At 57.6% G+C, this 52,017-nt stretch overlaps 1 protein-coding gene across 1 annotated transcript; it reads right to left on the bottom strand.

Annotated features, from left to right (window-relative positions):
• Positions 1 to 18,771: 18,771 nt before the first annotated feature.
• NRTN (neurturin) lies at positions 18,772 to 37,606 on the bottom strand. The gene is given in 4 exon segments (XM_063403574.1): positions 18,772 to 23,668; positions 23,670 to 23,761; positions 25,078 to 25,354; positions 37,215 to 37,606. Coding segments are annotated over 3 exon segments (699 nt in total). The 5' UTR covers positions 25,328 to 25,354; positions 37,215 to 37,606; the 3' UTR covers positions 18,772 to 23,311.
• Positions 37,607 to 52,017: the final 14,411 nt, after the last annotated feature.

Genomic DNA, 52,017 nt, shown 5'->3' with positions numbered 1-52,017 from the left:
GATCCAGGCCCAGCCCTGGCTCAGGGGGAGCAGAGACCCCGTCCCTGCCTGGATCCTGTCCCGGAGCATCCCTGGGTGGGCTCAGCCCTGGTGGGCTCAGCCCCGGGTGGGCTCAGCCCTGGGTGGGCTCAGCCCCGGGTGGGCTCAGCCCTGGGTGGGCTCAGCCTCGAGTGGGCTCAGCCCCGAGTGGGCTCGGTCCTGGTGGGCTCAGCCCCGAGTGGGCTCAGGCCTGGCTGGGCTCGGTACCGGCTGGGCTCGGCCCTGGTGGGCTCAGCCCCGGGTGGGCTCAGCCCCGGGTGGGCTCAGCCCTGGGTGGGCTCAGCCCTGGGTGGGCTCAGCCTCGGGTGGGCTTAGGCCTGGGTGGGCTCAGCCCCGGGTGGGTTCGGTCCCGGGTGGGCTCAGCCCCGGGTGGGCTCAGCCCTGGGTGGGCTCGGCCCTGGGTGGCCTCAGCCTCGAGTGGGCTCAGCCCTGGGTGGGTTCGGTCCCGGGTGGGCTCAGCCCTGGGTGGGCTCAGCCCTGGGTGGGTTCGGTCCCAGGTGGGCTCAGCCCCGGGTGGGCTCAGCCTCGGGTGGGTTCGGTCCCGGGTGGGCTCAGCCCTGGGTGGGCTCAGTCCCGGGTGGGCTCAGCCCCGGGTGGGTTCAGCCCCAGCCCTGCAGCCTCGCCCGGAGCCCCCCGAGCTCCCCCCCACACCGGGGGCTGTTCCAGGCACGGCAGGGGGGGAACATTTGGGAAAATTTGGGGATTTTTGAGGATGAGGGGTCCGGGGTGGTGCAGGAGAGCAGCTCTGAGCGCTCCGCCCCGGCTGTGCCGCTCTTCCCGGGGCTTTTCCTGCGGGAATGATGCGGAGAGGATAAATCCGCCTGTCTGGGCTCGGGAGGGATGGACCTGGTGAGGCCCGAGCCAATCCAGCATCCCTGAGAATTCCAGATCAGCAGAGCCGGCTGCCAGCACTGCAGGGCTCCCTCCTGGATTGTCATTCCAGGATTGTCATTCCCAGATTGTCATTCTCGGATTGTCATTTCCTGCTGCCAGTCCCAGATTGTCATTCCAGGATTGTCATTCCCGGATTGTCATTCCCGGATTGTCATTCCCGGATTGTCATTCCCGGATTGTCATTCCCGGATTGTCAGTCCCGGATTGTCATTCCAGGATTGTCAGTCCCGGATTGTCATTGTCATTCCAGGATTGTCATTCCCAGATTGTCAGTCCCGGATTGTCAGTCCCGGATTGTCATTGTCATTCCAGGATTGTCATTTCCTGCTGCCAGTCCCGGATTGTCATTCCAAGATTGTCATTCCCGGATTGTCATTGTCATTCCCAGATTGTAATTCCCAATATTGTAATTTCCGGATTGTCATTCCCTGCTGTCATTCCTGGACAACCCCAGCCCCACCTGGGGTCCCTCTGCCTCCATCCCCGCCTTCCCGACCCCTCAAATCTCTGGAAATTCCCAAATTTCTACCTTCCCCCTCCCTCCCCGCCAGCCCCGGAGGCGCCATGGAGGGAGAAGGGAAGGAAGGAGGATGCGGGCGAGCAAACCCGGGCTGGGGGCGACTGGAGACTCACCGCTGCTGCCTCTGTGCCAGCCCCGCATTCCTCCTCCTCCTCCGGCGGCTCCGCTCAGCAGGTGCAGCCCCTGGATGGGGATGAGGGTGAGGATGAGGATGGAGGAGCTCGGGGATGCATCCGCGGCCGCCTCCCCGCAGCAGCCGCGGCTCTGCGGTGTCGCTCCGGCAGCAGGGACGGCTTGGGGGCGCTTATTTGTGTCCTTCCATGGCTGCTGCTGCCTCCTCGGCCTCCCTCCCTGCTCTCCGAGGTATTTTATTTTTATTATTATTATAATTTTCCGCCAGCAGCTGGCTAAGCCTGCGCTCCTCTAAATCAGCTAATTCCCTGCTTTTGTGTGAGAGGGCGGGGAGGGGGCTCTGGGGGAGGGGAGGGGAAGGGAGGGGAGGGGAGGGAGGGGAGGGCAGCCCCGAGCATCCCTCCCCGTGCCCAGGCCGCTCCCATTGGCTGCCGGGCCCCGAATCTCTGCCCGGGCAGTGCCAGGGCCGGGCACGGCTGGAGGCGCTCGGGGGGAGCCGGGGCTGCTCCTGCGGAAGCATTGTCATTGTCATTCCCAGATTGTAATTCCCAATATTGTAATTTCCGGATTGTCATTCCCTGCTGTCATTCCCGGACAATCCCAGCCCCACCTGGGGTCCCTCTGCCTCCATCCCCGCCTTCCCGACCCCTCAAAGCGTTCGGGGGCATCGCTCCCTGGGAAAGCCAGAAAGATTTTGGGATTTGATGGAGCGGCTCTGCAGGACTGCTGAACCTCGGGCACTGGGTGGGTTCTGGACAGACAGACAGAGGGACGGACAGACCCGGCAGCTGCCCCTGCTCGTCCTCAGGGAGTGAATTCCTGCTCCAAAGCTGCGCCCATCACCTGAGACCTGTGCAAATCTAAAGGAAAATCCTTTACATTTAGGGATCCCTCCCGGCTGCGGGCGATGCTCGGCGCGGGCTGCAGAGGTCCCCGCGCACCAGGAGATGGATGCAGGGAAAAAAAAAAAAAAAAAAAAAAAAAGAAAAAGAAAAAGAAAAAAAAAAAATCCCGCCGGACTTCTCCGAGGGAAAAGCAGGAATTGTGAATTTACCCCCGACCTAAACCTGCTGCTCATTAAAGACAGGCTCTGGTGGGTTTTCCAGCAGCCGATGTTGCAGAATTCCAGACTGGTTTGGGTGGAAAGGGACCTTAAATCCCCTCCAGTGCCACCTCTGCCACGGCAGGGACACCTCCCGCTGTCCCAGGGTGCTCCAAACCCCGTCCAGCCCGGCCTTGGGCACTGCCAGGGATCCAGGACAGGCACAGCTGCTCTGGGAATTCCAGCCCAGCCCCTCACAGCCAGGAATTCCTGCCCAAAATCCCACCCGGATTCCCCTTTCCCAGTTTGGAGCCATTCCCTGTGTCCTGGAATTCCATCCCTCATCCCAAATCCCTCCCCAGCTCTCCTGGAGCCCCCTGAGGCTCTGGAAGGTTCTTTTTGACCCTCGTGATGTTCCCATGGGCTCATTCCCCAGGTTCTCCAGGTCAGGAGTTAATTCTCTCCAAGGATGGAGACTCCACCCCTGCCCTGCCCACTCTGCTCCAGCATTTGGCCATCCTTAAGTTAAAAAAAAACCCTAAAATATAAAATTTCTCCTGTGTTTAAAGGGAATTTCTGGCTCCCCACTCATGCCCTGGCCTCTTGTCCACTCACTGGGCACCTCTGGGAGGAGCCTGGCTCCCCTCCCTGGGAGCTTGGCGGGCTGAAATGAAGATGAAACATTTGTTGTAGGGGAAAATAAAAGTTATTTTGGGTCCTTTGAAAGTATTTACAACTTGAACCAAACCCAAAAGGAATATCTGGGGGGATGAAAAGCTGCAGCTTTGTTTGAGATATGCTTGAAATTAAACGCTTTGCCTTTTATTGAGCTGTGGCATTTCCCAGTTGAAATCTGCCTGCCTTTAATTAAGAAAAGCAGGGGATCATAAGAGCTTTCAAAGATGCATTTGCAAACCCAGAAATGTTTTATTTTGGGGGAGAACAAGATGTTTTCATTGACTCCACTTAAGGAAAAAAACCTGTTTTTGCTGGGACAAATGGGAAGGTTTCATTCTGGGTTGACCTAAAGAGGAAAAATCTTGCTTTTCTTAATTTTTTAATTGAATCTCCAAAGGCCAGGGCAGCTGTTTGCACAGTCCAGGCTTCGAGAAATCCCTGGGAGTGTCCAAGGCCAGGCTGGATGAGATTGTGGAGGAGGAGATCCGTGCCCATCCCTGAGTTCCTGCACCAGGGCCGACGTTTTGGGGTCCAAAATTGACTCTGGAGAGAGAAAACAGCGAGTGGGGGCTGCTTGACCCCCCAGCTTTGGGTTTGAAGCCTTAAATCAGGCCCCCAAAAGCATCTGGGAGAGATTCTGGCCCTGACCCGGGGCTGGTGTTTATTCCAAGTGAAAGCACTCGTGATAAGGGGGCACCGGGGCCTGACCTGCTCCCGGGGCTTGTTTACATCTCCTGGGGAGCCAAACCTGGCCCCCAGCGCGGTGATCAGCAGCAAATCCTCCCTGCCCCGGCCTCGGGCGCTTCCCTGGGCGGGAGAACTTGGGAAAGGCACGACCAGAGCAGTCCTGGGAGCTCCTGGGGGTGTTTTGGCTGCCCTGGCACAGGGTGGGGACGGTTTGGGGTGGTGGTGAAAAAGATCCCGGCCCTGGCTCTGCCACCCCTGCTCAGAGCAGGCACATTCTGGGAGTTCCTGGTGTTTTCAGCTTCTCCAGGATGGATCCAGCTCCCAGATCTTTGTTCTGTTCCCTGGCCGGGGTGGGGGTCCTGAGGGCGAGGGGTGGGCGTGACCCCCCCTGGGCTCACAGGGGATCCTCCAGGGCTCTGGGAGCACCCATGGGTGCAGCTGGGGCTGGTTCTGGGGTCTGTTGGAGGAGCCTGGGGGTGTTAAAGCTGATTTGGGTTCAGAGGAGAACAGACAAGGGCACAGAGATGGGGGGAATTGCTGGGGTTACCGAGGAGCCGGGAATTCCTCCTTGCTGGGGACAGGGAGAAGGTTCAGGAGATCAAATCCCTTTGTCCTCTTCTCTGGGCCTTGTGGTCACTGCTAAAGAGAAGCAATGAGGGATCCTGGGTGGGGTCCACATCCCTGGGCTCATTTTTGGGGTCATTTCCTGCTGTTTTGGCCCCGGTGTCCCCTCCAGGGAGCTGCTCCTGGGCTCTGAGGCAGCTCAGACCTGCCCTGAGCATCCTCAGGAAGCCCAAACGGTTCCACCTCAGCACCGAAGGAGGGAAGAGCCTGATCCTGCCCAGGTGGGGATGGGTGACGGGACTGACCCTCCCTCCACCCCTCCCCAGCGCCGCCTTCTCTTTAATTCCCCTCCAAAAATCCCCTCTGGGCTCTCCTCTCCCTGCAGCGCCCCCGCTCCTCTGCTTCTCCCCTTCCTCTGCTCCTCCTCATCCTCTGCAGGATGCGGCTCTTTCCAGATCCCCGCGGTTTCCCAGCTCCCGGAGTTGTTGGAGGGAGGGAAATTGAAGCGAACGAGCAAATGGGCCGTGAAAAGCAACATCGGGCAGGAGCGCAGCTCTTGGGGCTGGAGCGGGCTGATCCCCGCAGGGAGGGTTCTCTCTTTGGGGTGTTTCTCTCTCCTCTGCTTTGGGATGTAAAGTTGGGGTTTTATTTTTGTGCTTCGTTAAATTTGACAGCCGGGATTGCTCACACGGGGATGTGATGGGTGAGCGGCAGAGAAAACAAAGCTCCCCTCGTGGATCTGGGGGGATTCCCAGGGATTTGGGGAGTTTCCCCGTGGATTTGGGGATGATTCCCGTGGATCTGGGGAGGTTTCCCGTGGATCTGGGGAGGTTTCCCGTGGATCTGGGGAGGTTTCCCGTGGATCTGGGGAGGTTTCCCGTGGATCTGGGGAGGTTTCCCGTGGATCTGGGGAGGTTTCCCGTGGATCTGGGAAGGTTTCCCGTGGATCTGGGAAGGTTTCCCGTGGATCTGGGGAGGTTTCCCGTGGATCTGGGGAGGTTTCCCGTGGATCTGGGGAGGTTTCCCCACGGATCTGGGAATTCCCAGGGGTTTGGGGGGGGATTCCCATGGATCTGGGGAGGTTTCCCCATGGATTTGGGGGGGATTCCCATGGAATAATCTGATAATTTTTGTTAATTCCACCACTGCCCTGGCCACCCTTTTGGTGAAGATATTTTCCCCAATATCCAATCTAATGAAGAAATTTTTCCTCATACCCCATCTCCTGGAATTATCCAATCTTTCCACTCGAAACCACCCGGAGCAGAGCGGATCCTGTCCCTCGAGGAGCTGCCCCAGCTCCTCCTGGATGCTGACACAGCCTGGGCAGGAGCTGCTTTTGCTCTTGTGTTTTATCCTCTGCTCACAAAGGTTTATTCCTGCTGCCGAGGCACAGGAGGGGTGATAAATCCTCCTCCCCATCCCTGCCCCGAGCAGGCCCTTCCCACCTTCGGCACCCCCAGGCAGGTGGCACCGGCTGCCCCAGCGACCCCGCCGTGGGTGTGGGGAGGGTTAATTAGGGCTCTGCTCGGCCTCCCTGATTAATTCCAGCCAGGTGTCCACGGTTCAGGTCTTAAAACAACAACTGCTGCCGAGGCTGGGAGTGCTTAGCCAGGCCCCACGCTGAAATTCCAAGTATGGATAAATATTTGCACCTCCGTGGCCGTGAGACACCTTGGAGATAGCAAGGCCGAGGCTGGGGGGGTTTTCCAGGGGAAAAGATGGATTTCCTGGGGAGCAGGATTTTCCTCCTGCAGCTCTGCCTGGGTGGTCTTGGGGGAGATCCCGGGATTTGGGGGCTGGAGGGGGGGGGTCTCATCCCAGGGAATCCAAACTGGTGTTTGCCCTCAGCTCTGAGGCCTCCAGTGATGGATTGAGGGAGGATGAGGAGGAGAAATGCAGGGAAGTTCAAAGCCCCAGGGAAAGGCTCATCCCAGGAAATCCTTCCGTGGGTTCCCCTTCCCATCTTGGAGGGGTCTGAGGGTGCCAGGTTCCCTCTTCCCCTAAAACTCTCCAGAGGTTTCCAGCTCTGGCTTTCACCCCTGGGAGGGAATTTCTGCCTTTCAGCAGCGTGTGCTGAGTGCCAGGATGACAAATTGTGTTTGATTTCGGAGCGGGGCAGTCCGGGTTGGCCAGGCCTCCTTCATACCTGGGAAATCCAAGGAATTCTGTTACCTGGGAAATCCAAGGAATTCTGTTACCTGGGAAATCCAAGGAATTCTGTTACCTGGGAAATCCAAGGAATTTTATTACCTGGGAAATCCAAGGAATTCTATTACCTGGGAAATCCAAGGAATTCTGCTACCTGCTCTCCTACACCTTTAATCATAGAACCAGCTTGGAAAAGACCTCTGAGATCATCCAACCCAACAATCCAAAGGCCCTGCTGGTGCTCCCCTGACCATTTTTTTTTATTTTTAAATATTTTAGGGGTTTTTTTTCCCTCTGTCTGGGTCTGCAAATCTCACGGGGACCTGCAGACCTGACCCTCACCTTGCTCTGGCCAAGGGTGGCAGAACTAAAACCCAGCCCAGGGCTGTGATTGACTGGACCCAGGGGTGCCTGGGCTGCAGAATTCTAATTTTTTTGGCAAATAAAGAGGCTCACAAGAGGGCTCTTCCCTCCAGAGTGTGCTGGAGTTGTTCTGCCCCTCTGGGGAGTCTGTGCTGTGTTAAAACTCTTGTAATAACTTCACAGGAGTTTCCACATTCAAGTGATCATAATAACGCTCATAAAGCACACTCCAGAGTGAAGTATTTATGAATTATTTGACTTTAAGTAAGGGGGGGAATTAAAAAAAAAAATTAAAAAAATAAAATAAAATAAAAGGAGACGAAGAAAAGACCTGGGCTGAATTAATAGCTCTGGGAGAACCATAAATTGAGAGGAATCATATTGCACGGGGTAATTTTGTGTGTGCAATAAAAGCAACGTTTATGGCCCCGCTGCCTAAATTTGCTTTGGAAGTTTTTGAAGCGAAGAGCTTTGAAAAAAAGCTTCTAATTTCTTTTTTCTCCTTTCATTTTTATATTGCCTGGAAGAGAAACACCAGGCACGGCTGTGTCGGAGGGAAGGACCAGGTGGGAGCGCCGGGAATTTCGGCGGCGTGGGCTGGAGCAGGTGAGGAGGGAGAGGAGGGAGAGGAGGGAGGAAGATCCGGGGAGCAGGGAGGATGCTCGGACCCCTCAGAGCCCCCCAGGAGATGCTTGGACCCTTCAGAGCCCCCCCGGGAGATGCTCGGACCCCTCAGAGCCCCCCGGGAGATGCTCGGACCCCTCAGAGCCCACCCTGGCCGCTCAGAGCCCACCCCCAGGAGATGCTCGGACCCCTCAGAGCCCCCCCAGGAGATGCTCGGACCCCTCAGAGCCCCCCCGGGAGATGCTCGGACCCCTCAGAGCCCCCCCAGGAGATGCTCGGACCCCTCAGAGCCCCCCCAGGAGATGCTCGGACCCCTCAGAGCCCCCCCAGGAGATGCTCGGACCCCTCAGAGCCCCCCCGGGAGATGCTCGGACACCTCAGAGCCCCCCCAGGAGATGCTCGGACCCCTCAGAGCCCCCCTGGGGGGATGCTCGGACCCCTCAGAGCCCCCCCAGGAGATGCTCGGACCCCTCAGAGCCCTCCCCGGGGTTTGTCCCCCATCCCCTGCCCGGGCAATAAATCCCAAATCTCTGCCGAGGGCTCGGCGCGTCCGGGGAGGTTCCTGGGAGCTGCTCGCACCCTGCGGAAGGCGGGGGCTGGGGGGCTCCTCTGCCCCCCTTTCCCAGCTTTTCCCGGGGGATGAAGAGCCGGGGAACGCTGGGTTCATCCCGAGCCTCCCTTCAGCCAGGAAGGGAAGGGATGGGAAAGGCTCTGCCCTTCTGCAAACCGGGACAAAACCTCCAGCACATCCCAAAAAACCGCTCCCAAGCGACGGGGAAGAGTTCGCACCCCTGAGGGAGAGCGGGGCCGCTTTGGGATGCGGCTCCGGGGGTGTCGGGGGTGACCCAGCTCCGCTGCGCCTTCCCCGAGTCCCCGCGGCCGGGGAGGGCCCGGAGCTGCCGGGAATCCGCGCTGATTCAGGCGGCAGGAATGCGGACACCAGCCCTGCTCGTTCCGGGGTGTTTTCTCCCTCCTTCCCCACACGCCAGCATCAGGCAGAGCCACCCCAAGCGAAGCCCCGGCTCGTAAATCCCGGCTCGCTGCCAGCACCCGCAGGGATTCCTGATTTCTGTCAAAGCCGGCCCTCAAATCCCTCCCGACACGTTTTTAATGGGGGGAACCGGAGGCTCGAACGTTCCCCCGGGGATCTCTGCTGGCAGCGAGGCTCTGGCTCCCATCCTGGAGCGCCTGGAAGCGCCCGGGGCTGGGGGTGGTGCGGGGTGCGGGGTGGGGGCACCCACTCGGGGCTCCCCCGGCGCCGGGGGTGGGTGCTGGGGACGTGTCCCCATCCCCGGTGCAGTGACACGGACAGGGAGTGAGCCAGGGCTGAGGAGGAGCCGCGGAATTCCCAGAGAACCTCTGGAATAAATCAGCCAGGGGTGGAGGCAGCGTTCGTCCCTTTGCTTGGAGATTTTCGGGTCGCAAATTTGGCACCTGGGGTGGAGATGGGTGTAGGATTGCCAGAAATGTCACTACTGGAGAGAAGGACAAAGCATCACCACCACCATCATCATCATCATCACCATCACCATCATCATCATCACCATCATCGTGGAATCCCCATGGCTGGAAGGGATCCCCAGGGATCCACAGGGATCCACAGGGATCCATTTCTCATTCAGTGGGAGTGGGGACACCAGGTCAAGGCTGGATTTGGTCTTGCAGGTCATTCCCAACCCTCTTGATCCCACGGCTCTGTGATTTTCAATCCTCTGGTTCCAGAAAACAGATTAAAACCACGAGAACAGATGATTAAAAACACGAAAACAGATTAAAAACACGAGAACAAATTAAACCCTGCACTGGAGCTGTGAAGTTGGGACAGCACCAAGCTGGACCCCTGGGCTGGGATCCTCCCCAGCTTCATTAATGAGAGGAACCAAAAATTAACACCGGGACCGTTGATTTCTCGTGGCAGCTGCTGCTGGATAAAGTTCAGCCGGGGGGACTTTTTTAACCTTAAACCAGACATTTTCAGGTCTGGCTTAAATTACTCCTCCACAGGCTGTCATTAGAGAATAAAAGGAGCAGGTAATTTTAACATTTTTGAACAATTGCCCAGATTAATTTTTTTTTTAAAGAAGAAACCTCTGTGAGTGCTGGTGGAGGCAGAGAGGAACCCGGGGCTGGAATGCTTTGATTTATGAGCTGGGGATGCCCGAGGAGGAGCAGGTCCTTGGACAGCCACGGAGCCTTGAAAGCTCCAAAATCTTTGTGGTCAGAGCCTTTCACTGCTGCTCTGATCCCTCTCTGATTATCAAACGGAGCCCAAATTCCTTCCTGATGACACGGGGGAAGGCGGCTGATGGATTCAGGGTGAGAGGGAGACGCTGAGGGGTCCTTTGGGGTTTTTTTGGGGGAGGAATTCCGTGCCGAGGTGACTCAGGGAGGTTCCTGCAGCCTGCAGAGCTCAGGATGTTGTTTTTATCCTCACCCCAGACGTGGCCACTGAACACAGAACCCCCAAATGGCTTGGGAGGGATCTGAAATTTCATCTGACACAGACAGGGACATCTTCCACTGCCCCGGGTTGCTCCAAGCTCCAGCCTGGCCTTGAAGGAATTTTTGGGGGTAAAACAATTCCCTTGTCCATGACACATTTTGCAGAGCAGCTGCATCCCCCAAACTGGAAGAGAAAACCCCCAAGAGCAGCACAGTGGGAAGCCAGGCCTGTTTGGACCCCTCTGTGTCTCACACACATTTTCCATGGGGGGAATAAAGTGGGAAATGAGACACATCCCGTGCTCTGCTCTGCCCCGAGCTCCCCAAACCTTTACAAAGCAGGAAAACCCCGAGGGCTGAGCCTGCCCAGCAGCAGGAGAAGCAGCAGGAGAAGCATCTTGACCCCATTTGGGGAGGGAAGAGCAGCAGGATCAGGGCTGGGACCTCTCTGCGCCGGCTCCAGGCGGGGGCAGAGCTCCAGACGCCCCTGCCTGGTGTGAATGAGGCTGGAGGGGGGTCCCGGGGGAAGGGGGGGCTGTGAACCCCTCCCAGCACATGTGCAGGGGCTGTGGCTGCCTGAGCGAGTGCAGCTGACGAGCCCAAAATGCATTTTCACCCTCCAAGGAGTTCCTGTTCCCTCGGCTCTGCCTCCTGCAGCCCCCAAACACCAGGGAGGGACGGGCTGGGGGGGTCTGGCACTGGAATTGTCCCCAGGATATTCTGGGGAGGGTCTGGCACTGGAATTGTCCCCAGGAATGGTTCTGGGGAGGGTCTGGCACTGGAATTGTCCCCAGGAATGGTTCTGGGGAGGGTCTGGCACTGGCAGTGTCCCCAGGATATCCTGGGGAGGGTCTGGCACTGGAAATATCCCCAGGAATGGTTCTGGGGAGGGTCTGGCACTGGAAATATCCCCAGGAATGGTTCTGGGGAGGATCTGGCACTGGAAATATCCCCGGGAATGGTTCTGGGGAGGGTCTGGCACTGGAAATATCCCCAGGAATGGTTCTGGGGAGGGTCTGGGACTTTCAGCTTCCCCCAGGAACGGGGCAGAGCAGGCTGAGGCACCAGCAGCTCTACAGGAAGGGATTGACAAAGCCAAAATCACAAAATCGTGGCTTGGTTTGGGTTGAAGGCACCTTAAATCTCATCCAGTGACGGGCAGGGACACCTCCCACCACACCAGGCTCTCTCATTTCTGCTGAATCCCTTTCCAGGCTGAGCTCAGGAGCTTGGGGTGGTGCCAGCCCGCTCAAGGAGCTGCCCTGAATCAAATCTCCGGGCAGACAGGCTCTGGTGGGGCTTGTAAAGCACCGAGCACCTTCTTGGCAGAGCTGTGGTAAACAAGAGTGAGTAAAAAAAAAAATAAAAAAAAAAATTGGCCCGGTCTCCTGGGAAAGGGGGAGCTCCTGGCCCAGCTCATTCCTGCAGCAGCGCTGTGGAAAAGGGCTCAGGGCTGAGCTGGAGGGGAAAAATCCTCACTTTGGTGAAGTTTGAGTGATGAAGGAAGGGGAAAATGGCTCAGAGAGGAGGGTGGGCACAGAGGGGGTTTCAGGGAGTGACCTGGAGGTGTCACCAACACACCCCAAGGGCAGGGACACCTTCACTGGCCCAGCCTGGCCCTGGGCACTGCCAGGGATCCCGGGGCAGCCACAGCTGTGCCAGGGCCTCATCCCCTCACAGCCAGGAATTCCTTCCCAAAATCCCATCCAGTGGCACTGGGAATCCACCCCCTGTGCCCTCCAGCCCTTCCCAAACTGGCAGAGAGCTCCGGGTCCAGCTGGGAAGTGCAGGAGGCTCCCCTGGCCAAGCCCAGCCCTGCTGAACCCCTCACACAGGGGGATGTTGGTGCATCCAGATGTTCCCACAGCTCAGACCCAACACAGGCACCAAAAATAAGATTAAAAAAAAAAAATTGCCAATAAAGCTCACCTCCTAAAGGCAGTGAATAACCCCGAGCAGATGCTGGCTGCTCTCAATCCAATTATCCATCAGCAGGGCTGAAAACACACCAGCCCCGTTTGCTGGGAGCTGGGGGCTTCAGCTCTGCCGGGTTTTGGGGTCCCAAATGCAGCGGAGCTCTGCAGGAGCTGGGCACCCATGGGTGCCACGGGTGAGCCCTGCCCGGGGCACCTCTGCAGCCTCGGGGAATTCTGCTCTGCTGGACCCAACCTTGAGCCCCTCACCCCGGCCACAGCAGGGCCTGGAGGAGCCTGAGGGGTGGGAAAAGCCTCCCACTATGGAATGGTCTGGGATTCATCCAGGGATCACCCAGTGCCACGGGCAGGGGCACCTCCCACTGCCCCAGGGTGCCCCAAACCCCGTCCAGCCCGGCCTTGGGCACTGCCAGGTGCCATAGCCGGTCCTAAAGACTGAATGGATCCCAAATAAACGGGATTTAACCCGGTCCAGAGCACGGGTGTGTGTGTGTAAATCCCAAATAAATAAATCCCAAATAAATAAATCCCAAATGCCCCCACCCCTTCACCCGGATGATGCCACCTGAATCCCAACTATCTGATCCTAAAGGAGGGATGGACCCCAAATAAATAATTAATCATGAATAAACGGGATTTAACCTGGTCCTGATTGCGGGGAGGCAGAATAAATCCCAAATAAATCCCAAATAAATCCCAAATAAATCCCAAATTCCGCCCCCCCGAGCCCATCCCAGATGAATGAGGGTGCTTGGGGGGCTGCTGGGAGGGGGCTTCGTGTGGCAGCAGTAAAAGTGTTCCTGGAGGGGTGCCCTGGCCAGAGTCAATCCTTGGCAGCCACGCTCCAATTCCCTTCCCATAAACGGAGCCAGGCAGATAAAAGCAGCAGCAGCAGCCCGGGCTGGCTCCCCCTTCCCCCCCAGAGCAGCCCCGGCACCCCCGGCCCCCATCTGGAGCTCATTGGGGGCGGCTGCTGCGAGGATGGGGCTGGGACCCAGCCCGGCCTGGGAGAGAGGAAAAACGGGGCTGGGGTCGGGCTGGAGCTGCAGAAATGGGGCTGGGGTTGGGCTGGGGGCTGCAGGAACAGGGCTGGGGTCGGGCTGGGGGCTGGGGTCGGGCTGGAGCTGCAGGAACGGGGCTGGGGTCGAGCTGGAGCTGCAGAAATGGGGCTGGGGTCGGGCTGGGGTCGGGCTGGGGCTGCAGAAATGGGGCTGGGGTCGGGCTGGAGCTGCAGAAACGGGGCTGGGGTCGGGCTGGAGCTGGGGTGGGGCTGGGGCTGCAGAAATGGGGCTGGGGTCGGGCTGGGGGCTGCAGGAACGGGGCTGGGGTTGGGCTGGAGCTGGGGTCGGGCTGGAGCTGCAGAAATGGGGCTGGGGTCAGGCTGGGGACTGCAGGAACGGGGCTGGGGTCGGGCTGGGGTCGGGCTGGGGCTGCAGGAACGGGGCTGGGGTCGGGCTGGGGGCTGGGGTCAGGCTGGGGGCTGCAGAAATGGGGCTGGGGTCGGGTTGGAGCTGCAGGAACGGGGCTGGGGTCGGGCTGGGGTCGGGCTGGGGCTGCAGGAACCGGGCTGGAGCTGCAGAAATGGGGCTGGGGTCGGGCTGGGATCGGGCTGGGGGCTGCAGAAATGGGGCTGGGGCTGCAGAAATGGGGCTGGGGTCGGGCTGGGGGCTGCAGGAACGGGGCTGGGGTCGGGCTGGGGTCGGGCTGGAGCTGCAGAAAAGGGGCTGGGGTCAGGTTGGGTGCTGAAGATGTTCAGAGAGGGGAATAAAGCTCCGAGGTCCTTCCCTGCTGGATTTTAAAGCCAGACAAAAGCTCCCAAACCCTCCTGGCTCCCTCCTGGTGAGTCCCCCTGGGGGTGAGGTCCTTCCCCAGGCCCAGGGTGGGTTTTTGGGGGTGTTGCTGTTCTCAGCCCAGCCCTGAGAGCCGCACGTGCTGATTACTAAATCCTGAGAAATGTTGGCTCTGGAGCTGGGAACTCGATGATTTCAAGGAATGGGCAGGACAGGGGGAGCAGAGCTGGGCTGCCCCGGCTCGGGGAGGGAGGATGAGCTGTCCCAGGGAGATTTTTGTTGAGTTTGCGGATGGGTTTGGGCACGCTGGAGCCACGCAGCCTCCCTGATTCCCAAAAGAATGATGTGGTTCTTCCCTGGGGGAGCTCCACGAGGAGCTGGGATCCCGGGAAACGCACAGGACCTGGGGTGCAGAGCAAAACCACGGGGAAGGAGGGTGGGGATGAGGTCTGGGGCACTCCGGGGGTCAGGGGGATGCGGATTTTGGGGATTGCTGCTGCTCAGGGCTGGCTGCCACCCCCAGGCCCCGTCCCAGCGTCCCTGCTGACATCAAAGGGTGGTGGCCCAGGCATTGATGAATTTGTTCTTTAGGGTTTCTCCTTTTTGCTCTGCTGTTCCTGAGCTGCACCACGAGCCTGGAAGGGCAGGAACTCATCCCTGGATGCCACCCAGGGCTGGGGACCCGTGGGTGTTGTGGGATCGGGGTCCTCCCTCCCCTCAATCCCTTCCCCAAATTCTGGAAACCCCCACACAAAATTCAGCAGCCTGAGAGCTCCTTTTGGCATTTCTGTCTGCAGGGAGGAAGGCTGAGGATGATGAGGGGCCCAACCCAGTCCTACCCACTGAGCTGCACGCTCAGGACTCCTGCTGGGATTTTCCTGTCAGTGATCATCTCCCAGAACATCTCTGTTCTTGGAAAAGCTCGGGAAAACTCCCCGAGCTGGGACACGGCAGCTGTGAGTGTCCAGGCAGAGCTCCCTGGTGAGTCCTCACAAAGGAATTCTGCGTTTCCCCCTCTGCTCTGCCCTCCCCGGAGGAGCTGGAGCGGGGAAAAGGAGAATTATTCCCGGGTAGACTCTGCAGGAGCTTTTTAAAGGAGCTGGAGGAACAGAGAGACATTTTAAAATTTTAATTAATTTAATTTTTTTAATTTAATTTTTTTTAAAATTTTAATTTAATTTTAAAATTTTCAGTTAATTTTAATGCAGCATCGAACTCCTGGACACCAGCAGAGATTTCTGGGGTGTTCCCTGTCCCCTTGGAGTCTCTTTTCCTGGGACAGGGTGACTGAGGAGATCAATTGGAGCCCTGGGCTGTGGATTTTCAGTAGCCCTGGGCTGTGGATTTTCTGCAGCTCTGTGGATTTTCAGTAGCCCTGGGCTATGGATTTTCTGCAGCTCTGTGGATTTTCAGTAGCCCTGGGCTGTGGATTTTCAGTAGCCCTGGGCTGTGGATTTTCAGTAGCCCTGGGCTGTGGATTTTCTGCAGCTCTGTGGATTTTCAGTAGCCCTGGGCTATGGATTTTCTCGAGGGCTGTGGATTTTCAGTAGCCCTGGGCTGTGGATTTTCTGGAGGGCTGTGGATTTCCTGTAGCCCTGGGCTGTGGATTTTCAGTAGCCCTGGGCTGTGGATTTTCTGGAGGGCTGTGGATTTTCAGTAGCCCTGGGCTGTGGATTTTCAGTAGCCCTGGGCTGTGGATTTTCAGTAGCCCTGGGCTGTGGATTTTCTGGAGGGCTGTGGATTTTCAGTAGCCCTGGGCTGTGGATTTTCAGGGCTGTGGATTTTCAGTAGCCCTGGCTGTGGATTTTTTCCCACGTGCAGTGGGGACAGAACAGAGGCAGGACAAGGCTCTAAACCCTCCCCATTCCCACCTGCCCGTGCCAAGCCGTGCCCTTCCAACACCCCCTGGCCACCCTTGGGTGCTGCCTCCCCCTCCCCACGCCTCTCCCAGGCCTCTCTGCTCTCCCCCTGTGGATCCCGAGCCTTCCAAAGGTCTCTCCTGGCCCCGGGGGTTTTCCATGAGGGGAATCAGCGGAGCACACAGCGATGCCATTGTTTGCTCCATCAGCAGCGTTTCACAAACATTTCCAAGAATTCCAGCGCTGTTCCTGCTGCAGGCCCTCCCCAGGATCATCCACAGCCACCAAAAATCCCCAATTCCCTCCCCAGGATCATCCACAGCCACCAAAAATCCTCAATTCCCTCCACAGCCACCAAAAATCCTCAATTCCCTCCCCAGGATCATCCACAGCCACCAAAAATCCTCAATTCCCTCCCCAGGATCATCCACAACCACCAAAAATCCCCAATTCCCTCCCCAGGATCATCCACAGCCACCAAAAATCCTCAATTCCCTCCCCAGGATCATCCACAGCCACCAAAAATCCTCAATTCCCTCCCCAAGATCATCCACAGCCACCAAAAATCCCCAATTCCCTCCCCAGGATCGTCCACAGCCACCAAAAATCCCCAATTTTCATCTCCAGGATCATCCACAGCCACCAAAAATCCTCAATTCCCTCCCCAGGATCATCCACAGCCACCAAAAATCCCCAATTCCCTCCCCAGGATCATCCACAGCCACCAAAAATCCTCAATTCGCTCCCAAGGATCATCCACAGCCACCAAAAATCCTCAATTCCCTCCCCAGGATCATCCACAGCCACCAAAAATCCCCAATTCCCTCCCCAGGATCATCCACAGCCACCAAAAATCCCCAATTCCCTCCCCAGGATCATCCACAGCCACTAAAAATCCCCAATTCCCTCCCCAGGATCATCCACAGCCACCAAAAATCCCCAATTCCCTCCCCAGGATCATCCACAGCCACCAAAAATCCCCGATTTTCATCTCCAGCCCTTGCCACCTTCCTTTTCCCTCTGTCTTTGTCTCAGCACAAGGGAAATGGAGATTTTTTTGGTCACTACAGTTAATTTTGAGGAGCTCCAAGTGATTTTTCTCACCGGGAAATCATTTTGGGAAGCTCCAGCACTGGGGGTTCCACATCCCATTTCCTGCCTCGTTCCTTTTTTTTTCTTTCCACTGCAAAATGACCAAATTAAATTAAACTGCTTTACTTAAAGCAACAAAAATTTACCACTTACTCTGTGGAAGTTGACAACACAAACCTCATCTCCGAGGAATCACACCCAAAACCATCCCTCATCCCAAATTCACTTTTTTTTTTCCCCTGCCACCACTGTTTTCATCCTAATTTTTTTTTTCTCTGTGTGTTTTTGGAGGAGTCAGATTTTCCAATCAACCCTCTCCCGTTGGACGATTAAACTTTAATTTGTCTGGTTTTTAATATTTATTTATTTCGTTCTGAAGGGGTTGGAAGGGGGATTTGGGTTTCCCTTGGTTTCTCTGGAGGGATTTCTGGGGAAATCTCACAGGGGGAGATTTATGGCTCTCCAAAGATTCTTCCTAAAATATTTACAAAGTGGGAATGTTTGACTGGGCCGTGGCTGTCAGGCCTCTGGGTGGCATGAGGGGGGAATATAAACAGACCTTTTTTTCCATTCCCAAAAAAATCCTATAAACCTTTTATCATTTTTTTTTCCCTCTTTCCCCTCCCATTGTTCTCGTTTTTTTTGGTGCCAGGTTTGAACCTATTTTGGAGTGAAAATCCAAATAAATTCTGTTTATCTGGGGTTAAAGGACAGAGATTTTTCCTTTTCCCTTTCTCTTCCCCTTCCCATTTCAAGTGATTTCCTCAGAATTTTCACATTTTTGAGCCAACCCAGTTGGAAGCTCCTTTCCCAGAAGGGTCAAAGCTGAATATTTCTGGGTCTTTCCCCCAAAAAACCCAAATTCCCTTTTTTCCTAGGCCATCCCCACTCCCATCACTCAACCATCGTGACAGAGCAGAAATAAAATAATAAAAAAATCCTAAAATCGTTCTCCTCATCCCCACTTCACCCCTAGCACGGAACAGATCACACCTGAGCTCAGCTTTGCTTTAAAAAAAATAATATCAAACAGCATTTTATTTTATTTTATTTCATTTTCTCTCCTTTTATTTAATCCCTCCCTCCCCCCTCCCCAAGGTTCAGGATAAATGGTACAAATGTAATAAATGTAAACCGCGCTTGGCACCGTCAGGGACAATAAATAACATAAAAAAAAGGGAGCGGGCGCGGGAGGCGTTTGGGAGGCGGCGCTTCGGGGGCTGAATAAATAACATAATTTATTCCAATAAATAGCAAATATCCAAAATACAGATGCACTGCATCCACTTCTGCAGCCGGGCACGGGCCCGGAGATTCCGGAGGGGAATTGGGATCACCCGGGGGGTGCTGGGGCAGGAATCCCCTTCCCCTTTTCTACCTTTTTTTATTAAATTTTCCCTCTTTTTTCTCCTTTTTTTCCTCTTCCCCTTTGGTCTTTTTCCCCCTTTTTTGTTTTTCCCTTTTCTCTTTTATTTCTTTTTTTTTTCTTTTCATTTTTTGTCCTTTCCCCTCCTTTTTTTTCCTTTCTCCTTTTTCTCTTTACCCATTTTTCCCCTCCTATTTTTCCCTTTTTCCCTTTTATTCTTTTTACCATTTTCATTTTTCCCCTTTTCATTTTATTTCCTTTTTCCTATTTTCATTTTTTCTCCTTTTCCTCCTTTTTTCCCTTTTCCCCTTTTCTCTTTACCTTCTTTTCCCTTCCCCCCCCTTTTTTCTTTTCCCCTTTTTCCTTTTTCCCCTTTTCCTTTTATTTCCTTTTTTCTTTTCATTTTTTCTCCCCTCCTTTTTTTCCCTTTTTCTCTTTACCCTCTTTTCCATCCTATTTTTTCCCTTTTATTCTTTTTCCCATTTTCTTTTTCCCCCTTTCCTTTTATTTCCTTTTTCCTCTTTTCATTTTTTCTCCTTTTTGCCTTTTTTTCCCTTTTCCCCCCTTTTCTCTTTACCTTCTTTTCCCTTCCCCCCCTTTTTTCTTTTCCCCTTTTTTCCTTTTCCCCCTTTTCCTTTTATTTCCTTTTTCCTCCTTTCATTTTTTCTCCTTTTTGCCCTTTTTTCCCTTTTCCCCCCTTTTCTCTTTACCCTCTTTTCCCTTCTTTTCATTTTATTTCCTTTTTGCTCTTCCCCGTTTTTCCTTTATTTTTCCTTTTTCTCTTTTTTCCTCTTTCCCTTTTTACCCGCTCTTCATTCCCCCATTTCAACCTTTTCATTTTCATTCCTTTTTTCCCTTCCCCCCTTTTTTTTCCTTTTCCCCCTTTTTTCTCCTTTCTCTTTTCCCCTTTTTTTTCTTACCCTCCCCCCCATTTTCCTTTCTCCCTTTATTCCATTTTCCCTTTTTTTTCTTTCTCCCCCCTCCTTTTTCCTCCTTTTTCCTCCTTTTTTCCTTTATTTCCTTTTCCCCTTTTCTCCCCCCCTCCTCTTGGGCCTCCCCTTCGAGGCCAAGCTTTGTTTCTCCCACAAGGGAAACACGTGGCAGCCCCGTTCCCAATTTCCAGCAGCCTAAAATCCCACCAAAACCCATCATTTATCGTGATAAACTGGGAAAATCCTTTTCCCCCATCATTTATCTCGATAAACTGGGAAAATCCTTTTCCCCCACCAAAACTCATCATTTATCTCGATAAACTGGGAAAATCCTTTTCCCCCACCAAAACCCATCATTTATCGTGATAGACTGGGAAAATCCTTTTCCCCCATCATTTATCGTGATAAACTGGGAAAATCCTTTTCCTCCATCATTTATCGTGATAAACTGGGAAAATCCTTTTCCTCCATCATTTATCGTGATAAACTGGGAAAATCCTTTTCCCCCATCATTTATCGTGATAAACTGGGAAAATCCTTTCCCTCCATCATTTATCTCGATAAACTGGGAAAATCCTTTCTGCCCAGCAGGGTTCTGGTTCAAACCCAGAACGTTCTCCCTGCCAGGGTTTTCAGTGGGTGGAAACGGCGACCTTGGACCCATTTCCCACCCCCCTGTGGATCCCAAATTGGGAATGAGACCCCTGGGAGGGAAATGGGATCCCGGGAGATTTGTGGGATGTGGGGATCGAGGTCCTTCCCCAAGCACAGAGTGGGGAACCCGCTGGAAATCCCAGAGCTCACCCCGGGATTTTGCGCTGTCACAACCTCCGGGATCATTTTAAACATCTCCTGTTTCCAAATCTCCTTCTCATCCAAACCTTCCTCTCCCGGCAGGAGCTGCAGCCCCAGACAAGCACAAACCCAACCCCAAAATCCCCTCAGCAGCTGTTGCACGCTGGCCATTATTAGCATTATTAATATTAATATTAATATCAATATTAATATTGATATTAACCAGCGCATGGGATGCTGAGGAAGGAGCCAGATGAGATTCTGCTGTGGCTTTGAGGAGGGAATTTTCCACTTTTCTTTTTTATTTTTTTTTTGACATTGTAGACATTCTTCTGGACAACTCCAGCTCCTATTACAGCACAGGGGGCTGGAGAAATGGAAAACATCAGGGAAACCTCAGCCTCAGATTGGAACCACATTTCCAGGACCGGGTGGCAGTGGGATGGCACTGGGAAAGCTGGAGGAGCTCCATGAGGAGCAGGAGCCCTGAAATGAGGACATGGAAGCAGAATTCATCCTTTTGGCCACTCCACGATGCCCCAGCTCACTCCTTTGGGGTTTTTTGTGGCTGCAAATCCCCAAAAAACCCCGGCAGGAGCAGCAGATGGGGAACATCCCCTCCACACGGGCCGGAGCGCCACTGCCAGCAGGGGGAAATTAAAAAGAAAAAAAAAAAAAGCAAAAAATGATGGATTGGAGCTGTTCCTGCTGGTTGTTTTAACACAGCATTGCACTGAGTTGGGTTTTCCTCCCGGTTTTGGGGGGCTCCAAGCTGGGTTTGCACTGGGAATGGGGGGTTTGGCAGCTGGGAGATGTCCCCACCCTGCTGCTCCTCTGTCCCTTCATCTTCCTGCTGCTCCCTGGCAAGAGGAGGCTCCCTTGGGCCGGGTGCTCACCATCGAGACACCCTAAACCCCTGGATTCTGCCAAAAAATGTCCCAAAACAGGGTACAAACACTCCGACCTGTCCCCGTGAGCAGAGGCAGCTCCTGCTCCAGCTCCTCTCTGTGACACCGGGCCCTGCTCTGCTTCCACCTGCCCTGCCCTCCCTGCTCTGCTCCCGCCTCTTTTTTATTTCACTGCAACAAAACTGATTTCAGTTTCATAGCAGCGAGACCTGGAAAGCACCCAAGCCCTCGAGAGGACAGTTATTATTATTATTATTAGCATTATTATTATTATTATTATTAGATTTGGGCGCTTTTTTCTTCCTTAAACTCGAGTCAGCCACTTATCCCTTGTGAGCCCAGCACTGCTCCCGCTGCCCGTCTGCCGTTCCCGTCCTCCAGCTGATTATTTTGGGCCACTTTTCCCATTTCCAGCCAATTCCAGGGCTGCACGCTCACACCTTGGTTGGGGAGCTGCACCTGCAGCGTGGAGTTTATCCACTCTCGGTTTCACGCCGCTGCCTCCTGCCTTTCCCAAAATCCAGGGAAAACTCCTCGTTACAGAGCCCAGGCTGCCTTCCCGGGCTGCCAGCCCCGCTGAGGGATGGTGTTTATATTCCTGCGCTACAGCCCGGCTCCGCTCAGCCGAGAGCTGCGTTTGGATAAAAAGGAAGGGGAAAAATAAAAAAATCCCAGCTTGGCCTTGTGTGGAAGTCGGGAATGAGGCTGGTCTGACGCTGTCCCCCATCCCAAGGGATTCTGCTCCCCCAAATCCTGCAGCGCCATCCCTGCGCTGGGATCACCACCAGAGCCCTCCTCCTCCTCCTCCTCCTCCTCCTCGGGATGAAGGCACAGGGAATTTTCCTCCCTGTTTTGAGCAGAGAGGAGCCAGCACGCCGGGGGGTGGCACATGGAGCGTTTTCCCTCGCGCTGGTGAATGCCCAGGACGTGACACCAATATTCTCCTTCTGTTTATGATTTGCCTTTTCTGGGAAGGGAGCCAAGGGGAGAAAACCCATCAATCCCAAAGCGAGCCTGCCCAGGGAACGCGAAACTCGGCGGGCTCATTTATCTCCCCGCAGAGTAAACAGCAGTGACACGGCTGTAAATGCGAGCGCAGCCAAAGCCGGGGCTCAGAGCCCTCTCCCGCAGGATTCCAGCCCTGCCAGGGGATGGGAGACACCCCCGGGTGGATTTTGGGAGGACCAGGGGACAGGAAACACCCCCGGGTGGATTTTGGGAGGACCAGGGGACAGGAGACACCCCCGGGTGGATTTTAGGAGGACCAGGGGACAGGAAACACCCCCGGGGAGATTTTGGATCCCCAAACCAGGGATGCTCCCGCCCACGCTGCCGTGGCTCTGCTGGTGGCCCTGGGCAGGCTCTGTCACCTCCCTGGTGGTGGCCGGGCTCTGGCCCAGCTGCCCGTGGCGGGGGCACGGGAGGTTAATCCAGTTATTTCAGATTATCCCGAGTTTTAAGAGGAACAGCCCCAGGGTTGAGGAATGGGATGGTGGCAAAAGGGGAATGAGGCAGAAGGGGTCAGAGCCACGCACACAAAACGCTGTCGGTGTTTCTGTGTCCCCAAACGCCGGGTCTGGGGCGGCTGAACCTCCCCCAGCAGTGCGGGGTGGACAAAAACCCAAAGCTACGAGGGAGAAGGACTCGGCTCCCACCCCGGGGCAGCACAGGGCACCTGACGCACCCCGAACCTGTAATGCACCCCAAAACACGCCCTGAGTGTGCAGCACACCCCAAAACACACCCTGAGTGTGCAGCACACCCCAAAACACATCCTGAGTGTGCAGCACACCCCAAAATATGCGCCAGGTGTGCAGCACACCCCAAAACACATCCTGGGTGTGCAGCACACCCCATCCACTGCTCTCAACACCCCCCGCATGTGCCACACCCTGACACAGAACCCCTGGCACGTGCGGGTCCCCCCACGCCGCAGACGTCTGCGCTGCACCACCCCCTGCGTGGCCCGTGACACGTGTGTGACACGCGTGTGTGACACACAGGGGAGCCTGTGCTGGCCGAGGGGCTGGGCACGGCCACTGTCACCTCAGCAGGGACTGCCGGGCCACCCGCAGAGGGGACAACTCCAGCAGCCGCCACTGCTCCAACATCCGCCAGGACAGAGGGGACAACGGCCTCCAGCAGCTGCCACCACTCTGACCTCCACCAGGGCAGGGGGGACAACGGCCTCCAGCAGCCACCACTGCTCCAACATCCGCCAGGACAGAGGGGACAACGGCTTCCAGCAGCCACCACTGCTCCAACATCCGCCAGGACAGCCGCCACGTCTCTGGTCCTGCGTGACGGCGGCACCGAGGGACGCGCCGGTGGCACCGAGGGACGCGCCGGTGGCACCGAGGGACGCACCGACGGCACCGAGGGACGCGCCGGTGGCACCGAGGGACGCGCCGGTGGCACCGAGGGACGCACCGACGGCCCAGTCTCTCCTCCTGGGGCCTCTCCGGCCTCCATCGCGGCCCCTGCGCCCGGCTGTCCCCGTCACACGCAGCCGCACTCCTTGGCCGACAGCTCGTTGACGGTGTAGTAGCGGTTGTAGGCGTCCAGGAAGGACACGTCGTCGTCGTAGGCCAGCGGCCTGCAGCACGGCCGCGCCCGCACCTTCTCCTTGCGGATCTTCCTGCGGCTCCTCATGCTCTTGAGGGAGAGGTCGTAGCTGCGCGCGGCCGCCTCGCAGGTGCCGCTGCAGTAGCGGAACAGGACGGTCTCGTCAGACTCGTAGCCCAGGCCCAGCTCGCTGACGCTGACCTCCAGCTGCCGCAGCTCGCAGGGTTTGTGGCGGGCGCGGGCGCGCTTGCGGCGGCCGCCGGCGCGGGGGAACAGCGGCAGCTCGCGCCCCGCCCGACGCCATGGCCCGGCGGTAGCGCTCCACCAGCGCCGACAGCAGCTGGCGCAGCTCGCCCTCCGTGTAGCTCTCCAGCAGGGCGCTGTCTGCAAAGAGGAGGGGACGGGGTCAGCGGGTGGCATCGCCCCGGGGGTGTGGGGTGGGTGGAGGTGGCTGTGGGTGAGGGGCTTGGGGTCCTCTGGGATGGAGGTGGCTTGGGGTGGGTGGGTAAGGTCAGGATGGAGATCCCTGGGGTGGGTGGACATCCCCAGGATGGATGGAGATCCCTGGGGTGGGTGAACATCCCCCAGGATAGAGATTTCCTGGGATGAGTAACCTCAGGATGGAGATCCCTGGGGTGGGTGGACATCCCCAGGATGGAGATCCCTGGGGTGGGTGGGTAAGGTCAGGATGGAGATCCCTGGGGTGGGTGGACATCCCCAGGATGGATGGAGATCCCTGGGGTGGGTGGACATCCCCAGGATGGATGGAGATCCCTGGGGTGGATCAGCATCCCCCAGCAGGAAGGTTCCTGGAGGTGCATGACTCCCAGGATGGAGATTATTCCCAGGATTGGGTTAACGTCCACCTGCAGGGAGATCCCCCGAGATGGGAGATCCCCCACGGCTGAGGATCTCAGGACCCTCCAGGATGGAGGTGCCTTGAGGGGGATGGATGATCCCCAGAATGAAAATCCCCTGGAGTAGGTGAACACCCTCTAGGGTGGAAATTCCCTTGGGGCAGGCTGATCTGGGGAGAAGCACCAATAAATTTCATTTTTGTTCTGTTTCTCTATGGCCTGGGAGCCCCAAGGGCTGCCCCTGAGACCCCCGGGGTGGCAGCCAACACAGAAACTGTGCCCAGCACTGCTGGCAGCACCCACATCCCTCTGTCCCACCCCTCAGTCCGGGGTTATTCCGGCTCAGCTCCGCAGGAGGCACAGGAAAGAGAGAGGAAAGCGTGATTTGACAGCTTGTCATCGATTTCCAAATTTCCACCCAAAAAAAAAGCAGTTCCTCTGGTTTGGAATCAAAACAAACGAGTGGGGATTTCCAGCCCTCAGGGAGCGCCGAGGGGTGAGCGGGGGGAGCTGCTGCCGTGCCCTCCTCCTCAGCTCCTGTTTGACATTTTCCATTTGTAAAAAATAGCATGGAACTAAAAAAAAATTACCAAAAAAGAGCCATTTGGAGGAAAAAAAAAAAAAAAAAAAAGCAGTTTCTTTGCAGCAAAGGAGCTGTTTGAGTTCCTCTCTGGGAGAGCTGCTGTGTTCACCCCAAAATTTGGTGCCCAGTGCCTCTTGTTCACCCCAAGTTCGTGTTTAAACCCTCCCCAAGGGGATGTTTGGATGCAGGGGAGGGCAGGGAATGACCCCACGGGGGTTTTGGGGGGATCTGTGGGGCCGGGGGGAGCAGCAGGAGCTTACACTGGGCCAGCAGGGAGCCGTGGCCTTGCAGGGCCCGTGGGGATCTCCGCGGAGCCGCCGGCAGCGAGGAGGAGGAGGAGGAGGAAGAGGAGGAAGAAGAAGAGGAGGAGGAGGAATCCCGTGAGGAAGACGGTGAGGAAGGCAAGGGGCCGAGTTCCCGGCTTCCGCTGAACATGTCTCTACAAACTAAAATGGATAACACGGAGCTGAGGAGCATCGATGCGATGGCTGCACGCTTCCATACCTTCATCTTAGAGCAAGTCAGAACATTGAAACTCTGCAAAAAGGCAAAACAAAGATCCTTAATGTGCGCCCCCAGCGCCCCCAGCCCCGCCCTCCCACCCTCCCCGCGGCCCAGGGGATCCCCTCGGCTCCAGCTCCTCCCTCTGACACCAGCACGGTGCTGGGGTGGGAAACTGAGGCACGAGGGACGGCCCAGGGATGTGCTGGAGTGGGAGACTGGCCGTGGGAAAGGGGGCTTGGGGGTGGGGGTGGCACTGGGGACGAGGTGACAGCAGTGGGGATGAGGTGGCACCAGTTGGGACAAGGTGGCACCAATGGAGATGACAGCAATGGGAACGAGGTGACAGCAGTGGGGATGAGGTGGCACCAGTGGGGATGAGGTGGCACCAATGGAGATGAGATGACAGTGATGGGGACAAGGTGGCACCAATGGGGACGAGGCGACACCAGTGGAGATGAGGTGACACCAGTGAGGATGAAGTGACATCAACGGGGATGAGATGACAGCAATGGGGACAAGGGCGCAGCAATGGCATCAAAGTGACACCAATGGGGACAAGGTGGCAGCAACGGCATCACAGTGGCACCAATGGGGACAAGGTGACACCAATAGGGATGAAGTGACACCAATGGAGACAAGGTGACACCAGCGGGGACAAGCTGGTGGCCTCAGCCCCCTCTGTCCTGCTCCAGGGGGGAAAGGCCGGGCTGGAGCAGGGCTGACACTCGATCCCACCACCTGGGAAAGGGCCTCTGGCTTCTTGCAGGCCCATAAAATTTTAGGAGAGCGGTTCCAGCCTCGCCGCACGCCCCATAAAAAAGCAGAGGAGGATGGAGGAGGATGGAGGAGGACTGAGGATGGACAGAGGATGATGGAGGAGGAGGAGGAGGATGATGGAGGAAGATGGAGGAGGATGGAGGAGGTCTGAGGATGGACAGAGGATGATGGAGGAGGTTGGAGGATGCCGGGTGTGTTCCCATCCACGTTCACCCCCCTGACAGGACAGTGGGAATGGGGATGGGACACAGGGAATGGTTCCCACTGCCAGAGGGCAGGGCTGGATGGGATTTTGGGATGGAATTCCTGGCTGGGAGGGTGGGGAGACCCCGGAATGAATTTCCCAGAGCAGCTGTGGCTGCCCCTGGAGCCCTGGCAGTGCCCAAGGCCAGGCTGGACCGGGCTTGGAGCACCCTCGGATAATGGAAGGTGTCCCTGCCCATGGCAGGGGTGGCATTGAATATTTAAGTTCTCATTCTAGAATTCCACATTAATCAGGCACCTTCAGTCCAGATTTCACCCTGGAAATAAGAGCAGGAGCAGGGAACAGGCACTGAAAATCCCCTGGCACCCAAACCCCTCCCAGGATCGGTGCTCAGTGGTGCAGGACCACGGAAACCCCAACCTGACAAAATCGGTGGAAATTGAGGATTTGTGCAGAACCAGCACCCCCGGGGGAGGGATTGAGAGGAAAAAGAACACTTTGTTCTGCTCTCCAGGAGGACAAACATCATTTAACAGCTGATCTTGGGTGTTTTGGGAGGTGAATTCCACGGTGAACGATCTCAGTGGGATCACACCAACCCTTGGGCTGCACCTCCATCCCCCGGGGGGGCTCAGCCCCCTCTGTCCTGCTCCAGAGGGGAAAGGCCGGGCTGGAGCAGGGCTGACACTCGATCCCACCACCTGAGAAAGGGCCTCTGGCTTCTTGCAGGCCCATAAAATTTTAGGAGAGCGGTTCCAGCCTCGCCGCACGCCCCATAAAAAAGCCTCCCGTTCCGGCAGCCAGAAATCCTGGCCCCCACCCACTCGCCTGTGACCTTTCAAAAGACTCAAATCCCAGCTCCAGTGTGCAAAACAATAACAACAAAGTTATTCCAGGCTCTGCTGTTGGTTTCTTTTGCTCTAAAAAGCCCCAGGCCAGCCCCGTCCGCCCTGGCCTTGGACGCTTCCAGGGATGTCGGTGTTTCCACTTGTTTTTCCTGATAAATCAAAATCCAACAACTCCATCCCTGCAGACGTTTTTTTGCCCACAAAAATGGGAGGTTTTGGGGTTCTCTGGTGTCCCTCACTTTTCACACTCTCCCTTTTTTTTTTGTTTTTCAACCCCACTCCCAGTTTTTCCAGCAAACTCTTGGGATTTGTTTCCGATATCCACCAACTCCTTAAAGCTCCTGGAATCACGAGATGAGGGCAAAAAGTGAATTTATTATTTTTTTTCCCCCTAAATCCTCCTTGCTGAAGGTTTGAAAGAAGGAGACGCCAAAACTCCCAGCGCCGATGCTTCAGAGCAGAGGACCCAGCAGATTTTATATCCTAAGTGCGCCATAAATTTTCCGTCGATTCATGTTTCCGGGCATTGATTCATTATTTTCCAGAGCCCAGCCTCAAGAATGGATGAAGCCACGGTGTGGCCGGAGGATTTTTGGCAATGCAAAACCACTTGGAAAGACGGAGGCCTTGACGGGACATCAGAGAGAGCTTCCACCTGCCACGCTCTGTTTATTTGAGTGCCTTACATGGGAGCCGAGCTGCTTTGAAATCCCGGCTCCTCATGACTCATCCCGCAGGAATTAAACAATTTCCATGGGCAGCAGCTCCGGAGGCTGCTCCTCCAGCAGCAGCTCCGGCTCAGCGCCTGGTGCTGCTCACAGGATGGGGCTGCCTTGTCCTGGAGAGGATGGGGGTGGTGGAGAGACAGATTGTTCTGAAAACTGCCACAGATCTGACCCAAAACTTCCCCAGATTTTCCCCAAAACTCCCTCGGACCATAAGAAAAGGTCCCTCAGATTTCCCCCAAAACTTCCTCAGACTATCCTCAAAACTCCTTCAGATTTTCCCCAAAACTTCTTCAGATTTTCCCCAAAACTTCCTCAGACCATAAGAAAAGGTCCCTCAGATTTTCCCCAAAACTTCTTCAAATTTCCCCCCAAAACTTCCTCAAATTATCCTCAAAACTCCTTCAGATTTTCCCCACTGCTGTGACATTTATGTTCGGGCTGAGTTACGGCGGGTTTGGTTTACATCTCTCCAAAACAGCTGGAGAGCAAAAAACCCACCCCAACCCCCTCCAGGCTGTGGAAATAATAAGGAAAAGGCTCCCACCGAGCCTGTGGGATGTGGGTGGATGGGCCAGGGGCACCCGGGGGCGATGCTGGGGGTGGAGGAGAAGCCGTGGTTGGAGAACGGAGCCCGGGGAGTTTCCACCCAGCAGAGCAGCTCCGGCTGCTCCGGTCCATATTCCCAGTATTCCATAGAATCATGGAATCCCAGACTGGCACCCAGTGCCACCCCAGCCACGGGCAGGGACACCCTCCACACCTGCCAGACCTTCCAGACCTTCCAGACCTTCCACACCTCCACACCTTCCACACCCTCCACACCTTCCACACCTTCCACACCTTCCACACCTTCCACACCCTCCACACCTTCCACACCTTCCACACCCTCCACACCTTCCACTCTTCCACACCTTCCACACCTTCCACACCTTCCACACCCTCCACACCTTCCACACCCTCCACACCTTCCACACCTCCACACCTTCCACACCTTCCACTACCCCAGGCTCTTCCAAGTCCTGCCCAACCCGGCTGAAATTTTCCCTCGTTTTGGATCCGGCAGAGCCACAGCAGCTCAGAGGGCTGAGCGCTGGAGGAGGCACCAGGACAAGGTGGAAATTTTGGGACACTGACCCATCCAACTGCTCTGTGTCCACATCCTGGGCACCAAGGGGCATCACCTTTGGGAATGAGCAGGCACAGGACCCCCAGAGCCCCCCAGAGCCCCCCAGAGCCCCCCAGAGCCCCCCAGAGCTCCCCAGAGCCCCCCAGCACGGCCAGAGCCCACCCTGAGGAGATGCCCTGTCCCATTTTCCTGAGCTGGGCAAGGCCACGGTGCCACCAGGAATGGAGCAAACCCTGCCAGGGAGGGCTCCTGGAGCTCTTCCAGGAGGGAAAGGAGCTCAGGGGAGGGAGATCCCAATTCGTGCCAGGGCCAAGGGGCACCTCGAGCCACCCCTGCGTGCCAGGGACAGCACCCTGTGCCCGGTTTGCACCAAATCCCCCGGGATGGAAATCCTGGCACCACAGAGCAGCTCCGGTGGCCCCAACCCGGAGACCCCGAGGCCGCGACCCTCGTGTCCCCCCTCACCCCCAGGAGCTCCACCCAGGCCCGTTTTGGGGCTGGATTTGTGCACGGAACCGGGGCGGTGCTGCCGCGCCTGTCTCACCGTGCCCCGCGGGCTCCGCGCTCCCTCCATCCGCGCTGGGCTGCGGGGGAGCTGCGGCCCCGAGGGGGAGATCCATGCCCCGGGCAGCTGCGGCGGAGCCTTTGATTCCTTCCCCGGAGGTCTCGCTCCGGCTTTCATGTCATTAATTAACGGGATCCGCAGCGGGGAGGGATCCCGCTGGATGCGCAGCCGAGAGCGGGGATTTTCCCCCTGCTGGGACCAGTCTGGGACCAGCTCGATCCCAGTTCAGTCCCGGCTGGGCTCAGCTCATCCCTGCAAAGGTAAATAACGATGCTGCTTTGCCCTCCAGCCTCGGCTCCCCTCGCTTCGTCCCCCATCCCCGGAGGCTGGGAATGCAGCTGCAATATAAATCAGCAGGAAATAAAAGCGCGGCGCGATGCAGCACCGCTCCTGCAGCGTCACCCGGCCCGGCTGGGGACACCCGGGGGTGTCTGCGCGGGGCCTGGGGACACCTGGCCGAGATCTGCCCCCCCGACACCCCCCGGCTCTGAAAAACATCATCAAACCCTGCTCGTTTCGGGGATAATTATTCCCTTTCCAGCTAAAAAGCAGCCGAAGCATTGGAAAGTCACTGTGGGGTGGGCATGGGCGCTGTGGTCCCAGTTTGGGGTCCCAGTTTGGGGTCCCAGTTTGGGATCCCAGTCTGGGGTCCCAGTCTGGGGTCTCAGTTCGGGGTCTCAGTCTGGGGTGTCAGTTCGGGGTCTCAGTTTGGGGTCCCAGTTCGGGGTCCCAGTTTGAGGTCTCAGTTTGGGGTCCCTCCCAGTTTGGGGTCCCAGTTTGGGGTCCCAGTTTGAGGTCTCAGTTTGAGGTCCCTCCCAGTTTGGAGTCCCAGTTTGGGGTCCCAGTCTGGGATCCCAGTGTCCCCACTGATCCCGCCAAGGTCACCGGGTGCAGAACCCTCCCTAAGCCGATTCCATCAGGTCTCAGCAGCAGCAAGAGCCGCCCTTCACGGGAAGAGGTGACTAATTAGAGATTAATTACTGATCAAATCAAGGCCCTGCCCGGCGTCGCAGGAGAGGAGCGAGGTCACACCAAAACAGGGATTGAGGAGGAGATGTCTGCGGAAAACTCCCTGCAGACGGAGCTGAAGGGCAGAGAAAAATCAAATTATATCACTTGAAATCCCACCAAACCCGCGATGGTTTATGTGGCCACGGAGGAAATCAGGGACAGCACCAGCCAAGGACCCCCCACCCACTGTGGGCACCTTTGGGTGCTGCTGTGCCAATCCCCTGCACGCCCCACGCTGCTTTTCCAGCCTGAATTTTCCCTCTCGTGCCAAAACCCGGACTCTGAATGTCAATTATTTTTGGATCCCGAGCGACGCTCCCGCCCCCCCGGAATTAATAAACCTCCCGATGCCAAAAAGGGGCGGTTTGTCAGAGGAAACTAATTACTGTGGCTTGTTTGAACAATCCCAGTGCCTCGGGAAAGGGGGTTAAAAGCTTAAATTTTGGCAGTGAGACGGAGCCCAGGCCCCAGATGTGCTTTGCTCTGGGCCCGTTTCGACACCGCTGGTATCTGAGAGCTGTGCTGGGGGCAAAATCCCCCTTTTCCCAAGAAAGGAAAAGCCCTCGGTGGGATCAAGGAGGGAGAAATACGCCAGAGGGAGGAGGGTGCTGTCACCTCCCACAGCACGGCCTGGCCGCGTTCCCTGTCCCTGTTTTGTGGGGTTTCCACCGCTGTGGGTTCCCCAAATCCCTTGGGGGGCTCACCGTGCCTCAGTTTCCCCCTTGGAAAAACACCCTGGGAGCACCTTGAAGGACTCCAGATATAAATTCCCGATTTTTCCCAGGGTTCCGCCTCTGCCTTTTCCACATGTCTGGGGTGTGCTGAGATCCCTTCAGCTCCCACCGGAATAATTCCCATCCTCAGCCCTCGGGAAGGAGGTGCTGCCCTGAGCCAGCGTTCCTGCGGGATGCAGGGAGGAGCGGTGGGACGGGGGAGCCGCATCCCCGTGGGACGAGCACCCACCCACACCCCTCAGCAGCATCCACAGGCAGCACAGGGGATGGGAATTCCCGTGTTCCTCCCTCTCTTCTCCCCACAGATCCCGGATTTCCGTCCTTCCTTCTCTTCTCCCCACAAACCCCAGATTCGTGTCCTTCCCTCTCTTCTCACAGATCCAATATTCCCGTTCTTCCCTCTCTTCTCCCATAGGTCTCAGTTTCCTGTTTTTCCCCCTCTTCTCCCCACAGATCCTGGATTCCTGTTTTTCCCTCTCTTCTCCTCACAAATCCCAGATTCCCATCCCTTCCTCTTTTCCCTCCACAGATCCCGGATTCCCGTTCTTCCCTCTCTTCTCCCATAGGTCCCAGTTTCCCATTCTTTCCTCTCTTCTCCCCACTGGTCCCAGATTCCCATTTCCCCCTCCTCTTCCCACAAATCCCAGATTCTCATCCCTTCCTATCCTCTCCCCACAGATCCCGGATTCCCGTTTTTCCCCCTCCTCTCCCCACAGATCCCAGTTTCCCATTTTTCCCTCTCTTCTCCCCACAGATCCCGGATTCCCATTTTCCCCCTCCTCTCCCCGCAGGTCCCGCATTCCCGGCTGCACAGAAGGAGCCGCCTCTCCCCTGCTCTCACCACAGGGATTAGGGCGCTTTGCCGAGGGCACCGGGAGCGCGGCGAGCTTTGCAAATCCAATTTGCACTAAACCCTCGCCGTGGGTTTTGGCCGGAGCCCGGGCTGGGATCCCGTCAGGATTTACTGTCCCACTCCAGCGGGAAGTGCCAACACACTGAAGCACTCAGCGCTGCCGCGGGTGAGGAATTCCGCCCGGGACAGCAACAGCAGCGAGCTGGGAACGCGGATTTTGGCCAGAGGCTTCTCAAAACTGGGAGATGCTTGGGAAGGATGGGGCTGGAGGAGATGGGAAGGGCTGGAGGGTCTCCAAGGGGCAGCAGGGCCCTGAGCTCTCCCGTCACTGCAGGGAAAACCCGCTGGGATCCCTCAGGGATGAGAGGTTTTCTGCTTTTTGTGGTTTCCAAAAAAGCGAAGTTTTCCCTCTGCTCCCAGCCAGGACGCGGGGAGAGCTGTGGCCTCTGTGCCCTCCCACCCCGCTGGCCTCTCCCATGGCTCCAGCTCAGGCCCAGCTTTTGTGGGTGAAACATTGGGATCGTTCCTGCTGCTGCCATGAAAACACCGATGACAGGTGGAACGCAGCCCCCAAATCCTGCCCACACCCCTGCAGAGGAGCTGCCACCGGCAGCGAGGGGAGGGCGGGTGACACAGACAGGGACAACCTGCACCTCTGCACGCCCCTTTTCCACCTTTCCCAGACCACAGGCTGCTCGGAGCACCAAGAAATTCAGGAAAGTGCCGCTGGAAGAGGATGGCACGGCCAAAGAACTCCAGTAAAACACGGCCTGGGGCGTTTCTGTGGCACTGGCAGCCGGTCCTGCTGCAGCTCCTGTGCTGTGGTCAGCGACAGAAAATCTTGACTGTTCTTAGATTCACTGCCCAGAGCAGCCCTGGAGGTGTCCAAGGGCTTGGACCCACCCAGAGCAGTGGGAGGTGTCCCTGCCCAAGGCCCTCTCCAAACCATTCCGTGATTCCATGAGCTGCTCCTGGAGGCAGGCGGGGGCCAGACCCTGCTCTCCTCCCCACCCCTCCTCTGCCAGGGGGGTCCCACCACAAGCGACGCTTTGCCAGGGCACAGCTCAGCATTCCCAGAGGGTTCACACCACCCAAACCCTGCCTGGATCCTCACTTTTCCCTCCCTAAACTTCTCTTGGACCCCGAACAGGCGGGATTCCCCCAGTTCAGGGGGATGCTGTCGGTGCCCAGCCCGGCTCAGCGGAGCTTTGCTGCCTCCCGCGTCCTCCAGCACTGGCACCGTCCCTCCCAGACGGCTCCGAGGAGCTGCTAAGCCTCAAAAATGTGCTTTTAATTAGCCAACACCACTTAACGAAGACAGCAGCTGCCCTGGTAAATGAGAGGCAGGCCCTTCCTCCGGGGAGGACGGGATGGGTGTTCCTGGACCTTCAAGTGAAGGAGCTTTGGTTCACAGCCGAGCTTTGGGCTGGCCTTGGTGCTGCACACCTCTGGGAAGGCAGCAGAGAGGGAAAAATGCAGGAAAAACCAAAAAAGCCACTCCAGGACCTCGCTGGGAGCATTCCCTGCCTGCTCCTCCCATCACAGCTGCAGTTTGGGGAACACAACTGCTTGAATGGATTTGGGATTTTGGATGGATCCTGCAAGGATTTGGGATTTTGGTTTGCATTCCCTGCTCTGCTCCAGGGCAGCAGGAGTGGGGGCCCTGCCCTGTGCCACCATCGGCCACCAGATGCCATCAGCAAACCCCACAGCCCTGGTGGGAGTGACAAGAGCAGCAATAAGCACACCCCGGGCTCCCAGGCAGCTCCTTCAGCCAAAACCAACATCATTAAAGGCAGAAAGGCCCCCCTGGGCCTTGGGCTTGGTCAGTTCTGCATCGCTGCCATCGCCAGCAAGACCCAGACACCACAACCATGGAGAAAAGTCAATTTTCTCACTGGGAGGGACCAGGGCTGGGTTTAAAACCACCCCTAAACCAGGCCAGGGTTTAATTGAGGGAATCCCTGAAGTCTGGAGCCCCAAAAGCAGCACCCTGCTCCTGAATTAGCTCCGTTCCCAGAGCCTGGGAGGGTCCAGGATGGGATCCATCACCCTGCCCGAGCACCACAGGTCCCAGTACTGTGAAAAAAGAGCTGCTGGAACAGAGGAAAATGCAGCTCCTGCTTTGGATTATCACAGCCTGGGAGCAGTGCTAGAGGAGGGACTTCCCCTCCTGGGACATCTCCCGCTGAGGGGCCGCCGACCCCTCTGCACCGCCCTGCCTCCCTCCGGCAGCCACCAGCCCCTGGAGCCGGTTCAAAGGGAATCTCACAGATTAAATGCGGTTCCATCCGAATTAAAACACCCAGAGAGCCGGAGCTGATGTGAGCAGCATCGCCTGTGAGGGGCTGAGGCGGCCTCGGAGAGGAAACGCGTCCGGGAGAGCGAGGAGGGGGCAAAGAGATGGTTTCAGTTTAGCTCTAGAATGAGCTACAAAGTGAGTTTGGGGTTTTGTAGAGGAGAAGAGATGGGAATGGAGCTGCTGGGGGCATTTCCCTTCCCAGGGCGGTGGCAGAGGGGTGGCTTTGCCCGGGATGCTCCGTCAGAGCAGCGCTGCACCACGCCTGGCACAGCCGGGAGCGAGCTCCTCTTCCAATTCCCCGAGTTTCAGGGGGAAACTCTGCTCCAGACTGGCCAAATGCCAGAAAAATCTGAGCTGGGTGGGATTTCTCCAGTCTAACCCATTCATGGTGGTGCTGGAGTAGGTGGCTGGCCTTGACCAGGGGACTGGATCTTCCCATGGCTGCACTGCTGGGATGCCAAGTGATCCCAGTAAAACCAACCCACACCAGTAAAACAAACCCTCACCAGTAAAACAAACCCTCACCAGTAAAACAAACCCTCACCAGTAAATCCTCACCAGTAAAACAAACCCTCACCAGTAAAACAAACCCTCACCAGTAAATCCTCACCAGTAAAACAAACCTTCACCAGTAAAATAAACCTCACCAGTAAACGCTCACCAGTAAAACCAACCCACACCAGTAAACCCCACCAGTAAAACAAACCCACACCAGTAAAATAAACCCACACCAGTAAACCCTCACCAGTAAAACCAACCCACACCAGTAAACCCCACCAGTAAAACAAACCCACACCAGTAAAATAAACCCACACCAGTAAAACCCTCACCAGTCCTGTACCACCTCCCCTCCTGCTGGGAACCCACACGGGGCCTCCTCCCCTCAGCACCTCAGCCCTGCCGGGCACCAGGAGCTGCTCCCTGGGCAGCGGTGGCATCCAGAGCTGCATTTTTCTGCCAGCTCCTCGTGCCCACCCCTGTGAGGGCACGGCCCGGCTCAGCACCACAGGATGGGGAGCAGACAGGGCTCCGAGTGCCACCCTCCCCCTGTGCCACACTGGGGACAGCCAAGGTGACACCTGCCCTGGCCACACCTTTGGCCCGGCCGTGCTCAGGGCTCAGGAGAGGCACCCTGACCTCAGAAAGGGGATGCTGCAAATGTCACATCCCTCCCTGCAGCCCCCCAAAGGTGCAAATCAGCCCCAAATCGCACCCTGGAGCCCCCAAAGCCCGATGGGCTCCAGGAGGGAGGCGGCAGAGCGCGCTGTGATTCACGGCAGAGCCGTGGGAGGGCACCCAGTGCCACCGCAGCCGTGCCCAGCGCCACCCGCCCTCGGCACGGGCGCCCTGCGTGTCCCCCGGGCTGTGCCACAGCAACCCGGACCGGCTCCTTTTAGTTCCAGCCCAGCCACGAGGCCCGGGAGGTGCCGGCTCTGCCACTGCAAAGGCCGGAGGAGCCGGGCCCCGGTGCCGCATCCCGGAGCGGGAGGGGCGGCTCGGGGTTCCCGGGATGTGCCGCACCTCCTGTGCGCCTTCCCCGGGCAGCACCGGGCCGGACCGGGGCCGAGCCGCCCCTCCGGCACCCCGGGCTGCTTAAAAACTCGGGATGTAGGAAGGGGAAATCCAATCCTTCCCCCATCCGCTGGGGATGGAGGCGCAGGGCCAGCCCGGAGCGCGGCGGTGACACCGAGGACGTTCCCAGTGGGCACCGCCACAGCGCGGAGCAAACCCGAGGTGCGGCATCTGCAGCGGCCGCAGAGCGCAGGTTTGGGTCGGAACCAAAGGGGAAAACGCAAAGCTCAGAGCTCACAGCTCCTGAAATTCGGCACAGGGACGCGCCTGCCCTGCCGGGGCTCCCCGCCCTGTGCCAGGCGTGGGCTCGGCTGCTTCTGCCGCCACCACGGGAGGATGGATTCGGGATCCACAGGGATCCTGCCTTTAGATCCCGGGTCTCAGCAACATCCAGGACCCACGCGGCGCTTCCAGCAGGCAGCAGCCCCTTCTCCCGCCGGGATAAACCGTGCCCTGCACGGGATCGCAGCGAGGATGGGATTTAAACCAGTGCTGGCTACAAGCTACCATATATGTGCAATAAAGACACCCGAGGGCTGCCTTGTTTTGTTAAAGCCTTCGCAGAGAGACCGCAGCGAGAGGGGGAAATTCCCTCCCTCGGGGATGGGGGGAATTCACCCCCCGGCCCCCGCGGGGCTCTGGACACGGTCAGCGCTGCGGCGCGGCCGGAGCCGGGGGAAGGTGACGGGGCTGGAGATGCCGGCTGGAGATCCTTCCGTTCCTAAAACTAATATTTAGACAGGACCCATCTCCTCCCTGCCGCGGGCCGTCCCGCTCCGTGTTTGTGTTCCTGCGTGGCGGGACGGGCTCCAAGTATGAAGCAAAGTCCTGCGGCGGCCGCCCAGGCCGCCCCGACCCCGGCGCGGTGCGGGGTCCCCCCTCTCCCCCCATACCCGGGGGATCCGAAGGCTCCGGTTCTGCCCCATTCGGTTCTGCCCCGTTCGGTTCTGCCCCGTTCGGTTCTGCCCCGTTCGGCCGTGGCAGCATCCGACCCGCCGGGCGCGGGCGGCGGGGAATAAACAGCGGCGAAGCCCCGGGGCTAAGACCGGGCACGGCGCGGGGCTCCCGGGGCAAGGAGGCTTCACCGGGACCCCCGGGGCCGCAGGAGCGTCCCGGGCCGGGCAGGTGCCCGGGGCCGGCGCTGCCGAGCCGGGGCCGCCCGCGGCGCTTACCTGGAGGCCGGGCCGCTGCCGGTGCGCGGCGCTCAGCGGCGGCTCCGCGCCGGGGCCGGGGCACGCGTGGGGCCGGGGGTCGCCATGGGCGAGCGGCGCGGGGCTGGCGCGGCTGGAGCGCGGCGGGGGGGGGCTCGGCCACCGCCTCCTCCCGCGCCGGGGGGCGGGTTTGGAGCCGGCCGGTTCCCCCGCCCCGCCCGGTCCCGAGCCGGGCTGCGCTCCGGTGCTGCCGCCGGTGCCGCTGCCGGTGCCCGTCTCGCCTCGGTGCCTCCCGGTGCCGGTCCCGCTGCCGCCCGCGCCCCGCAGCCAGGCGAGTCCGCGGCTCCCCCGGAGGAGGCACCGGCTGCCTCTCGCAGCGGAGCCGACGGGGCCGCCCGGCCCCGCCCCGGTCCCTCCCGGTGCCGCCCCGGTCCCTCCCGGTGCCGGTCCCGCCCCGCCCGGGCTCAGCCAGACGCGCCGACGCTGCCCCGGTGCTCCCAGCTCCAAGCCCCGGTTCTGCCCGCGGCATCGCCCCTTTCCCCCGGTTCGCCACCCTGGAACCCCTCGGCGCTGCCCCCGGACCCGGTGCCCTCCGAGGGCAAGGACCGGCCCGGGCCCGGTGCTCAAATCTCCCCTGGCAGCGGCACCCAACGCCCCCGGCCATGGGCGCATCCCTTCCACGTTAATTTGGGGCATTTTTAAGCCGATTTGGGCAGGGCTGGCACAGTCACCCCGGGCTCCCATCGGGGCTTTGCTCACACGGGTTTCCCGGAGCTCGGACCACGCCTGGCACGGGACAGGCTGGATGGAGATCCATGGATCCGGGACAGGAGGAGGGTGGGTGTGTGGGAGAGTCCTCTGCAGACAAGCAGTGGCTCTGTACTTTCTGTGTGACCATGGCTGGATCCATGAAATCATCGAGTTGGTTAAGCTGGAAAAGCCCTCCCAGACCATCAGGTTCAGCCATTCCTCCTCCCGCGTCCCCAGGGGCTCCTCTGCTCATCCTTCACATCCCTCCGTGGTGCCTCCACCTCTGCCCTGGGCTGGACAACCCTTCCAGTGAAGAAATGGCCTTGAGGCCCTTCCAACCCAACCTTCCGAGTCAAACCACGCCAGGACTCCACGAGAAGCGCTGAGGAGAGGCAGGAGAGCAGGAGCTTCATGGAGCTGCTGATCCTGCAGCACCTCCCCACGTCTCCCGTGGTTCTGGCTCCTCTCCTCGCTCTCCCATCCAAGCAGAGCTTCACCCTCCTGGAAATCAGGGTCTTGCTTTGCAGTGTGAGAGCTGGAGATGCTGAAGAGACCCCCCCCCCAAAAAAGGCAAATCCGGCTTTGAGAGGGTGTGGGAACGGGAGCCAGGCTGGGCCAGAGCTGCTCGGGCACATTTCCAGAGGCTGCTCCTGGCTCAGGGATGCTCAGGATGGCTGTGGGAAACAGAGGGATCAGGGTTTAGAGAGGAGATACTCAGCGCTCCCTTCGTGACCAGCTCCTTCCTCCTCCCATCTCCCCGGTGTTTGTTTTTGCAATATTTAATACGCTGGGACTGTTTCCTTTAGCACACGGAGGGGCTGGAGGGGTTCACGGGGGGCTCTGGGATCTGGGTGACCTCGGCCCATCAGGACACCTTCCCAGGAGTGCTCCAGGGACCCTCACCCGGCTCCCCACAGCACCCAAAGACCCCCGGCCCGAGCTGCGGGGTGCTGCTGGTGGGGTGGGCAGCAGCTCTGGGCGCTGTGGCTCTTCCCTGGAGTAAGGAGGGTTCACCTGGAGGTGTCCAGCAGCACTGCAGGACCCCCTGGTGCTCCACAACCCTCGGGAGGCCGCGGCTGTCCTGCCAAAATCCTCAGTAGCTGCTAAACAAACAACTTAATGCGAAGCAGCCTCGGTGGAGAAGGAGCGAACGTGCCCAAGGAAGCGTCGGAGCCATTACGGAGCCGCAGCAAAGGCAGCACAGCCTGGTACAATTTGCATCTTTTGTTTTAATTAACGTTTTGCTAATGACGTGCGTAGCACGGCTGGGGAGAGGCAGCTTCCGTCTATCCCCTGGCGTTCGCTCAGAGCCCGGGATGTCAGCCTGACTGCTGGTCACGGTGGGATTGGTGGGATCCGGGGAATATTCCATGATCCCTGTGGGACGCGGGGATATTCCACGATATTCCACGATCCCCACAGCTCTCTAACTGGGCTGGTATCAGCACCAAAATCACAAAATCCAGAGCGTATCTGGGATCTTCTGGCTCACAGAGGAGGTTCGGGAGCCTCTCCTGTTTGCCTTGGCTGCCTCTCCTTGACCAGCCAAGCCCCCCTTGATCCGCTGGGATTTAAAGCGTCTCCAAGCTGGATCTTTCCAGGCTGATCCCGGAGATTCCCCTCGGCTCTCCCCGAGTTTTCTGCTCTCAGACATCTCAGCTTTTCCCAAAAAAGCCCCAAAGTGCCCCGGGTTGCTGCGGCCCTGGCACAGGGAGGGACGTGCTGCAGGCTGGTGGCACTCGCTGGATCCAGGGGGGAGGTTGTGAATCCCTGGAATGGAGGGAGAAATCGGAGCCGGGCGGAAAATCCGTGGCACGGAATGCCACACACAAAATCCACGAGGAACAAGTGTCCATAAACACCCGGGGGGGAAAAACCTAAGCAATTAAGTAATTTGAAATGTCAAATACCCCACGGACCCCACATTTGGACATGACAGATGAACAAAAACACAGACATTAAAAATTCCTGAAAACTAACAAAGGAACTATGATTAATTTCCCTCTGTTCCAGGGCAATCGCATTATATACACACAAAGGAGTCATAAAAATTCCAGGATGACGGAACAAAATCCTTCCAGAGCTCCACAGATAAAATGCAAGCATACTGGAGGGAGCTGGAATGGTCCAGGGAAGGAGAACGCCTGGGGTGGCTCCCTTGGGATAAAAACCCTTCCCAAAGGACGCAGCTCTGAGGTGACACCTGCTGAAAGCGCTGCTGGACATGGGACAAATCCTCCTTGGGGACAGCACCTTGAGGTCCCTGTGGAGAGCCCCACGTGGGGTGAGCTGTGTGAAATCCCAAAGGAATTTGGGGCGCGGGTGCATCGGGCAGGGAGGAGGCAGGGAAAGGAAAGGGGTCAAGATCCTTCAGTGCCACGGCCAATTTCAAACTCCTGTCAAGTCCCAAGTGCCGGAACTGAGCGTTTAGGAAGGAGAGAAAATGAAGGGATAAAGTCAAATCGCTGCAGTCCAAGAGGCAGGCGGCTTCCTCGAGTCGAGAGGAGGATATTCCAAACCAAAACCACAAAGAAAATATCATTAGAGGAGGCCGCGGTGTTGCCGGGTGAGTTGTTCATTGGCTTTTTGTGGGATGTTTTTCATCAAATCCGGCTGTGGAGTCTGCAGGATTAATTAAGGACGGGGCTGAGCCGTGCCAGGGGATGAGGGGGGTTTAGAGGAGGAGAAAAATCCCCGGGGAGCAGCAAATTCCACAGGGATGGTCCCTGGGACAGGCAGCCAGCAGGGATCGGTGTCCCAGCATCCCAAAATCCCAAAATTCCTGCATCTCCGGGAATGCTGCATCCCGAGCATCCCCACCCTGGCTGGGAGCTGCAGCCCGGCCCGAGGCTGCTCGGAATTCACTCGCGGTGTCCCGGCCTTGGGGACATTCCCACATCCTAATGGGCCGTGGAGCGCTCGGGACACCCGGAGCGCCGGCTGGGAAAGCTGGAGAATAAAAAATAAATGAATGAATACGAGGGGATTGCGGCAAAATGGTGCGAAATGCCAAAAAAAAGGGAAGAGAGGGGTGAGCCTGGGACGGTGCTGGCACCGCTGCGTGTCCCCGCGCTGTCCCCGTGCTGTCCCCGCGCTGTCCCCGCGCTGTCCCTGCGTCCCCGCCTGGCCCTGCCTCGCTCCTTCCCCATTCCCAAGCCCGATTTTCCAGCCAGGAGAGGTGTGCCGGGCGAGAGCCATGGCAACTCTTACACAGAGCGTCAACAAAAATCAGCCCAAGAACGACTTTCTCCTCGAAATCCCGCGGGGATGGGGGAGGCTCCGGGCCGGCTCTGCCGGCCGTAAAATAAAAAAGGTTTAAATTTTTATTCAGTGGATGCTGAAGAGGAGCTAAAGGGAGACGCTGCACCAGCTCAGCCACATCCCAGCCTGAGGGAGCAAGAGCAGGGCACGGATATCCGGGACAACACGAATCCATGGATGTCCTTGAGCTGCCTCACCCCCCCTGCACCAGCCAAAAGCAGCTGGGCCTTGGAATCCAGCCTGGAGAGGTGGGAAAGGACACCTTGGATTAATCCTGTTTTTTTTCGTTTGGCGTACATCTCGAAAAAAATATATTTTCAACCCAAATCCAGTGGTTTCCAAAAATTTTTTTTTCTTTTTTTTTTTTTTTTTCCCTTTGATAATGGAAAAATTCAGCTCGGAGGCAGCTCTCTGAGCTGGATGGGAAATTCTCCTGTGAGGAACAGTCCTCCACCTTCCTCCCAGCAAAGACAACCCTCCCGCCTCGCCGCTCAGCAGGGACTCAATTACACAGAGGAGGCTGACCTGGTGAAAAGAAGGGTTTGACACAAAATTGGGAACCTGCCAAAAGAAAAAAAATTAAAATTCCTAATTGAAAGTGGTTCCTGCCGTGGGGTCTGTGCCCGGTGACCCCTCCTCTGTCACTGAGAGTTACGACTGAGGCAGGGGAAATCTCATCCTATTTTTTATAATTCCCTTTTCCTGGGCGCGCTCTGGGATGCAGGAGAGGCCCGGCCCTGCCTTTTTCCAGATCCATCTCCCTCCTCGGAGCGACAGCGCTGGATCAGGAACAGACTCAGAGTTCAAGCTCTAATAAACTGAGCCCCCAAAGCAAGGTTCAGGCAGAGGAACAGATGGGATTTACAGAACCGCATGTCCTGCGCCTCCTCCCTGTGCCCTCGTCCCCACGGGGTGTTTGGAGGGGAGGGGGACACGGAGATTTTGGGGGGACGAGAGCCATGGGGGGCTGAGAGAAGCGAGGAAAGAACAGAGGCGCTGCCACATCGCTGGTGCTCCCACATCTGCATTTCTCCTGCTTCCACCTGAGCTTCAGAGCCCTCAGAATCCCGGGGATTCTGCCCCCAAAACCCCGCGGATTCTGCCCCCAAAACCCTGCGGATTCTGCCCTCAAAACCCCGCGGATTCTGCCCCCAAAACCCCGCGGATTCTGCCCGGGGCGGTGCTCCGGGGCTGTCACAGCCACCGTGCAGCGTCCCGGGCTGCCGGGACACCTCCCGGGCTCTTCTCACACCTCCTCGGGCGTTCAGGTCACGCACCAGATGTTCCCCATCAGCGGCAGATCCGAGGACATTTTACACCGGATTTCGGCGGCCAAAGCGCCTCCACGTTCCTGGAGCGGTGTCTGGCTGGGGAAGGGGCGGATGCCGAGGCACAAGGAGCGGGATCCGTGGGATCTGTGGGATCCGTGGGATCCGTGGGATCCGTGGGGTCCGGAGCAGAGCCTGCCCTTCCCGAGGTCTTTTCCAAAAATAACCGCTGGCTCCAGGAAGACCCCCAGGACACTGGGCTGACCCCCAGGACGCTGCACTGACCCCCAGGACTCTGTGCTGACCCCCAGGACACTGCGCTGACCTCCAGGACGCTCCACTGACCCCCAGGACTCTGTGCTGACCCCCAGGACACTGCGCTGACCCCCAGGACGCTGTGCTGACCTCCAGGACACTGCACTGACCCCCAGGATGCTGTGCTGACCCCCAGGACTCTGTGCTGACCCCCAGGATGCTGCGCTGACCCCCAGGACTCTGTGCTGACCCCCAGGATGCTGTGCTGACCCCCAGGACGCTGTGCTGACCTCCAGGACGCTCTGCTGACCCCCAGGACGCTGTGCTGACCCCCAGGACACTGCACTGACCCCCAGGACACTGCACTGACCCCCAGGACACTGCGCTGACCCCCAGGACTCTGTGCTGACCCCCCCAGATGCCCAAACTCCTTCCACAGCCCATCGTGGCGGGGCAGGGATGCTCAGGGGGTCACCTGAGCTCTCTGGATTCCACAGGAATTGTCCCAGCTGCTCGTGGGCTCCTTTTGGGAGAACAATCCTTGTTCTGCCAGCCCCAACTGCGGGGATCTGCTCCTGAGATTCACCCCCTGTGCTCCACGGCAAACCAGAGGGACGGGATGGATCCGTGACCCACAGGCTCATCCAGGGGAGGAGAATTTTTGGTAAAATCCTTGGGAATTGATGTCATTCCTCCAGGCAAAGCAGGGCGGGAGGGTTCCCCTGCCCCTGGGCGCTCAGGAGGGCTCAGCCCAGGAGCTCTGCTCACTCCTCGCTCTCCATCACAGCCCAGGCAGGAGAAATCCCCCCAAAACTGGGCTCTGACGGGGCCATCCCACCCTCTGGAGCCATCCCGAGGGTTTGCAGCTGGAGTTGCCGGCACAGCCCGGCTTCCGACCGCTGCCAGCGCCGGGACAGCTGCTGGGGCTGCACTTCAAAGCTTTTGTAAAAACCCTGCCACGGAAATCGGGATGCCTGGAACTTCCAGATGCCTGGCAGGGCTGCAGAGGAAACATTCGGATCGTTTGGTTGGCTGGGGGTGTGAGGGAAGCGTCAGCCCAGAGCCCTGCACAGGGGCAGGATTTCACCGCAGGGGTGGGGAGGAGTTGGAGAGAAGCACCTGGAGCATCGGGACAGAGGAACCAGGGACACTTTCCACTGCCCCGGGTTCCTCCAAGCCCCATCCAGCCCGGTCTTGGGCACTTGCAGGGATCCAGGAGCTGCTCTGGGCACCCTGTGCCTCCCCACCCTGGCTGTGAGCAGCTCCTTCCTCACATCCCATCCCAGCGGAACCTCCCTTGGATCCTGCCCGCCCTCGGAGGCCGCTCCCAGCCAACAGAAACCCAAAACACAATGGGATCCCTTCAACCCCCACCGGAGCACAGCCAAAGCCACCTGCCCGCAGGCCGGGAGCGGCAGGAGCTGTTATCTCCTCCTGAATGTGCCTCTGTTCCCAGCGCCGCCGTCCCTGCGGCCCCGGAGCCGCCACAGCCAAACCCTGCCCAGGGCTGGCACGGGGAGCCTGCCCCGCTCCCACCCCCGGGACTGGGAGAGGGTCAGCAGCACTGGGAGCACTGGTGCGGCACACTGGGAGCACTGGTGCAGCACACTGGGAATATTGGTGCAGCACACTGGGAGCACTGGTGCAGCTCACTGGGAGCACCAGTGCAGCTCACTGGGAGCATTGGTGCAGCGCACTGGGAATATTGGTGCAGCGCACTGGGAGCACTGGTGCAGCTCACTGGGAGCACCAGTGCAGCTCACTGGGAGCATTGGTGCAGCGCACTGGGAATATTGGTGCAGCGCACTGGGAGCACTGGTGCAGCTCACTGGGAGCACTGGTGCAGCTCACTGGGAGCACTGGTGCAGCACACTGGGAATATTGGTGCAGCACACTGGGAGCACTGGTGCAGCGCACTGGGAATATTGGTGCAGCACACTGGGAGCACTGGTGCGGCGCCCTGGGAGCACCAGTGCAGCTCACTGGGAGCACCAGTGCAGCACACTGGGAGCACCAGTGCAGCTCACTGGGAGCATTGGTGCAGCGCACTGGGAATATTGGTGCAGCGCACTGGGAGCACTGGTGCAGCTCACTGGGAGCACTGGTGCAGCTCACTGGGAGCACTGGTGCAGCACACTGGGAATATTGGTGCAGCACACTGGGAGCACTGGTGCAGCGCACTGGGAATATTGGTGCAGCACACTGGGAGCACTGGTGCGGCGCCCTGGGAGCACCAGTGCAGCTCACTGGGAGCACCAGTGCAGCACACTGGGAGCACCAGTGCAGCTCACTGGGAGCACCGGTGCAGCGCACTGGGAGCACTGGTGCAGCGCACTGGGAGCACCAGTGCAGCTCACTGGGAGCATTGGTGCAGCTCACTGGGAATATTGGTGCAGCACACTGGGAGCACCGGTGCAGCGCACTGGGAGCACTGGTGCAGTGCACTGGGAGCACCGGTGCAGCACACTGGGAGCACTGGTGCAGCACACTGGGAATATTGGTGCAGCACACTGGGAGCACCAGTGCAGCGCACTGGGAGCACTGGTGCAGTGCACTGGGAGCACCGGTGCAGCGCACTGGGAGCACCGGTGCAGTGCACTGGGAGCACCGGTGCAGTGCACTGGGAGCACTGGTGCAGCGCCCTGGGAGCACTGGCGCAGCAGCAGGGACAGGTGAGCATCCCCAGGGTCACCTTTGGAGAGGATTTACCCTCAAGGATGCATTTTAATCCACACATTTGCATTAGAAAGGATCCACTGAGCAGGAAAAGTGGTTTTTTTCCATATTTATACCTCCAAAAACAAAAAGGGGGGTGAATTTAAGATCCAGCCCTCTCCATCCCGCTGGGCTGGCATCCACCCCCCTCCCCTGCACACCAACTCCCCAGCCAATAAATCCTCTTCCTCATTAAACATTGCAGGTCTCAATTAATTAAATGAGCACAACAACCGCAGTCCCTTCAGCAATTAGAGAAGTGGCTGAGTAATTAGATGGAATGTTAATTCAATTTCCAGGGGGTGGGGGTGGGGGGGGGGTGGGTGAAGGAAAAGAAAGAAAGCAAAAAGGAGCAAACGAGATTACTTTTGATGAGAGGGAAATCAAAAGTCACTTAATCACGGGGCAATTAAAGTTCCCCAAATTACACAGCTGGAAAATAAACCCTGGAAGGACGGGACCACCGGGGAGTGTGAGGAATGAGCCCCACACAGGTAAAACAGCAAATCCCTGTGCCCACGGATTTGTGACACGCCCGGCCTGGCCTGGCCTGGCCTTTTCCCTTCCTGAGGGGATGAGCAGAAGGATTTGGCCTCTCCAGCAGCGGCTCCATCCCGCCCGTGCCTCTGATAATGCTCTTATCAGCCTCCCTCAGCCGGGGAGGATCAGCCCTGCTGTGCCAGGGGAAAGAGAGAGGAGCAGCTCCTGCAGCCCGGGGAGAGCAGGGCTGGCACGGCAGGGCACGCAGCGGGCACGTGGGGTCACTCGGCAGGGCCAGGGGTCACTCACAGGGTCACTCAGCAGTGCCAGGCTCCCAGGGGTCACTCAGCAGTGCCAGGGTCACTCAGTGGTGCCAGGGGTCACTCAACGGTGCCAGGGTCACTCCCAGGGGTCACTCAGTAGTGCCAGGGGTCACTCAGTGGTGCCAGGGTCACTCAGGGGTCACTCAGCAGTGCCAGGGTCACTCCCAGGGGTCACTCAGTGGTGCCAGGGGTCACTCAGTGGTGCCAGGGGTCACTCAGCAGTGCCAGGGTCACTCCCAGGGTCACCCAGCGGTGCCAGGGGTCACTCAGCAGTGCCAGGGTCACTCAGGGGTCACTCAGCAGTGCCAGGGGTCACTCCCAGGGGTCACTCAGTGGTGCCAGGGGTCACTCAGTGGTGCCAGGGGTCACTCAGCGGTGCCAGGGTCACTCCCAGGGTCACCCAGCAGTGCCAGGGGTCACTCAGCAGTGCCAGGGTCACTCAGGGGTCACCCAGCAGTGCCAGGGTCACTCCCAGGGTCACTCAGCAGTGCCAGGGGTCACTCAGGGGTCACCCAGCAGTGCCAGGCTCCCAGCAGCACACCCCACCTGGCACCTGCCCTCCGTGTCTCCTCTCTGAGGGTTTTTTTTAGGTCCCTTTCTGGTTCAGATGTGGCTTTCCAGGTGTCTGGAGCACCAGCAGGTTCCAGGTTTCACCCGGGCCCCTCCCACGAGTGGGGTGCCCAGAGCCCACCTGAGGTCACAGAAAATTCCCTCTGGGGCACAGGACAGGGCCAAGGGGGGATTTCCACGTCACCCCCAGTCCCTCCACACTGGGGGGGTTCTCAGCACCAAACCTGCCTGGGGGTGTCACCCTAGTGTCACCAGCGGGGCCAGAGCCCCCCAACCCCTTCCCCTTTTCCAGACCTGCCTTTCAGGGCGTGGGATCCACATTCCCAAACCCTCTCCGTGCTCAGGGGTGGGTGCCAGGCTCTCGGGCACGGCGAACTCAGCTCATCCCAGCCCGCGGCAGGGCAGGGAGATAAAGGCAGGTTTTGTTGGGATTAATTAGCGCTGGCGTGGCAGAGCTGCCGCCTGCCAAGGGCTGACAGGCAGTTTAATTAATCCGCTCACCGCTGTCACTTGGAGACGGCTCCGCAGCGGGGAAGAGCAGGGGGGGAGCCCCGGAAAGGAGCACGGAGCCTCGGCAGCGCGGAAAAGCCGGTGGGGAGAGGGGATGGAGGGAGGTGTTTGCTCCCCGATGAGGTTTTTTTCCCCTTTTCCCCTTCCCTGGCATCAAACCTCCTCCTGCTCCGGAGCTACGCCGATCTTCAAACGCGAGAATTCCTCCGGAGCTGCAGGACCCAGCACCCTCCAGCATGAAAAAAAACCCCATTGGGACCGTGGCAGGGTTTTTTGGGAGGGTGAATCAGGCAGTCAGTGCAGCCGGGGAAGCGGCAGAAGCTTTGCCAGCACCGCAAGCCTGATTTTATTCCAGCCGAGGCGCGTGAAATAAAGCAGGGCAGGAGCCTGGTGCGAGCAAAAAAACCCAAAAAATTCCCAATGAATTGCTCTCCCCACAACTCAGTGGTTTTTAATTAGGATGTGATGCCGGGAGAGGGGGGAAAAATATCCTGATTTCCCACCCAACAGCTGGGCTGGAATGTCCCGAGGCTGGGAGCAGGCAGCGCGTGGAGGTGGCGGGAGCTGGGAGCACTGGGGGCACTGAGACATTGCCAGATGTTCCCAGATGTTCCCAGCTGTTCCCAGCTGTTCCCAGCTGGAGCCGTGGCACGGGCAGGGCTGGCAGCTCCCGGTGCCAGCAGGGCAGGTGTGCAGGAAGGATTCCTGGCTGTGGCAGGTACGGGCCTGCACCGGGAGAAAAGAGCACCGGGAGAGCCGGGACTGAGCCTCGGGGAGCTCCGGGGAGCAGCAGCCGGGAAAAACAAGAGGAAACCGGGATGAGGGAGGGATTGAGGGAGGGATGGATGGATGGATGGATGGATGGATGGATGGATGGATCCATGGATCCATGGATCCATGGATGGATGAAGGGATGGATGGATGGATGGAGGGATGGATGGATGGAGGGAGGGATGGGTCCATGGATGGGTCCATGGCTGGATTAATGGATCATGGCTGGATCCATAGATGGATCCATGGATGGACACAGAGAAAATGAGAATTAAATGTAGAACATGCTGGGGTTTTAGCCTGGAAACCAGCCAGGAGTGAGGAGGTGGATGGAGCCCTCCCCATTCCCTCCCTGGCTCCACAAATCCCTCCCTGCAATCCCAGCCTGGGGACAGCTCCAGCCAGAGCTCTGTCCCTGCCGATGGCCACACCCAGGTCCAAAAATCCCACCTGGATCTGGTGGGTTGCACCAAGAAACCTCCTGGATGAGGCTGGCTCTGGAAGAGGGAGCTCCAGTCACTCCCCAAGGCTGCCTTTGCTGGGTGCTGCCCAAATCCAGAGCACACCAATAAAATCAGGGATGAAAGACACGAGCCGACGAAATGCCGGGGATTAGATGGCTTAATTAAAATGAAATGAAGAAGTGTGGAAGCTGTGGATCTCCTAAGTGAGGCTTTCGTGGCCTCCAGGCTGGGCTGTTCCTGCCTGGGCACAGGGGAGAGGCCAGGACCTGGCCTAAATCCCTCCCAGGTCCTGTCCAGCAGCAGGATCATCCCCAGGTCCTGGCAGGGAAGAGGCACAGCGAAGCCACGTCCTGGCTGCTCCATGGGTGAGGAGCTCAGGACCCCTGGCAGTGCCCAAAGCCAGGCTGGAGCACCCTGGCACAGTGGAATTTGTCCCTGCCCATGGCAGGGGTGGCACTGGATGTTCCTTCATGTCCCTTCCATCCCAAACCACTCCACGATCCCATGGTATTCCCTAAAACTCACTCAGAGATCCTCCCAGCACATCCACTTGGAGCCAAACACCCCAAAAAGGGGAAAAAAAGGATTTTTTCCCCCTAGTGCGAAGCTAATTCTCAATCCCCTTCTCCCTGAGCCGCTCCCGTGCCCCAGGGCAGGGCAGTGAAAAATTCCCGATTTTCTCGAGTTTTGTCCCATCCTCCGGGGCTCTGCAGGGGTTGCACAATCCCCGCCTGCCCCGGGGCTGCTGCTGCCCTTCGCTGTTTATTTGCTCAGCAGCAATTAGAGCAGCGTAATTACAATCAGCGTCCGTTTACATAAAAGAATCTCAAAGCTTCGCTCTCGGCTTCTGGGCGCCCCCCGCTCCGCCAGCCACGCGCCAAGACAAACCTCGGGAAAAGGAGGGAAAAAAACCTCAGGAGAGCAAAAAAATAATAAAAATAATAATTTAAAAAATCCAACGTGACACGTTCTGGGGGACCGGGGGGTGGGGAGGGTGGAAAAAGGGAGAAAAAACGCTCCTGGCTCAGGATTCCCCAGGGATGGGATTTGGGAATGCTGCCGTGTTTACAGCGCTGCCAAGGGGACGGGACGGACACACCGCGCCTGTTAATTGGCAATTAAGAGGCTGGCAGCCCCTTCCCGGCAATCGATGGGTTTGTACATGTGGGAATCTCGTGATTCCTCCTTTTCCGCCTCCCAGAGCCGGACGTGTTTGTGCGGGATCGCGATTTGGGCAGGGTCAGGACTCACCTTTACTGGTGCTGGCACCTGGAGGCGCTGGTGAAGGACAGGTTAAAAACGAGTGTGGAGGCACCAGAGCATCCTGAATTTTCCTCCTTCCCCGCAGCAGCCTGGCTTGGCTTTACTCCCGAGGAATCAAAGGAAAGGCTGTAAGTATTAGGTTGATTTTCTAAACAATTCCCCTCTGAGCTTTTAAATCAGACCCAGGTTTTCGAGTAAGTGCAGTGCAGGGCAGCTGGAGACAGCAGCAAGGGGGAAAAAAACCCCTCACTTTTCATCCACGAAAGAACTGGGATGAAAATATTTACATTTTCTTCCTCTGTGTTTTCAAGGCTCGGTTAAAAAAAAAAAAAAAAAGAGATAAGTTTTTCATTTTTTCATTTAGGAAAGCAGCTCCTCTGCAATTTTATGCGGGGAGAAAAACAAGAACAAAAGTCAATTGACCTTTTCTAAAATTCAGTAGGTGAAATGAGGCCAGGAACTAAACAAAAAAAAATTTGTTTTTAAAGTCAGGTGCTTTGAGAAGCACTTGGGGAGAAAAGCAGCTGTACTTGTATTTTCCCTGCACACCCTCATCCCAGTCACTTGTTGCCCTTCAGATAAAAAACTACTTTCTTTTTTCTTTTTTCTACTTTCTCTTTTTTTTTTTTTTTCCAGGTCTATAAAAGTCAGAAAATCATGGACTAATTATTATTTGCGCTAATTATTATGATTACTAGGTCAGGGCTAAACCTCCTTCTCTAGTCCTGTCTCTTCTTCCTTTCCCTCAGGACTCACAAATTAAATGTTTCCCTACTGCTCATTGTAAATTCCCTCCAAGGCTCCTGGGCACAGAGGAGCTGGAGAAGGTCCTGCCAAACAACCCAGGAGACAATTTTGGAGAGAACCTAAAGAGATTCAAACCTGCAGAGCTGAATGCAAACAAAATAATTTAGTGCTCTAAACAAAATAATTTAGTGCCCTGTATTTGGCTGGTTCCAGAACAAATTAGGGAAAAACAACAACAAAAGTGCTGAAAGATTTGCTTGGAAATTAAGAGTGAAAAGGGAAGTGCCCTAAACCAAAAAACAACCAAATAAAAAGCGAGAAGTTAAACCAGGTATCACGTTCATATCTTATTTCCTTCTGCCACCAAAACCCTGGGCCAGGTCCCTGCTGCCCTCCCCTGCATCCCAGGAGCTCCTCGGTTCTCCAGATTTTGGTTTTCCCCTTTGGCAGCAGCAAGTCGAGGTTTGTTCTTCCCAGGGTGTTTTTTTGGGGGGGGAAGGATGTAAATAGGATCAGGGAGGCAGGAAGAGCTGCTCTCCAGGGAGGAGGGGATGTCAGCCAGGGCCTGCCCCTTGTCGGGGCTTCCTGGCTGCTCTGGGCTCTGCTCTCCATCCCCAGAGGCGCTGACAGGCCCTGGCAGCCCCAGCTCATCCCAGGGGGGATCAGGATGGTTCCAGGAATCGTGGAATGGGATGGGTTGGGCTGGAGGGACCTTAAATCCCACCCAGTGCCACCCCTGCCATGGCAGGGACACCTCCCACCGCCCCAGGGTGCTCCAGCCTGGCCCTGGGCATTCCAGGGATCCAGGGGCAGCCCCAGGGAATTCCATGCCGGCCCCTCACCTCCCTCCCAGGGAGGAATTCCATCCCAATATCCCATCCAACCCTGCCCTCTGGCAGGGGGAGCCACCCCCGTGTCCTGTCCCTCCGTGCTCTTGTAAAAAGTTCCCTGAAATTTTGCGTAGAAGTCGCGTAATGAAGAGTTTTAAGGGAAGATATTCCCAAATCCCGCTGTCCTCCCTCTCCAGAGTCATCCCTACCCTGGGAGAGCCCAGTCTGGGCAGGGACCAGCGGCTCCCAGTCCCACAGGAGCTCCCATGGAGCCAGCAGGGATCGATGAGGGAATAACAGGGGTCTGATGAGGTGTTTATATCCCAGGAATGTCATAAATCAGCCCGGACAGCCGGCGTGGTGCGAGGCTGGCTCGGGATGAGCTCCTGGATGAGCCTCTCCGAGGTTCAGAGGTTTGGGATGAGCTCCTGGATGAGCCTCTCCGAGGTTTGGGATGAGCTCCTGGATGAGCCTCTCCGAGGTTCAGAGGTTTGGGATGAGCTCCTGGATGAGCCTCTCTGAGATTCGGGATGAGCTCCTGGATGAGCCTCTCCGAGGTTTGGGATGAGCTCCTGGATGAGCCTCTCCGAGGTTTGGAGGTTTGGGATGAGCTCCTG

Source organism: Prinia subflava, chromosome 8, assembly GCF_021018805.1.
Source record: "Prinia subflava isolate CZ2003 ecotype Zambia chromosome 8, Cam_Psub_1.2, whole genome shotgun sequence".
In the NCBI taxonomy this organism is placed as follows: Eukaryota; Metazoa; Chordata; class Aves; order Passeriformes; family Cisticolidae; genus Prinia; species Prinia subflava.
This window is presented reverse-complemented; position numbering and strand designations above follow the sequence as displayed.